This window comes from Syzygium oleosum, unplaced genomic scaffold, assembly GCF_021117445.2.
Source record: "Syzygium oleosum isolate NSW1041296 unplaced genomic scaffold, Sole_v2.1 Sole_v2.09, whole genome shotgun sequence".
In the NCBI taxonomy this organism is placed as follows: domain Eukaryota; kingdom Viridiplantae; phylum Streptophyta; class Magnoliopsida; order Myrtales; family Myrtaceae; genus Syzygium; species Syzygium oleosum.
In genome coordinates this window covers 2,646,402-2,709,187 of record NW_026607493.1, presented here as the reverse complement: position 1 = coordinate 2,709,187, position 62,786 = coordinate 2,646,402, and the positions used below count along the sequence as shown (strand labels likewise).

The 62,786-nt window shown below is 40.5% G+C and overlaps 9 protein-coding genes and 1 long non-coding RNA gene across 18 annotated transcripts; 5 read left to right on the top strand and 5 right to left on the bottom strand.

The window, feature by feature from the left end:
• Nucleotides 1–4,991: 4,991 nt before the first annotated feature.
• Nucleotides 4,992–5,679, bottom strand: LOC115669770 (gibberellin-regulated protein 12). The gene is made up of 3 exons (XM_056314936.1): nt 5,546–5,679; nt 5,393–5,423; nt 4,992–5,271 (listed from the first exon to the last, which is right to left on the bottom strand). Exons 1-3 carry the CDS (start codon nt 5,621–5,623, stop codon nt 5,090–5,092), a joined length of 291 nt encoding a protein of 96 aa, XP_056170911.1. The 5' UTR covers nt 5,624–5,679; the 3' UTR covers nt 4,992–5,089.
• A 4,369-nt stretch (nt 5,680–10,048) lies between these two features.
• On the bottom strand, nt 10,049–10,747 carry LOC130139020 (gibberellin-regulated protein 12-like). Its single transcript, XM_056314948.1, has 3 exons — nt 10,614–10,747; nt 10,461–10,491; nt 10,049–10,339 (listed from the first exon to the last, which is right to left on the bottom strand). The coding sequence occupies exons 1-3, from the start codon at nt 10,689–10,691 to the stop codon at nt 10,158–10,160; spliced, it is 291 nt and encodes a 96-aa protein (XP_056170923.1). The 5' UTR covers nt 10,692–10,747; the 3' UTR covers nt 10,049–10,157.
• A 2,627-nt stretch (nt 10,748–13,374) lies between these two features.
• Nucleotides 13,375–15,742, top strand: LOC115690542 (uncharacterized). Its single transcript, XM_030616918.2, has 2 exons — nt 13,375–13,456; nt 14,094–15,742. The coding sequence occupies exon 2, from the start codon at nt 14,105–14,107 to the stop codon at nt 15,377–15,379; it is 1,275 nt and encodes a 424-aa protein (XP_030472778.2). The 5' UTR covers nt 13,375–13,456; nt 14,094–14,104; the 3' UTR covers nt 15,380–15,742.
• Nucleotides 15,743–16,363: 621 nt separating this feature from the next.
• On the top strand, nt 16,364–22,151 carry LOC115690543 (uncharacterized). 3 transcript variants are annotated; one of them, XM_056314360.1, is made up of 12 exons: nt 16,722–16,798; nt 16,912–17,006; nt 17,352–17,447; nt 17,856–17,932; nt 18,456–18,535; nt 18,707–18,764; nt 19,724–19,791; nt 19,880–19,961; nt 20,467–20,550; nt 20,830–20,904; nt 21,607–21,726; nt 21,875–22,151. In XM_056314360.1, the coding sequence occupies exons 3-12, from the start codon at nt 17,354–17,356 to the stop codon at nt 22,055–22,057; spliced, it is 921 nt and encodes a 306-aa protein (XP_056170335.1). In that variant the 5' UTR covers nt 16,722–16,798; nt 16,912–17,006; nt 17,352–17,353; the 3' UTR covers nt 22,058–22,151. The 3 variants fall into 3 exon arrangements, with proteins under 3 accessions (XP_030472780.2, XP_030472779.2, XP_056170335.1); XM_030616920.2 differs by lacking the exons at nt 16,722–16,798; nt 16,912–17,006 and adding an exon at nt 16,364–16,641; XM_030616919.2 differs by lacking the exons at nt 16,722–16,798; nt 16,912–17,006 and adding an exon at nt 16,366–16,641 and having other exon boundaries at nt 17,347–17,447.
• Nucleotides 22,152–22,371: 220 nt separating this feature from the next.
• Nucleotides 22,372–23,548, bottom strand: LOC130138882 (uncharacterized). Its single transcript, XR_008817158.1, has 2 exons — nt 23,056–23,548; nt 22,372–22,600 (listed from the first exon to the last, which is right to left on the bottom strand). It is a non-coding gene; the product is annotated as an uncharacterized LOC130138882 (long non-coding RNA).
• A 1,590-nt stretch (nt 23,549–25,138) lies between these two features.
• On the top strand, nt 25,139–29,951 carry LOC115690529 (uncharacterized). 3 transcript variants are annotated; one of them, XM_030616886.2, is made up of 7 exons: nt 25,139–25,444; nt 26,576–26,637; nt 26,741–27,012; nt 27,469–27,537; nt 27,648–27,710; nt 29,260–29,318; nt 29,468–29,509. In XM_030616886.2, exons 1-6 carry the CDS (start codon nt 25,338–25,340, stop codon nt 29,302–29,304), a joined length of 618 nt encoding a protein of 205 aa, XP_030472746.1. In that variant the 5' UTR covers nt 25,139–25,337; the 3' UTR covers nt 29,305–29,318; nt 29,468–29,509. The 3 variants fall into 3 exon arrangements, with proteins under 3 accessions (XP_030472746.1, XP_056170437.1, XP_030472747.1); XM_030616887.2 differs by lacking the exon at nt 29,468–29,509 and adding an exon at nt 29,590–29,951 and having other exon boundaries at nt 25,141–25,444; XM_056314462.1 differs by lacking the exons at nt 27,469–27,537; nt 29,468–29,509 and adding an exon at nt 29,590–29,951.
• Nucleotides 29,952–30,613: 662 nt separating this feature from the next.
• On the bottom strand, nt 30,614–36,948 carry LOC115690528 (uncharacterized). Its single transcript, XM_030616885.2, has 13 exons — nt 36,704–36,948; nt 35,902–36,589; nt 35,218–35,302; nt 34,958–35,047; nt 34,416–34,489; nt 34,235–34,319; nt 34,053–34,139; nt 32,655–32,785; nt 32,221–32,302; nt 32,074–32,121; nt 31,657–31,729; nt 31,463–31,566; nt 30,614–31,137 (listed from the first exon to the last, which is right to left on the bottom strand). The coding sequence occupies exons 1-13, from the start codon at nt 36,858–36,860 to the stop codon at nt 31,030–31,032; spliced, it is 1,812 nt and encodes a 603-aa protein (XP_030472745.2). The 5' UTR covers nt 36,861–36,948; the 3' UTR covers nt 30,614–31,029.
• A 6,743-nt stretch (nt 36,949–43,691) lies between these two features.
• On the top strand, nt 43,692–47,198 carry LOC115690564 (RPM1-interacting protein 4-like). The gene is made up of 4 exons (XM_030616952.2): nt 43,692–43,900; nt 45,676–46,230; nt 46,561–46,752; nt 46,851–47,198. Exons 1-4 carry the CDS (start codon nt 43,895–43,897, stop codon nt 46,878–46,880), a joined length of 783 nt encoding a protein of 260 aa, XP_030472812.1. The 5' UTR covers nt 43,692–43,894; the 3' UTR covers nt 46,881–47,198.
• Nucleotides 47,199–49,758: 2,560 nt separating this feature from the next.
• On the top strand, nt 49,759–54,060 carry LOC115690567 (uncharacterized). 5 transcript variants are annotated; one of them, XM_030616957.2, is made up of 6 exons: nt 49,759–49,953; nt 50,555–50,609; nt 50,961–51,249; nt 51,342–51,399; nt 52,575–52,690; nt 53,570–54,060. In XM_030616957.2, the coding sequence occupies exons 3-6, from the start codon at nt 51,004–51,006 to the stop codon at nt 53,801–53,803; spliced, it is 654 nt and encodes a 217-aa protein (XP_030472817.1). In that variant the 5' UTR covers nt 49,759–49,953; nt 50,555–50,609; nt 50,961–51,003; the 3' UTR covers nt 53,804–54,060. The 5 variants fall into 5 exon arrangements, with proteins under 5 accessions (XP_030472817.1, XP_030472819.1, XP_030472821.1 ...); XM_030616958.2 differs by lacking the exon at nt 49,759–49,953 and adding an exon at nt 50,213–50,354; XM_030616959.2 differs by lacking the exon at nt 50,555–50,609.
• Nucleotides 54,061–56,360: 2,300 nt separating this feature from the next.
• Nucleotides 56,361–59,707, bottom strand: LOC115690565 (uncharacterized). Its single transcript, XM_030616954.2, has 2 exons — nt 59,282–59,707; nt 56,361–57,985 (listed from the first exon to the last, which is right to left on the bottom strand). The coding sequence occupies exons 1-2, from the start codon at nt 59,521–59,523 to the stop codon at nt 56,593–56,595; spliced, it is 1,635 nt and encodes a 544-aa protein (XP_030472814.2). The 5' UTR covers nt 59,524–59,707; the 3' UTR covers nt 56,361–56,592.
• Nucleotides 59,708–62,786: the final 3,079 nt, after the last annotated feature.

The window sequence follows — 62,786 nt, the reverse complement described above, 5'->3', positions numbered from 1 at the left end:
CTTTCAACATAATTGTCTTACGATCTTGTCCACAAATGATAACTTCCTCATAATCATGGTTCCAAGTAACTGTTCTCTCTTTCTAGCAAAAAAAAAAGTAACTGTTCTCTCAAAATACGCATGTATGCTCTTTAGTGGTTTCCAACAGTTACGTTGAATCCACTACCTTGACGGTTTTTTTTTTTACTCCACTACGTTGGCGGTTGCTTTGACTCCACTATGTTGACGGTTACTTCTTCTTTCTGCATCTCCAACTAGTCACAACCGTTGACTTCCTCTTAATGTCGAAAACTCTACAGTGATTTTCTGAGTAAACTCAAAACACAAAAGTTGTAGATCCAGGAGTCTTCGTTCTTTTGGCTTTGGAATGAGGTCAATCCGATCTGTCTCGAAGAAGTTATGACCATTTTCCCGAACTAGCGCAGAACTGAAATTTCGTCGAGGTCCTCGACAAGATGAAGTCACGACCGTCGACTTCCTTTAACCTCGATGGCTTCTACAGTGATTTTCTGAGAAAATCATAAAAGTTGTAGATCCAAGAGTCTTCGTTCTTTTGGCTTTGAAATCAGGTCTCCGATCTGTCTTGAAGAAGTTATGACCATTTTCCCGAACTAGCGCATAACTGAAATTTCGTCGAAGTCCTCGACAAGATAAAGTCACGACCGTCGACTTCGTTTAACCTCGATGGCTTCTACAGTGATTTTCTGAGAAAACTCAAAACATAAAAGTTGTAGATCCATGAGTCTTCGTTCTTTTGGCTTTGGAATCAGGTCAATCCGATCTGTCTCGAAGAAGTTATGACCATTTTCCTGAATTAGCGCAGAACTGAAATTTCCCGGACGAAGTTATGACCAGTCTTGTCAATAATACCCAAAAAAAAAATTTGTCATCTTCGGGTGTAAACATATACACTGGACACGTGTCATTTATGTTGGCAACTTGATGATATTTGCTTTCACGTTGCCTCAAGTCTCTGCCATGTGTCCCTTGATGATCTTTGACCATGATTGAACCATGTCGACAAGTTGGCCATTTTTTGGTATAAATAAATGCCCCCTTTAAAAGAATGGAATGATTCATCAATCATTCGATTCTTTTAAATTAGGTAAGCAAAAGTCCTCATATGCCCCCTTGTCATCGGCAAATATGAATTTTTTTTTTGGCCGAATTTCATATTCTTATATGGCTCATATTTTTTTCCTCGAAAGACACATCTTGAGTAAAGTTTTCATGTGGCCCGCTATCTCCGTCCTTAAATAATTGCTCATATTTAGACACTCTCGTTGCCAATTCAAATAAATCGGCAAAATTTTGGCCTTCAAATTTTTCTCTCAAATTAAAGTTCAATCCATTGAAAGCCAAATTTGTAAATTCTTTCTCCGGGAGTGAAGTAAGACATCTATTTCTAGCCCTCTTGAATCTGGAAATGAACTGCTCTACTGATTCATAACTATATTGCTTAATATCAGCTAAATCAGTAATGGACACATTGTGAACTAACCTGTAGAACTGGCTATGGAACTTTGTCTCCATTTGCTCCCAGGAATGTATAGAATTAGCCGGTAAAAATGTGTACCACGTGAAGGCTGTCTTGGATAATGACAAGGGAAATAACCTTAACTTCCAACAATCAGCATGAGATGCATCACCACATTGTGCTTCGAATCGACTAACATGCTCCACTATCGATTGATCATCTTCGCCAGAAAAAAGGTTGAAATTAGGAATTTCAAAACCTCTTGGATATGGTATCGCGTCCATCCACTCTGGATATGGCTTTCTGTATATGGCTCTTGTATTTACCGGATCATGTTCCATGCGTGGCACCATTTGGTCTAGTATTACCTCAACCTGAGGATCTTGACTATGGATCACTTGAGTAGGATTATCCAGACTCGCCTGCACTTCAATTGAACCACTTGATGTTCCAAGCCCGTGCATGACCTCTTGGAATGTGTTGACAATTACGGGCTTTATCACATCAATGACGCATTTTATCATATGGTTAATCGTTTCCTTCTGGTGTTCGTGGAGAATCCTCCTCATAGAAGCAAACATCATAGGATCTAGCTGTAATTGCATTCTCTGCTCATCAGTGAGTTGTCTTGGGTTGTCAACATCTTCACCTTGCTCTTGTTCTGCTACCGGTTGTGCAGTTGATGACTCAGAACATCCCACTTTGTCATTTTCACGTTGTGGTGATGAGTTGTTACCACCAGCGTAATGGGGATCAACTTGTTTCCTTGCTCTCGGCATCGTATCTCCTCAAATCAACCACAATGGTCCCACCGGGCGTGCCCAAATTATGTTTCACCAAAAAATGCTCCCGCGGCGAAATATAATTCACCGAAAGTTGTTCTTCGATTCTTAATGTGAGGAGATCGGGTTCCGTGGCGACTCCGGACATGAAATATCCAGGGAGACAAGGAAAAACGGCGAAGTTTTACTCCGAACTTCGAACCGGACTATATGTACAAACCGTGTCGGAATTTAATCGACGACAAAGCTTGAAAATACAGCCGCACACGTACACAAAGATGTAACGCCGGAATTTAATCGATGACGCAACACTCGGGATAGAGATACACACCGGAATTTAATCGACGACGCGAATCGGAAAGCTACAGCTAAAGAAAGATAAAGTGTGGTACATGAAAGTAAAGATAATTGAAAGATAACATGTTGTTTGATTTTGTCGGGGTCTTCTCTCCGGTAGATGGCCGATGATATTTATAATGGTCGTGTGGTAACTGCTCCTTAGCAGTTTTCAATAGTTGTGCCCATGTTCTTTTATTTCGAAAATCTTGTCTTCATGTCCATGTGATGCCATGATTCTGCTTTCAACATAACTGTCTTACGATCTTGTCCACAAGTGATAACTTCCTCATAATCATGGTTCCAAGTAACTGTTCTCTTAAAATACGCATGTATGCTCTTTAGTGGTTTCCAACAGTTACGTTGAATCCACTACCTTGACGGTTTTTTTTTTACTCCATTACGTTGGCGGTTGCTTTGACTCCACTATGTTGACTGTTATTTCTTCTTTCTGCATCTCCAACCAGTCACAACCGTCGACTTCCTCTTAATGTCGAAAACTCTACAGTGATTTTCTGAGTAAACTCAAAACACAAAAGTTGTAAATCCAGGAGTCTTCGTTCTTTTGGCTTTGGAATCAGGTCAATCCGATTTGTCTCGAAGAAGTTATGACCATTTTCCCGAACTAGCGAAGAACTAAAATTTCGTCAAGGTCCTCGACAAGATGAAGTCACGACCGTCGACTTCCTTTAACCTCGATGGCTTCTACAGTGATTTTCTGAGAAAAATCATAAAAGTTGTAGATCCAAGAGTTTTCGTTCTTTTGGCTTTGGAATCAGGTCAATCCGATCTGTCTCGAAAAAGTTATGACCATTTTCCCGAACTAGCGCAGAACTGAAATTTCGTCGAGGTCCTCGACAAGATGAAGTCACGACCGTCGACTTCCTTTAACCTCGATGGCTTCTACAGTGATTTTCTGAGAAAAATCATAAAAGTTGTAGATCCAAGAGTCTTCGTTCTTTTGGCTTTGGAATCAGGTCAATCCGATCTGTCTCGAAGAAGTTATGACCATTTTCCCGAACTAGCGCAGAACTGAAATTTCGTCGAAGTCCTCGACAAGATGAAGTCACGACCGTCGACTTCCTTTAACCTCGATGGCTTCTACAGTGATTTTCTGAGAAAACTCAAAACATAAAAGTTGTAGATCCATGAGTCTTCGTTCTTTTGGCTTTGGAATCAGGTCAATCCGATCTGTTTCGAAGAAGTTATGACAATTTTCCCGAACTAGCGCAGAACTGAAATTTCGTCGAAGTCCTCAACAAGATGAAGTCACGACCGTCGACTTCCTTTAACCTCGATGGCTTCTACAGTGATTTTCTGAGAAAACTCAAAACATAAAAGTTGTAGATCCATGAGTTTTCGTTCTTTTGGCTTTGGAATCAGGTCAATCCGATCTGTCTCGAAGAAGTTATGACCATTTTTCCGAATTAGCGCAGAACTGAAATTTCGTCAAAGTCCTCGACAAGATGAAGTCACGACCGTCGACTTCCTTTAACCTCGATGGCTTCTACAGTGATTTTCTGAGAAAACTCAAAACATAAAAGTTGTAGATCCATGAGTCTTCGTTCTTTTGGCTTTGGAATCAGGTCAATCCGATCTGTCTCGAAGAAGTTATGACCATTTTCCCAAACTAGCGCAGAACTGAAGTTTCCCGGACGAAGTTATGACCAGTCTTGTCAATAATACCCAAAAAAAAAAAAATTGTCATCTTCAGGTGTAAACATATACACTGGACACGTGTTATTTATGTTGGCAACTTGATGATATTTGTTTTCACATTGCCTCAAGTCTCTGCCATGTGTCCTTTGATGATCTTTGACCATGATTGAACCATGTCGACAAGTTGGCCATTTTTAGGTATAAACAGAACCAGACATTTCTAGTGAGGATCGATCACAAAATCAAGCCCTACCCAACGACTTGGACCAAAATCAAACGGCGTTGTACGTAAAAGGATTCCCAGCAATCAAAAATATGCAATGCGAACCCGAGACCAACCGGAAAAGAACGCAATGCGCGTAGTAATACGATCTACCTTGCCGGTGCCGGCCATGGCGACAACGCCTCTGCTCGGCTTCTGATTTGGCCGTGTCGGATTTAGCTCTGGCTTTCTCGTTGGGGAAGATCAACAGTGGAAAAAGAAAGAGGGAGAGAGGCTCGTCTGTGGAACCCACCCACTCGACCTGTCGATTGCCAACTGGCCAGGCCATGGTGACATGGAGTGGCCGGCCTATGCAATATTGCCTCGTATAAATAAATAAAAAATACGTTATGCTTGGTATTAGTTTGTTCTTTGATTAAGTTTATGTGATTATAATTCTCATTTTGTATCCGATATTTAAGTTTAAGACTTCAAGACTTTCGAGCTTGGCATGAATTTTTCACGAAGGGAAAGAACACGAGAACATCTCATTTTTTTCGATTACATTTTTCCCGATATAGAAAAGGAAAAATATTTGTCAATTATTGAACAATTCGAAAAAGATAGAATTCATCAAGGGCACTTGGGTTTTCCTTCCTCGGTCGTCCAATTGTTGTAGCACGGGCACTCCTCCTTGTGTCCGTACGTGCCGGAGGGCACGCACAAGCACTTGGCGCAACACTTGTTGCAGAAGAACAGGCACGGCTTCTGGTGGGACGTCGCCGAGCATCGGTAGTTGCACGCGGCGGCGCATTCTGCAATGTACCCCCAAACTCGAGTATTTAGATTATATATTCTCGAAAAGAAACGACTAAACACATGCAAATACACGTATATATCGGTTGAAATTCTCTCTCGGATGACATGAGTACGTACGGTTCGGTTGAAGCGATCCTTCTCCGCCAGCCTGAAAATCGACCAAAACACACGTCAGCAAACATGCAAAAAGGGCTCAAATGGCACGATCCCTCCATCGTCCCGGGACGAAAGGGGCGATCCCGTGGGTCTCGGCCCGCGAACGAAACTCACCAGCGAAACTTCAACGAAGCACATCGACACGACGAGAAAGAAGAGCAAAGAGGACCGGAGCAACAGCAAACGGGCCATGGTAAACGCCCTTCTCCTACGACTATCTTAATCTCGATAGAACTGTAAAGAGGCTTGAATTACGCACCCTTTGCCTCCGAACGATGGGGCTCCTCTTATATACGAGTATGCTCGGCACTTGCCATCTTTCGACAAGGAGATACGTGGCCATCTGATTCTGCAGGGACCAACTGGGAAATTGCTGATTTATTTCCATAAGTAGAGGACCGGACTGATGCTCTCAATTCAAGAGAGTGTGAAATTGGTAAGTTTGAACGATTGTGCACATGATATAAACGCGAGGTGTTTCACATTGAAGAAAAAAAAGGAAAGAACAGATTTAAATCTAGCTAAGTTGCTTTCGTTTCAACTTCCCATACATTACATATCATCCTCCAAATCTTATTCTTTCAGCATTTTTATTTGGTTAATACCACAAAAAACCCAAAACTGGTACACATCCGACGAATTTACCCCATACCAATTCTTTGACCACCAAAAACCCCAAACCGGTGCACCCATGACAAATTTACCCTCCGTCAGTTTCCGTTAAATTTTACTATCAAATTACTGAGTTGAATGACACGTGACAGTTGACGGGTATACCAGTTTAGGATTTTACCCACTGTTTATCACATATTTACCAATTTATGATTTTTCGTGGTATTAATTCAATTTAACGGAGGGTAAATTTATCACAAGTGTACTGGTTTAAGATTTTTGATAGTCAAAAAAGTAGTTTGAGATAAATTTGTCATAGGTGTATCAGTTTGGGATTTTTCGTGGTATTGACCTTTTTTTTTATTAATGCCACCAAAAATTCCAAATTTATGTTTATAGTTACATATTTACCCAATCTTTTTTTATATTACTTGAGATCTTAGATTTGTACCCGTGTGTTGACACCCAAAATTACCCCTGGTGGGAGTGGGCCGTTCACAAGTTACAGAAGATATAAAGTACGGCCCACATGGCGAAAATCCGAAAAAAGGCCACAAGTCAGGCCCAGAGGCATTAAGAAGACCTAAGGTAATTATCAACAGGACACGTCATAGAGGTGTCGACAAGTTCAAAATCACGAGCCTTACACGTGACATCGACGAGTTTAAGATCACCAGCCTTGCACGTGACGTCGACGAATCCAAAATCACGAGCTTTGCACGTGACGTCGACGAATCCAAGACCACGAGCTTTGCACGAGATGTCGACGAATCCAAGATCACGAGCCTTGCACGTGACGTCGACGAATCCAAGATCACGAGCTTTGCGCGGAATCATGGTACTACGTGGCGGAAAATTCATTTACACGTGTCAAAAGGTAAAGATATGACCGTGGGCGTGAAGATTAAGGAAGAAATAAAGAGACACGTGGAAGAAAATTAGCTACTACGTGATGCCCAAGGAGCATAAGCAACATCGATAAGTCAGGAAGCAGTTAAAACGCGAAACGTAAGGAAGTGGAAAACGACTTTCAAGGAGAAGTGCGGTTAACAGTTATCAAGCTGGTCTATAAATACTCAAGGATTTCCAACGAAGAAAAAACCTTTCGAAAACAACACAACACATCTCTTATTTAACCTTTATCCTTAGCGCATTAGGAGTAGCTTTAGTTGCAACTTTCAGATTCTTTGTCGTAGATTCAATTCCGACGAAGGTCTTTATCAGGTTGAGCATTGTTGATTAAATTCCAATGTTGTGCCACAAGTTCAGCGTCGTTGATTAAATTCCGGCGTTGTGCTTAGAATATAGCTGTTGATTAGATTCCAGCCATATTCTCTCAAGTTACGTCATTGATTAAATTCTGGCGTACTTTGAATGTATTGTCGAATTTGACATCATATCAAGTCAGGGTGTAAGATCTATTGGGATTAATAAACGCATTTGACATTCTCTGTCCAAGCTTGACTCAAGATCCTGGTCTCCTCTAATAAAATCCGAAACGCAGCGTTCGGTGAAAGATTTTCGACGGAATAAAAACCGGCGAAACACCGTGTGACACATATATTCCCGATCCCGATTCCGTTCAAAGCCGCCGTTAAAAATCATACGTGGATAGTGGAAGACAAACAAAAGATAACGTGACGATCACGTGGTTTTGGTAAGAAAAAAAATGGATAGCCGAAACAAGGTCGCTTTGAAGCTTGAAGTGCGGGCTGAAGAGGAGGTTGATTTTCGTCGGTATTTTAAACCTCGAACGAGTCGTTTGTCCCTCTCTTGCGGAAGGTCGATTTGTCCAAATTTTTGCCCCAAATCGACCTCGTCACCGTGGCTCTCGTCTCGAAGCTCGTCGTTGAAGGTTGTGGTACTGGTGCTGGTGGATTACAGGCAAAGTACAGATTTCCAAAGAGAGTTCTTTTGATTTTAAAAGAGATCGATGAAAAAAAAAGGCTAATTCCAAAAAGAAAATACTAACTTTATTTTAAGTGACAATTCTGGTTCGAACTTTTTTCGTCTCCATAAAAAATACTAATTTTCGCTCTAGTCCCAAATCTGGATCCCATGATGTCAAATTTTTAAATTGTTCAGGCCAAATTCGGGATTTAAGTGAAAGTTGAAGATTTTTTTACGAAATAAAAAAAATATTTAGGCTAGAATTATCACTCAAAGTAAAGTTATGCCTTTTTTGGAAGTAGGCCAAAAAAAAATAGCAACTTTTTTTACTATTCTTTCTCAGGATAGTCTAGAGATTAGTCTAGAGATGAAAGCTAAAAGGGAGAGGCTTGGAGAGGCAAGAGAGGTTGGTCATGTAATCACTCGTCTGAGGTAAAGGATGAGGCCAGACAAATAAATTCCAATCAATTTTTTTTAATTTAATTCAAGACGCGCGTCAATTTTTAAGTGGATACAGAAGAAAAATAGACACTACATTAATAGCTAACGTCGTGGTAACAAATCATTGAATAGTTTCTCGTGGGGAGGCCTTATTGAATGATGAGAAAATATCGACCACGAGAAAATATTGCATAGACCGACCCCTCCATGTGACCATCGAGCAGGGCATTTAGCAATTAACATGTGGCACAGGTGGGTTTCACGGACAAAACCTCTCTCCCTCTTTCTCTCTCTCTCTCCACTGTTCATCTTCCCCATCCGCATTTTAGAATAGGGAAAATAACACAAATGATCCGTGAACTTTGGCTCAATGTGCAATGTGGTCCTTAAACTTTTCATTTGCTTAATGTGATCTCTGAACTTTAGCCCAATGTGTAATATCGTCCCTAAACTTTTAATTTGTTCAATGTGATCCATGAACTTTTGGTATATGTTCAATTTAGTCCTTAGACTATATGAAAATGTCCAATGTTATCACCAAATTTAAACTAATGGAAAGACAACATTGATCATTTTCATATAGTTAGGGACTACGTCGAATATATATCAAAGTTTAGGGACCACATTGACTATATTGCACATTGGGCCAAAATTCAGAGATCATTCGTGTAATTATCCCTTTAGAATACTCTACACAGCTTAATTGTCCAACAGAAACTAAATTTATGCACAAAATGGACTCACATTTCCAATGAGCATCAATCACAGAATCAAGCCCTACCAAACAACTCGTACCAAAATCAAATGCCGTAGCACGTAAAAGGATTACCGGTAATCAGAAAAGCGCAATGCGAGCTCGAGACCAACCGGAAAAGAACGCAATGCGTGTAGTAATTTGATCTACCTCGCCTCTGCTTGACTTTTGATGAGAAGAAGAAGAAGAGAAACAAACTCAAGAATTGATGACATGCTGAGTGAAGCACTGGGCGGCGGAGAGGGAGCAGAGCTTCGAGGAGCGGCGGAGGCCGGAGAATTGAGAGGCGAGGGAAGTGGAAACCACCGCCGTGGCCGAAGTGAAGGGTTCGAGGGTTTAAGCTTCGGATGTGTCGGATTTAGCTCGGGCTTTCTCGTTGGGGAAGATGAACGGTGGAGAGAGAAAGAGGGAGAGAGGCACGTCCATGGGACCCACCCACTCCATGTGTCGATTGCTGAACAGTCGGATCCGATCGTGACATGGAGTGACCGGCCTATGCAATATAGCCTCGTATAAAAAAAAATACATAACACTCGGTATTAGTTTATTCTATGATTAAGTTTATGTGATTATAATTCTCATTTCCCATCCGGTAGATGTGATAAGATATTTATGGTGCGTTCGTTTCGTGGAAAATGAGCATTTTGAAAAACATTATCCAAAAAATGATTGCTTATATTGTTTAGAAAAATTAGTCAACGAAAAATATTGTCATCATCAATAACAATCCATGCGTAACTATTTTTATGGGCGATGAAAAAACTTTCCATTCGTTTATTTTATAAGCGATCATTTTTCGGATAATATTTTTCAAATTACTCACTTTTCGCGAAACGAACGCACCCTTTGGTCAATATGATTTTACTTAAGACTTTGAAGACTCACGTGAATTTTTCGTGCATAATTATTGGCCCGGAGCGAAGGGAAAGAACACGAGAACATCTCATTTTTTTTCGATTACATTTTTCCCGATATAGAAAAGGAAAAATATTTGTCAATTATTGAACAATTCGAAAAAGATAGAATTCATCAAGGGCACTTGGGTTTTCCTTCCTCGGTCGTCCAATTGTTGTAGCACGGGCACTCCTCCTTGTGTCCGTACGTGCCGGAGGGCACGCACAAGCACTTGGCGCAACACTTGTTGCAGAAGAACAGGCACGGCTTCCGGTGGGACGTCGCCGAGCATCGGTAGTCGCACGCGGCGGCGCATTCTGCAATGTACCCCCAAACGCGAGTATTTAGATTATATATTCTCAAAAAGAAACGACTAAACACATGCAAATACACGTATATATCTGTTGAAATTCTCTCTCGGATGACATGAGTACGTACGGTTCGGTTGAAGCGATCCTTCTCCGCCAGCCTGAAAATCGACCAAAACACACGTCAGCAAACATGCAAAAAGGGCTCAAATGGCATGATCCCTCCGTCGTCCCGGGACGAAAGGGGTGATCCCGTGGGTCTCGGCCCGCGAACGAAACTCACCAGCGAAACTTCAACGAAGCACATTGACACGACGAGAAAGAAGAGCAAAGAGGACAGGAGCAACGACAAACGAGCCATGGTAAACGCCCTTCTCCTACGACTATCTTAATCTCGATAGAACTGTAAAGAGGCTTGAATTACACACCCTTTGCCTCCGAACGATGGGGCTCCTCTTATATACGAGTATGCTCGGCACTTGCCATCTTTCGACAAGGAGTTACGTGGCCCATCTGATTCTGCAGGGACCAACTGGGAAATTGCTGATTTATTTCCATAAGTAGAGGACCGGACTGATGCTCTCAATTCGAGAGCGTGTGAAATTGGTAGATTTGATTAATTGTACACATGATGTAAACGTTAGCTGTTTCCCATAAAAGAAAATAAGGGAAAGAACAGAGTTAAATCTATAGCTAAGTTGCTTTCGTTGTCACTCGATTATTAATTGGCCCTTTCACTTCCCACATAGTACATATCGTCCTCCAGATATTATTGTCTCGGCATTTATATTTGGTTAATACTATAAAAAAATCTCAAACTAGTATACCCGTGACAAATTTATCGCAAATGAATTTTTTGACTACCAAAAATTCCGAATCAGTATACCCGTGACAAATTTACCCTCCTTCAATTTTCGTTAAATTTTACCATCAAATTGCTGAGTTGGATGATACGTGAGAGTTGACTGGTATATCAGTTTAGGGTTTTACCCCTCTGTTTGTCACATATTTACCAATTTATGATTTTTCGTAGTATTAATCCAATTTAACGGAGGGTAAATTTGTCACAAGTGTACCGTTTTGGGATTTTTTGTGGTCAAAAAATTAATTTTGGATAAATTTATCAGTTTTGGATTTTTCGTGGTATTAACCTTTTTTTTTTGTTAATACCACCGAAAATCCCAAATTATGTTTACTGTTACATATTTACCCAAAAAAATTTTATATTACTTGAGATTTTAGACTTGTACCCGCGTGACACATATATTTCCGGTTCTGGTTCCGTTCAAAACTGCCGTTAAAATATCCTACTTGGATAGCGGAAGACAAACGGAGAGAGCGTGACGGTCACGTGGTTTTGGTAAGTTAAAAAACAAGGATAGCTGTAACAAGGTCGTTTTGAAGCCGGAAGTGCAGGCAGAAGAGGAGGTTGATTTTCGTCAGTATTTTAAACCTCGAACGACTAGTTTGTCCCTCTCTTTGTTGAAGGTCGATTTGTCCCAAATTTTGCCCCGAATCAACCTTGTCACCGTGGCTCTCATCTCGAAGGTTGCCGTCGAAGGTCGTGGTACTGGTGCCGGTGGATTTCATAGGCCGTAGGCCATGGTGCCAGCGGGCATCATCGGCTGAGATTGAAGATGAGGTGCGCAAATTGAAACTTGAAGAACCGGTATGTTCGACTGCCACGTCAGCATTTTGCCTTAGAGTCGGATGTAAGGACTAACGTTGCACAAATTGAAAAATAAAAAGATTCAAGGACCCGATCGAAAGTCCCAAAAAGACTAGAAGTTTAGGGGTCCCCGTGTCGTCGTCCCTCCGATTTGTTACCAAATAATTTTAGATTGCACGCATATTTGATTCTTTCGGAAGTCATCCTTTCATTATCAAACATTGTTTTTTTTCCATCACAACTTAACTTAGGCATCACCAATTGGGTTGCTAATGGCAGCCATTAGGATAAAAAGAAGAAGGAAATAATGACACAAATAGTCCATGAAACTTTGATCAAATGTGTAACGTTGCCAATGAACTTTTAATTCATTTAATATAATGAACTTTTGATACATGTTTAAATGAGTTCATGGACTAAATGAAAATATTCAATGTTGAAGTTCAAAGACTACATCGAACATTCTCATATAGTCCAGAGACTAATTTGAACATGTACCAAAAGTTCACAGACCACACTATAGTGTGGTCTGTGAACTTTTGATACATGTTTAAATGAGTCCATGGACTAAATGAAAATATTCAATGTTGAAGTTCAAAGACTACATCGAACATTCTCATATAGTCCAGAGACTAATTTGAACATGTACCAAAAGTTCACAAACCACACTAGGGGTGATTGGTTTTAGGGTGGGTATGTCCCAATACCTGTTATAACCGGTTCTCAATTTTTGGAACCTGAAATCTGTTTTGAAACCTAGTCTATTTTTCCGGTCCTATTTTAGGGTCTACCCGAGTACCTGTTTTTTTTTTTTTGTTCCTTTTTCTGGTTTCATTTTTTCTAGCAAAATAATATGAGTAGCAATGGAACAATTCAAAACAAAAGATGAATAATAATAATCACTATCTGCTAAAAGCAACAATCCCTACGTGAGCAATTGAAATTACTATCCGCAAAACACAACAATCCAAAATATAGTTATAGTATATTTTCAACACTGGTCCAAATCCGATCCAATTCTTGGGTGGGTCTTCACTTGGAACTGGTTCCCAGTTCCCAAAAAATGGAACCGGTACTCAGACCGGTTTCGGGTGGTCCGGTCCGGCTTGACGTAAACCCGGTCTAGTTGTATATCCCTAAACCACACTCAACAGATAAGAAAATTATGGATCCTCATATTATACATCGAGTAAAAAAAAAAAGAAAAAAAGCAAAATTATACGCCGCAAAACAAGGAACAGCCCCGAGTCTTCCCTTCCCTTCCCGCCCATAAGACTCGCTCTCCGCCGTGCCAGCCATTTCCCTCTTCTTCCTTCCTCTTCTCTCTCTCTCTTTCCCTCTGCAACATCCCGCGCACGACCGCAGAAAACCCCTCCCGATTCAGAGGAAAGAGAGGAACGAGCGCACGACGCGAAGAGCTCGAGCGATCAGCAAATCCGCCGGAAAACTCTCGAACGGTACGTCCCTCGTCGATTCCTCGACGTGAATTTGTCCGTTCGTATTCCGTCCCAATCTCTTGCCGGCGGCGACGGTGTGAGGTCCTTTTGGATGTTTCGCGGATTCAAGCAGCTCCGGTCGCCGCCGCAGGGCTCGCATGGAGGTTGGTTCGCGCGCTTGGATCGGACGGACATCTTTGAATGCTCAATTAACGATTTCTTTCACATTTCGATCTCGATCGTTTCGAGGCGCTAGCGAGGATTGGAATCGCGGCGTTTTCGTTGTTTTCTCTCCTTCATTTTGGTGACGTTTCCGAAATCTGTTCCCGACGTGAAGGATAGAAGGTTTTCGCGGGAAAAAAAGAACGGCAATGCGAGGCTCGGCAGAGGGAACCGAAGGGTTTCTGAACGTTTGAAGCACGATTTCGTCGGAGTGGTTAAGTGACGAGGCGTTTCTCGTTATCTCTGCTTCGATGTTGCTTTCGCGAACGTGTTTTCCCCGAGAAAATCCTCCATTCTTCCGCTTCCGGAGAGTCTTCTGATCAAAACTAAGGGTTATATTACTGGTTAAGAATCGTTGGCGTCTGTATTAGTCGGTTTTGTTGTGAAGTTGCGATCGTGAAATGCGTGCGTCATAATGCGTGGTTTGCCCTTTCAGGTGATCGCCAAATGTCATTGATCGACGGCTCATTGAACCGTCGAAATTCTATAAGAGGCAAGGAAGAAGGCAGCGGCGGCGGCGGCATCCTCGGAAGTGGACGGCGTGACCTGGCTGGATTGACACTAGACGACGTTCTAGGCACCGACAAGAAACTGGGTCCATCGCCCACGGTGGCTCAGATCACCCGGACTCTCCTCGACGTAATCCGCGACGATCCTGACGGAGGCTCTTTCCAGGACCTCCTTGGCCAGAAGGACAAGCAGAGCTGGAGATCTTTCAAGGAAAGGCTACGACGCAGGCGTGAAAGCCAGGCTTGGACCTCAACCGGTCACACTCCTACATCAGACATACCGATTACTAGTTCGAGGTCACAGATGTCAAGGCAAGGTTTAACTAGGTTCCACTCTACGAAGATTGTGGAAAACTCGGATGACGAGCCAACTCGGGAGATTCACTGTGAATCCCCGAGAGCAGGGGAGATGCACGGCAGTGATCATGAAGCGATTTACGATTATTCGAGCCAGAGTTGCTCTCGGTCGATGATGATGCGCCGGACCTCTAGTCGATTCGGCTTGTTGGGCCCGGCAGTTCCACCAGACTCGACTGAGCCGGAGGATCTGGCAGGTAACGTGCAGGTTAAGGCTCTCCGGCCACAGATCTCGCGCCACAATTCCACGAGGCTCGGGTCATCACCCTGGTCAAGGTCCGAGTCGGCTCGACTCCTGACTCGGTCCGAGAGCTCAATGGTCAGGAGAGAGGACACCAACGGTGAAGACAATGCAGCAATTTACGGGGACGAATTGGGTCGCCGATCGCGGCGAGTTTCTGTGGTGGCACTGCAGGAGGATAGGCAGCTGTCCGCGAGAGAGGCCGCAGCCTCCCAGGAGGCGGCGGAGGCAGCCGCCGCCGCCGTATTAGACAGAGAGGATGAAGGCAGTGACAGGGAGGAGACGGAGAATTTTGAAGCTGCACAGCCGAAGAGGATGTCACTGATGGACTTGCTGGAGGAGACAGACAGGGAGATGGGGTTCGTGGGATCGAGGTATGTGGTGGGTGATGAGGAAGATGAAGAAGAGGAGGAGGAGGTGGTGGTGGAAGAGGAGGAGGATGGAGAGGAAGGTGGAGAGTACAGTTGCTGCGTGTGCATGGTGAGGCACAAGGGGTCTGCATTCATACCCTGTGGGCACACATTTTGCAGGATGTGCTCAAGAGAGCTCATGGTTGCCCGGGGGAACTGCCCTCTCTGCAACAAGTTCATCCTGGAGATTCTCGACATCTTCTAAGTATAAAGTGAAGAGCTTTGTGGTTATTGGTCAGTTTGGCCAATTGCCATTCCATAAAAGATTGAAAAGGATGATCATTTTTGCGTTACTTGAGAATAAGCGGTCATTTTCTGCCTCTCTCACACGCTGTCTCTTGTCCTTATTTAATCTTCTGCTTTTGGATTACAGGAACTAAACAGGTAAATGTCATGGAAGTCTGTGAGCCTATCAAGTTTTGTTTGTGTTGGTAACTAGCAGACTAGGATCGAATCTGATTCCAGTGAGGAGGGATTTATTTGACATAAGTTCTTAGATAATGCTATGTATGCTATTGGATTGCGAAATTAATATATATATAGTGACTGTAATGAACTCTTTATTGAACCTCGAACATGACCCACATGTTTAAAATTTTAAATGCACACTAACAACTTTGCCACATTGATTAGTTTAAGAATTTCGTAGATAACTTTTTGTATAATGTGCATTACTCGGGTCGTAGTGTTTAATGGCTCTACCGTTGCCCAGTTCACTTTAGTGGTATAAACGGGTCGATACAATTCAATACTCTGAACTTGACTCACCCTAGAATGGTTGAGGCTTGATAGTTGACTCAAGCTCAACTCAAATAATATTATGCGGCTCGGCCTCCAACTCGATTAAATTTGTAAAGCTTCCGCTCAACAACTCTATCTATCGTCTATAAGTTTTTACGCAAAGCGTGAATTGAACTGGAACTCGATCTCGTGCTCGAATTTGAATAAATACTCTAGTAAAAAGTACATAATTTTATGTATTTATATAGCTGTATATATAACTAAAGATATAAAATATAATCACACAATTATAGGCTCAAAAGCTGCTCGAGTCTAACATTTTCCAAGCTTAAACTCAAATTCGATGGAGTACTCGAACAACTCGAACTTGTGTTAAGACAAGGCAGGTCCTTTGTCCCAGAAGGCGCGAAGAAAAAGGAAGATCCTTTGCTTGCGCAACCAACAGACATCAACCACCCGGCAAAGAATCCACGAGACCATAACACATTGCAAAAGGGAGAGAGTCTTTCAATCGAAGTCTAGAATTCCCAAGGATTAGACTAGAATTCGTAAAGAATCTGGGAATGGCGCTTCTTCCCATTGCTAAATAGCTTCACGATCAGGGCATTCTCTCCAGTTTCTTCGGCCAACCCCATATTTATAATAGGCTTTGCAGGTTCAGGGAGCCCCTACACAGCTCTGTGTCTTCAACTTTGCTGTTGCAGTATTCAAGAGTCAAAGAGAAATGTAAATTTCTTGTTCCTTGTTCTTTGGTTTGTGTCCCGATTCAGGAATGCTTCTTATTAATTTGTTGAACCGCAAGTATGATGCCCCAAGGAGTGGCGTTTCTGTTTGTCTGCTAAGGTGCCAAAAGATGAACAGAAGTCTACTTTTAGGAAAAAGGGTTAGAGTTAATTTCAGTTTCATTCTTTTGTTGTTGTTTAGGTCAGTATTTTAAGAAGGAATACTGTTAAGATATTGACCGGTTGGTAATGCGAACAAAACTTCGTGCCTCAGGAGACGTAAGGCTCCAGTCTCGTTCTGCTCTCAATTTATTGGGTCAGCTCGAGATAAAGTAAATCCCTTCAAGTCCCCTATCCGTGGCGTGCATGGTATGCCTCTAATTGGACTATGGAGGTGGAATTAGTATGATACGCAAAAACTGATCTGAAAGCACAAGTCAGTGTGAAACTCAGAAAACGGAAAAAGCCATTTTCTTAATAGTTGATTGGAGTATGCAGATTGTTCTAGCTTATGTACTAGTGAATGAAGTAGCTTCATGGGGTATAAATCGTTTAGTTTCATTTTTCGCTTGAATGATGTCCGTAATGTTCAAGATTGTGGCGAAGTTGAGAAATGATTCCACCAACTAAACAGACTAGATGGAAGGTGATCTCTAGGTACTGGGTTTTGTGGATGTGTTCTTTACATTACGAGTCTCCTTTTTTTTAGTGTAGCAATGGCTGTTCCAGTAGTAAACCGGAAACTGCTCGAGGAACTTGAAGCTATGGGATTCAATCCGGAGCAAGCAACTAGGGCACTTCATTTTTCAGGTGATTCTGCGCATACCGTGGATGCAAATGTGAAGTCTTGCGAGCTTTTAGTTGAATGTTTCATAGAATGTACATATTAAGATTGAAGGAAAGTAATTCCCTGAATCTGCGCAGTTGGTTGAGGCGTTAGGATATTTCCAGCTCAAGAACTAGAGATCACCTGTTCAAGTCCCACAAAGTGTGTAAATTGCTTTTGGGACCACAAAGGTCTAAATTTAACCGGTTCCCGGGGCTGCAGGGTGTTTCATGGCCTTCCAGACAGTGGAGCATCTGCACTCATGCCCCTGGATTTTCAAAGAAAGAAGTTTTTATAGAAATTATTAAGCCAATAATTGAAGGAAGGAGATTACATATATATGAGGCCATTATAAACCCTTTTTTAACAGTTTTTTGTTACATTCTTTTCAGGTAATTCCAGCACTGAGGCTGCTATAGATTGGATTGTCGACCATCAAAATGACCCAGATCTCGATCAGATGCCAAGGGTACTGTTCTCTGTTGAAGCATAATAACAGATATGGAGCCATATTATCTCACTTTCGGTGCTTCACATGGTGAAAAGCAACATGAGAATTTTGACCAGAGAGCCATGTTGTTGTTTACTTTTGTCTTCTCTTTGAGAGTAAAAAACCCGAGGTTTCGTTGGAAGAGAACTTCTTTACCTACTTCATCATTGTTAACCAAGAAGATAGGGCGTACATGTAGGTGACTACATGAATTGCAATCAACGTGTTTTGTTGTCGTGTGCATAGTGGATTTTGATCATTTTTACCTTGCTTCTGGAGCGGTTTTCTGAAGTCAAGGGGGTGTCAACTTTGGCTGATGTTCAATGTACTACGGAGTTCTCAACTGATTTTCCGCTTTAAAGTATGTGTTAGATATCGTAGTGCGCTGCTTATGGAGAGGCCCTTACGTGCCAAGATTAAAGCTAACTGCAAACTTTAATGAGGCCGTCTTGAGTTTTTATCTATCTAATGTTTATGCAACATTTTGTTTTTTGAAATTTAGGTATCAATCGACCTTGACATTGAAGCTCTCGAACCAAGTTTTGTGACTGAAGAAATGACAAGGAGAGCACAAGAATTACGGTACGATTTAAGGCCTCGACCATTTTACTTTCTACAGTTCAAAGTTCCAAATTTTCCTCTCCATTTGTAAATCTATTTTCTTTTCTGTCCTCTGGCCCACTGATGAAGTAATTCTTGCTTAAATCTCCAATTTTCCTTTTTCCCTGATGATGGGGTTTTTCTTTCTTTCAGGGATCGAGCAGAGGAGAAGAAGAAGGAAAAGAAGAACTCTCAACGAGAAATGGAAAAGGTACTGCAACACGAGTTTGGCTTGATTGTAATTACAAATGGCGACAACTTGATGACACTGAAGACACACATATGCAAGAGTTGTCTTTTAGGAGATATGATTGGCTGCGATTAATTGTCTTCTGATTCTATCCTGATCAAGTGGAGAATATTTTCATGCCCACAAAAGAGATACGGAAATTTTATCACCTTCTTTGCTCACTCACATTATGAAATGACGAGTTTGACACCAAGTCATTTGACATCCATATTATTCTGGCTAACGTGTGTAAAAATATAAGAGGTAGAGCTTCACTCTTCCAAAAAATTAAACCTTTCCAGACAAATGTATTTTTGGCTACTATATGGAGGCTTCCTGCCTCCATCTTTTTGAACTATTAGCTCTATTGTAATGCTGGGGAATGCCCCTAGCTACTGTTCTTCATCTGCTTTATAATACTTACATTTTACACCCAAAAAAAAAATAACGAGTTTGACATCCTTTGTTGGTATAATGATAGCTCAAATTAATTAAGTTCTCTAAAGAGCTTTAAGGCTAAGTTGGGAAAGTAAGGAAAATGTGAGGAATGAAAATTTGGATGGAAAGTTGAGAAGAAGTAAATTTTTTTGTGAGAAGATTGTGGAGGGAAAATTTCATATTTGTGGCATTTTCAACCCATTTTCTCTTTCCCTAGATTTCCCAAACATAGCCTAAAGGTTAGCTCACTGGTAACGTTCATGGCCAGGGTGCATAATTATGCTTGCATCCCTTAAAATTGGTACGTTACGTTATATGCTTCTCTGTGAGATGATTTAGTAGTCCTTAGTCTTGGAACTTAGAGGAAATGACACTTCTCTTTTTTAGGAGCTGATCGGTGGCAAGTCTGCTTTGATGTTCATGGCAAATTACATTAGTTACATCAGGTTTTACTATGACAGTTCAATCTGCATTTTTTTATCGCAGTTGAAACTTTGTTGCAGGAAAGGATTCGAGCAGGTAAGGAACTTCTTGAAGCAAAAGGAATAGCGGAAGAAAATGAAAGAAAGCGGTTTGATCCACTCATCATGACAAGTTATACTCCTTTTAGCCTAAGTCAATCTCGTTTTCAAGCAATGTGTTTGACACTGTTGTTTCAGTTATTTGGCGGCGAAAAAAGCAGAAAAAGACGAAGAGCGAAGAGCTAGGGAGAGAATTCTTCAGAAACTGCAGTATGATAAGGTACTTGTCTCATTGCCTTTAAGGCTTCAACTTGTTTACTCTTGGAATGTCAATGAACAATTTGATTGAAATGTTTCCCAGACATATTCTAGATCAAAATGCATTCTTCCGAAAGGTCATAGAGGACTACTGATTTTCTCTATCATTTCTTGCATCTAGAGCCATTTTCCTTAATCACATTTATGTCTATGCAAAAAACATGGGAGAGTTCGTCAGGTAAAATACATTTCAATCAGGGGTTCAGTTATAAACTGATGACCTTTTCATACATAGACAACGAGTCTGTGTTGAGGAACTGGAGAACATGTAGGAGGCATCTAATGTGGAATTCGATGCTGCAACTTTTACAGAGATTGCCCTAATCACTCGCTTTGTTAGTGGCTCTATGCGTGTGTGGATTTGATCCAATGATGACCGAGACGTGTCGTGACTTTGTCTTTACAAGGGAGGGATTAATTCCTACATCTTACCAGATATCAAGGCTTTAATTTGCATTTCTATACAGTTAGAAAGAAGGCGGAAGCTGGGATTGCTGTCAGAAACCCCCGCTGCTTTAAAACCTTCGCTGCCTCTAGTAGACAATAGAAGGGTATGTACTCTTTCTGGCAAATTGATGGGTAAATGCACTTTACTTAGCATATGAACTGTAACACTACGCCAACTACATTTCCAGAAGCAGTGAGCCTGCACAGGGCCATACACCCCCCCCCCCCCCCAAAAAAAAAAAAACAAAATAAATCCATGTCAGATCATTTTTTGTGTACTATGATTGGTCTTGTCAACTGCATTGTACGTAGAACGAGTCTCAACATTTTCCCAAGAATGCATAAGTTGAGCTGATACCTATTTCTCTCTTGGTAATATGCAGACTTCAGGTGTTTATTCTGTTACCAAGGCTGATCAGATCAGAGAGTGTTTGAGGTCTTTGAAGCGCAATCATAAGGTAGTTTCATCTGTCAGTCATGAACACTGGTGATAAGAAGATCCCATACTCTTTAAACATTCACCATTTACCACAGGTTGCAGACAAAATCATATTAAATTACATTAAGGAAGCTTTTCATATCATCCTTCTATCATGCTGATTAGTGACGACATTTGTTCAATCTGAAAATAGATTTTACCTTGTCATTAAAAACCGCATGGTTATATCAGAAAATCGAGAGCCCATCTTTTTTATTGGATTATGATGCCTTCCAGTAATGAAAGTACTCACAAAATCGAACAAATTAGGTTAGAGCGATTTCCCATTGGAATACTCATATCAAAGAATTGGTGATATACATTTTGGTGTTAAGCACTTCATGGGTCATTGGGTTGCAGTATTTTCAAATCAAGGAAAATTAGCTTGATTGAGAGCGAGCTCAATTTTGCTTCTTTAGGTACATAGATCGTCTGAGGAACCTAGTGCTGCTTTTTTTTTTGTTCAAGTTCATCCTCTCTTTGCTTTTGTACTTCATGCATATCTGATATCCCCACTTCCTTAATGGATTGTCGAGTGATTGATTTTATTCATGTAAATGCTATTCCCAGTATTCTATACGCTGAGACAACTCCAAAAATTTCATCTATTGATCCTGGAAAAGATAGCCCCAACTCTTTCTTTTTTTCAACTTTCTTAATTAGTCTCTGGGCGGTTTTCTAGGATGAAGATGCCAGAGTTAAAAGGGCCTTTCAAACGCTCCTGATATATGTGGGCAACGTTGTGAAGAACCCTGATAATGAAAAGTTCAGGAGGATCCGCCTAAGTAATCCCGCGTTCCTGGTAACATCTCTTGAAAATTATTTACTTATTAGTTCTAGGATTTGGGTAACGATGCTTCATTTTTAGATGGAATATGGTTCGAGCCATGTTTCCAATTTTTCATTGGTTGATAATAGGTATTTATTATCTTGTCCTGAATATTGAACAGAGTAGAGTAGGGCGTCTTAAGGGAGGCGTCGAGTTTCTCGAGCTTTGTGGATTCGAGAAAATCGATGGTGGCGAGTTCTTGTTTCTTCCACGTGACAAGGTCGACTTGGCAGTGCTTAATCTAGCCGGGACTCAGTTGAAGTCAGCATTAACCAATCCCTTCTTTGGACTTCTTGAGAAGTGATGAACTTATTGGGATTAAATTTGTTGGCTGGAGAAGCTATCTTGTATATGTGAAGATTCTATTAACAGATTGAAAAGGCTAGGCCTTTGTCCAAGTAATTCTTCGCTAGGAGTTTACATTATTCTAACCTCCCCTCTTTGCTATCTCCTACTCAAGTCCAGTATACCCTTTTTCTTTGCACATATGAACTTGAAATTAGAAACGGTTATATGATTATGCTCTTGGTCTCTTGGAAGCTGATATTTGATCATTGCAAGGCATAACCTATCCAACCGTGGCCGGAAGTTGAACATGCAAAGACAAAGGCAGAACGGGAATAAACGGTTCTGCTTATTTTAATATATCGATTATTCTTAATGTGATATGCACGGCACAACTGATTACTGAAATATTCAAAACTTTTAAAAGTAGAAGATTCAATCAATATTAGAATTAGAGGGAGGGTGCTTTCAGCAGCCAACAGCGGGACTCGACGCCCGCAACAATCAATGGCGGGAGCACCACAGTGGCAACAACCGTGACTTTAACGTAATTATGCGGCACCTGGAAAAGGAAAACCAGAAATATATGCAGAATCCTATTAAGTTCATAAGTCATGGCAATCTCGACGAGAAATATGATCATGGCTTGATTCAATGCAGATAGAATGTGGTCCAAGTGGGATTCAATCATGGTGTCATGGTGTGCCTGAGAGCCAAAGCAAACGGTCGCCAAGACATTTCAAAAGTCAATTCAGTGTATATTCTTCTACTTATCTCCTGGAATGTGATCCAATCAAACAAAGATGAAAAAACAGGAGTCCCAATATATAGCTCAACATTAAGAACTCAACCAACAGAAAGCAAATTTGATATTTTTCTGATAACGGGTACCGAAATACGGTCTTTTAAATCTGTTCTTGCAGTTAGATTGTCATCAGTCCCGTTCATGTTCTCGTGTCATGCACAGATAGACACCACCCAGCCCGGCGAAGGACTGACCCAAGATGGCTGTCTCACCTCGGCAGACTGGAAATTACGTGCTTGGTTTCTTCAACACCACAGGCTCCGACAGTGGGTATCTTTGAATGTAGTTGTCCTGACAATCCAAAATATGTTTGGCTTGCTAATGGAAGCATTTTCATGCTGACCAGGCGCAGGAAATCTCACAATGTACTTGGATGGCGTGTTGAGGATTATGAAAGGCAGTGAAGGAAGCTCGATTCGACAAATCTGGACCGGGCGTTGCCGAGTTCTTCAGCCACTTAACAGAATTCTGGCAACTTTGGGATCACAGAGTTGAACTCTGATGGCACTGTTGAGTGCCGAAGCTTGACTCTCATGCCACAAGTTGAGAAAGACACAAAACTCGCGTAAAAAACACACAGAACTTCTCACATACGCACACTTACGAGCCAAGTACACCTTCACAAACTCACTTATGGGAGCCAAGCTCAGTTGCTTAAATGAGAGCTTGGCTATTTAAAGGCTTAGCGGGGAGGTGCTCTACCTCCTAGATATTTGTAGAAAGAATATCTTCATAGATATTTCTAGGAAAATACCTAAATATACAAAGTACCTTCTTAAATTTTCTAGTTATTTAGAGAGAGCACTAAATGTCGTCAATCTATTAATCACGCATTTCTACACTCTTCATTAAATATCTTATAAGAAAAATATCTAACTATTTTCATGGTAAATATAAAGAATCTAGAATTATTGGAGAGGAGAGGTGGTGCATCTTTTTCTGCAACACTCCCCATCACTGACTGTGGATCAAGCCACTATGTTAGGTTGCTTCCTCGAACTCTTCTACAAGAAAAAAATATCTAGATATTTTTTACGGTGAGGCGGTGCATCTTTCTCTTCAACACACCCCCTCACCGACTATGGATCAAGCCACCATGATAAGTTTGCTTCTTGGAACTCCTCAAATATCTTATCACATTCTTTCTTTATCCGCTTCACCTGCTTCTAGAGCTAGCCGCAGATCTGCGAGATAAAGCCTTGATTCAACACCATCTGCTCGAACTTTAGCTGCCTCCGTGGCTACGACTTTCAATGGGTCTTGAGAAGCTCAAATTTCAACGACGCCGGTTCGACCGGTTTTGTCATGTCGGTCCGACATCATCAAGCCTAGATTTGGGTGGTCGCCTACCCTAGATCCAGGTCTCGAGGAGAGAGACAAGGAGACAAATCGTGGGCCGGGCAATGGGCGATGATGCCTCGCATGACGGCAAGAGGACCCGAGTTGACGATGATGGTAGCGGAAACTGAAGATGCAGGAGGGAGAGAGAATGAAGGATTATGGTTCGATTAACAAATGAATCTAAAGAATTTATCCCCTAATTCGTTAATCAAGGACAAACAAGTGCAAGGCGTCCTCGTTTAGCTCTTAAAAGTTCATCTTCATCATCTTCTTCTTCTTTATCATCAACCTCTTATGTCCAAGTCTTCATTACCTTTCTCATCTTTATCATCACCCCATCGTCGATCATCAGCCTCCTCTTCTTCTTTAAACGTAATCCTCCGCAAAATGAAAAAGAAAAATAAAAAAACTGATTTCCAATGAACAAAAAATTAAGTCCGACATGGAATTTTTAAGTTTTTTTAATAAAAAATGACACTCAAGCGATCGCTTTAAAATTTTCAGTACTAAAATAAGTATTGTACGAATACTGTGGCACTCTTAATATCATTTCCCCAAATTAAAATAAATGGTGACATAAACATGTACATGATTATATTTCATACTTTTTTTTACATTGAAGGTGCCGGTATTTTCTTATCTAATTAGGAGATTAAAAAAAATAAAACTACCTAAATTAATAGCACAAGTAAATTTTAAGGTAGGGCAAATATTTAATCCATCCTACAACATGCGCACACGTCTAGCAGCATGGCCTAAGGTATTGGGAAAAATAAATCCCATAGTACCTTTTTTCAATTTAATTTCTTTCTTTTTCGACCAAAAAAAATTAATTTCCTTTTTTTTCTGCTAATTAGAAAAGCCCCATAATGATAAAAAAAAATAAGAAATAATAATAATCCATCGCTTACGCTAAAAAACCAAAATCCCAACTCTCTCTCTTGCCTCGTCGGATTAGAAAGGCAAAATCAAAAGACCAAAACCATAATCGCTCCGACGTCATAAAATCTCGCGAGCATTTCCCGTCTTCCTCGTACTCCCCCCCTCCTCTTCTTCGAGCTCCGGTGGAAGCGAACCGCCGTCCGGCCTAGGGTTAGGGTTAGGGTTCGGTGCCGTCGCATCGAGTCCCCGGTAGCTTGCTCGGCGGAGGATAATGTACGCCGATCGGGTGGAGGCTGAGGGCAAGAGGCCCGCCAAGGATCGGCTCAACGGCGGCTCCTACGCCGACTCGTCCCGGCGGCGTCAGATCACCGGCAAAAGGTTCCTCCATCCCGTGCACCCTCCTATGTTTTGTGCTCGGCGGGCCGGCTTGTCTTCCTGCGCTTGTCCCGTTTGTGTAGCGAAATCCTTGAGAAATAGTGTCGCTGCCTGCGATCTTGTAAATTTTCTCGGGCGGTGTCCATGATTGCTGTTGTAGTTGATAGATGCTGGGCAGAACCGATACTTTGTGTTGCTCATTTGATGACTGTAACTGCGCCGGATTCGTGCGCGGATGCGATTTCGGCTCTCTAAATTTTTTGCTCATTAGTTAATGTGCTGTGAAAATCCAGTTGATTATCGAATGCTTCCAAAGAAGAAAAAAATGCATATGAAGATGGATATGCCATTTTGTCTATAGTTGTTAATACAAAGGATAGGGCCTGTACATGATTAGCTGGGGAAATAATGGGAATTAGTTGAGCTTAGGAATCGAATCTACTAGCATTGTTTTCTAGCTGTTCCTTAGTTTATAGTGGCAGAGCCTCAGCTTCGAAAAAGTGATTGATCAAGAGTGGCTGAGCTCAATCGGAGAAAGAGAAAAGGGCTTTATCAGCTTCGAGCTATAAGTGCTAGAGTAGTCAGGATTGCACTTCTATTAGCCTGGGATATTATTTCATTTGTGCAGAGCTCAAGAATGGACAGTTAAAATGACATGATCATGAGTGACATGATCATGAGGTCTTTTTCTCTTGCTTCACATGGTTGAAGCCATCTTTGCTATGACATTCGTTTTCTTATCATATGGATGGCTATAGTTTTGGGAACAATATACGTATATCACTTGATAAAGTGCAAATGCTGTTACATGGTGGTGGCCCCCTGGTGCCCTTTTGCAATAAGAGTTCTTGTACCTATTCAAATAAGAAAAGACACAAATTGGTTCGGAATTTTCATTTTGTCGAACTGCTAAAGGAGCATATTGCCCATATATGAATGCTTCTGGCTTTTCATTTCTCTAGTTATAGGCATTTGTAAGTTGATTTTTGAGAGTAGTAATTTTGTGGTATGGACTTCTGAGCACAATCATAGTTGCTTGGGGTACTCTTTTGACTGTTTGTTTTTGCCTGGTTCAAATGTCTTAATTTATTGGAAGGAACATCTGCGGATTGAATTGCTACCTTGTTTCTGCAGGCAGAGGCAAGACGATAAATGGGAACATGATCTTTATGACAATGATGAACGTCAGATTTCAAGTATGGTAGAAGATCATATCAATCTGGAAAATGTCTTTCTTCTATTGTTCTATTAAAAAATGGTCCTCTTATGATTTTGACTTTGTGGTACTCGCATGTGAAGATCGCAGGGTCGAGGGCCGTGATCTGCGTTTGAAGCTCCAGAAGAAGGGTCTACAGCCGGCATCTCAAGGTGCAAAGGGGACTTTTTCCGGTGTGCGAGATCTTCGCGAAAAGCTTTCTGGTGTAATAAGTTCCCAACCGGCAAGTAATAACACAGCCAAACCAAAGTTGGCACCAGAGGCACCTAAACCTGCCAGGAGAAGTGTTGTAGTTGAAGCTTCTATGCCAGAGACCAAAAGAGTTGTTAATCCAGCTCCGAACAAGAAACAGAGGGTATCTTTTATATTTTCTTGTAGTATCTCATGCTTTGTATATTAAATGGGCTGTAAGGAGCAACCACCTTGCCTTATGTGTCAAGTCAAGTGAATCTGATTATCACGCCGCATGATCATAAAATTGGGGGGACTGTGCATATTCTTATATTCTTAGAATGTTGACATGAAATTGCAGAGACGATGCTACATACAGGATCATTGTTACTTTTCTGGTGTATTTTTTTGGTCTGATTTTGATTTGGGCTGAGTTAGACATGATTATTATTTGTATTAGTATTGGATGGACCATTTCTCTTTCTCGTTGTTGTCATTATCAGGAAGATGGAGATTCAGTTTTCTTGACATGTAATTGATTGTAATGGTGATTTAGAAATTAGGGAAGGATTGTTGTAGTTTATATGCTTTCTTGTTTAAGTTTCAGTTACATGGAGATTTTTCTTTTTTCTGATTGCAGGTTGGCGTGGATGGTTTCTTGCGGTCTTTGGGTCTTGAAAAATATTCAATTACATTTCAAGCTGAGGAAGTATGTTAATACCGTGTCTATAGCATGAATGCTAGAGATTCTATTTTGTTATTTACTATTGATCTTAAATTTGGCATTCTGCTATATGAGAGTTCTATCTGCTTCTTCAGGTGGATATGACGGCTCTTTTACATATGAGTGATGAGGATCTCAAAGCTTTGGGAATTCCAATGGTACGTAACAATTGGAGCCTCAATTTTATTTTATTTTTGGTGTGGGATTGGAGTCTTAGTTGACTAGTGATAATTGTGGTGGCATTATTGTCTGACTTGTATTAGCATCTCTTTGATTGACTTTCAAAATCCCCTTCCGTTAGCTTTGGTATTTCCTGAATGTAGGACTGAATGGCGAATTGAAGTCTCTCTTCTTAGGTAGAGTGAAAAAGTTTGTTTCCTCGAGGAATTTAAATGTTTTTACCTTTCATTTTTAGCAGGACCAAAATCACAACATTTCATAATCTCTAGCAAATAAGGTAGCTAAGGAATTTGAAGTCCTTGAGTAGGAGATTTTTCTCTACTTTGAACTTGATGAGTGTAGATGTCACTCCTCTTCTAAACTCTTTCAAAGAGCCTCTCTCAGGTCCATTGGCAGCATCGAGTTCATCTTTTCTAACTGGAGACTTTAATCGCTTGTAAATCGTTAGACGTATTTCTGAATCTTTTGCACTTGGCGTTGATGCATTTGAATGATCTGTCAAGAGCATTGTTGATTTGCACTTAAGTGTTATTCCATAAGAGTATTTGGCTGGTTCTTTAAAAGAGAAAAGCCATTTCTCTAATAATTTTATAACAAATGTTTTTTTGTTGAATTTTAGTTTGTTGGGATAGAATGTTCATTAGCTAAGCATGTGTAAATTAATAGCTATATTTGATCTTCTTCAGATTTGAGCTGGTCCATGGTGCTTCCTTCTATATTCCCTTGTAGATGCATTCTGAGATAAAGACCAGTATTTCTTACCTGATTTAAATTAGCCGAATGAAACTTATAAGTTAATACAACCAAAAATCCCAAATTGGTACACCTGTGTCGAATTTACCCCAAACCGGTGCACCCGTATCATATTTACCCCAAACTTATTTTTATGTCACAAGAAATCCCAAACCGGTATATTCGTGTCATATTTGCCTCAAATTGATGCACCTATGCCACATTTACTCCCACTTGATCTACCACAATTTGGGGTAAATGTGGCATGGTTATATCAATTTTAGATTTTTCGTGACACAAAAATTAGTTTGAGTTAAATGTGGCATTAGCCCTATAAGAAAAGGTCTATGCTTCTGATTTCTCTCCTTTATAAGTTCTCAGTAAAGGCTCTATCTTATTTCTACCTTTGTTTTTGTTTTCTCGCTGTAGTGATCCTAACCGGGAACTACTTTTGTTAGTGTATCATGTAACTCATCCTATGTTATTATTAATTGGGACCTACTTCTGTTAGTGGAAATTGCAATTTTCAGCTTTTATGGATGTAGTTCCTGTCGCTACGTTTCAGTGCTATCCAACTAAATAACATTAAAAGCTCTGAGAATGACATCAGAAAAGCTATTCTTCGAGAGGTCAGATTGACTCAGGTTTTTCCCATATAAATGGTTATTGTGGATTTTTTGGATTATGCACTCTTTGATTGTAGTCTTATGCCCTTTGGTCAGACTTAGTAATTACTTGGAATATTTTCTGCTTCTCTATATATTTCAGTTGGTTTTGGACCTTTTGGTTTTTCAGGGTCCAAGGAAAAAGATACTTTTGGCATTGGAGTCTAAAGATTAGTTCCCTTGGACAAGGTGAGCTATTGTTTCCAGATTCTCATTGGCAATTCCATCTTTGTGATGGTTGGTTTGCCCTTCCGCTGTTGTAATGTAATCTGTAAGGTTTTTAAAATGTTTTCCTTCTCTATATTTCTTTTTTCTATTTTTGGGCTCCGTTTGTTTAGGATCCTTCGCTGAGAGGATAAAGGGGAGATGCATACTTTGTTTGTATTTCGTATTACATATAAAGAACTGGATGGCACTATTAAGTGTTCTGATTTAATGTGGTGTTAATTCATCATTGCAGGTGTAAAGGTTATCCTGCTGCTTTGTACTCGCTATATCTGTTAGCTATTTTATGGTTCGATTGGGAAGGGTGGTTGCAGTCACCGGAGGTTGGAAATGTTGGTCCGCAATTGTGTGGATGGGCGAACATTCTGTTTAAGGGAAAGGTGGAAAACTGGAAACTATCCGACATGGGGGAGGCGTTGGATGTATATTTCGAATGCCGTGGTATTTCAGATTTTATAAGTATGGGGTGATTTAATTTTTTTGTTTAGCAACTAACTGCAGCCCATGAACTGTTTGGGTCCTATCTTTGCTTATTCTTGGACAGGAGATGTAAATCCTTTGTAGCAACTTGGGTCCATCGATGTTCTTTTGCTAAAAGCTGACCTGTTGAACATGTTTTTTTGACTGCTGAGCGGGATTTTACAGTACATATCATACAACTAAGGTTGTATTTAGGCTATTTGAACGTAGGAGAGCATGCAATCATCCTTGGTAATCGAGATCGATGGTAACTTACATTTATTCGATTAGGATGAAAAGACATATAAGTGATGCACCCACGATTGTGAGAATCTCGAAGTGAGTGGCTCGAGTTGATTGCCGAGTATGCAGTTTCTGTTTTTTTTTTTTTTGGCTGAATCTGAATACTCAGTTGTTTGTGCTTCTTGTGACATTTGCAATCCACCGGCACATCTCTTCTCTGAGCAGATTGATTATCGTCTCTCTTTCACTCACTTTGCCACCATCGAAAATCCTACCAGATGAACATTCTTGCCCGCAACGTAAAGGCATGAAGATTGACAGATTGTTACATGAGACTCGTGTTTCAATTTGGAGGATACCGGTGCTTTTATACACTGGCCTTCCTCAACTGGCAAAGTTACTTGGATGGCATAAAGAATTACAAGACAAAGGCACGATAACTTAAACGGCGATATCAATACGATTATGAAGACTTCGTATTTGATATAGAGAGCAGTCTTACTAACAAGCTAAAAATGGAAGGGGTCAAAGACAAGCACAAATGCAGCCATTATCAATTAAACAAATCTCGCACAAGCCCGGCATGAGACTGGCTTCATTTCCTCTGATTAACGTAATTCTTGTATATCAAAGAAGCATTTGAAAGGGTGGTTTGAGGTACAAAACAATTTCCAGTCTCACATTTCAAAAAACACCTCACGTGTAAAGGTAAACTTGAGCTCCAAAGGCCAGTAAAATTAGTCACCGAGGGTCAAAGCCTTCTGTGCCTGTGCTCGTAAAAGTCCTACAAATCTTGGTTTCACCATAATGTTCTCACCTCCGAAGACCTCTGAAGAACTGCCGATTGTTGTAGAAGCTATTTCTTCAAACGAAGTCCCTGAATCCTGATGGTAAAATTTTCAGGATATGCACTGTGCGCTCCAACTGAGGTGATTTCCTAGGTCTGAGAAAATGCCCCGCTAAAATGATGCATCTACTCGGGCTTTTTCCACGTCAAGTACTTTTTATTTTCTTGCCGATATCTCTTCCATTCTCTCAGAGCCGCAAGGACAACATGCAGGGACACCGGGAGGAAGAAAGGCTGCATCACAAGAATGAAAGAAAGAAATTATGTTCAAAGACATCAATTTCAGCAATTTAATATGCTGATGGATTCTTTTCAAGGTGGCTTCGACAAAGACTCTTCTCAAGCCCTGCCCAGACCCCATAATAGTTCGACACATAGTTTGTTGATGTCCAAGCCAGAACTGCATTCTACGAAATTTGGTCCTATGGGAAAACTATGTAGGGCTCTGTTCCAAGAACGTCAGCTTGATGCATTCTCCACTTTAAAACCGCTAGACAATAACAATATGGTGAGGCTATAAAATGTCAGGAAACAGATTTCTGAGATCAGGGTGACCAACCGAGTAGACAGCAAAGCAGTGCTCGAAGGAGTAATAGCTAACAGACATGATAGATGGATGAAAGAAGGCATCCTCGGCTAGAGCTCTTGATTGCCTCGAGGAAACTGCAAGCAGGGAGAGCAAGCAGTAGCATGAGGAATGCAAACAGAAACAACTTACGAGCTACGGATCCTATCTTAAATAATAGAAAGTACCAGCTGCAGCTTCATAAATGCCAAGGGAGGCATCACTCTCAGCTTGTTTTGCAGCTTCAATAGAAAGCTTAACCTGCTCAGAATGATCGGTATGAATTGAGGGATTGAAACAGAAGAAAAATTGGAAACCATTCAAGCATGGAGAGAGAGAGAGAGAGAACCAACAAAGGAAGGAAGCACGAAATTAAAAGAGCGTTAAAAGAAAAGAAGAAAGGATGCAAAAACTCGCTTAGGTTAAAAATTACTTCCCAAGCAAAATCCTTTCAACATTTTTCTGCGGGCGAGTGAATACCGTAACAGATATCTACTGGCAATGGCATACCGAATAATAGCTATTGAAAGAGTTAATCATTTAGGAAAATAATAGCCAACAGATGAATAAAGTCTTTCACGCAAGCCTCTTTCTTGACAACTGACCTGCTTCCCTATCTCATCCATTATGATCATTCGAGGAAGGGATTGAACCTGCATTAACCCTTTTGTCAAGCTTGAAGCAATTATACCGAACATATATTCCAGCTATGACATCCAAACTCAAAGGTTCTAATCAAACTGAGGACAAACCAGTCTGGAGAGAGAGCTAAGGGTTGTAGCACACGACCGTAGATTAAAACAGGCATGCTGCCTAGTCAAGGCATCCAGTTCCCTGCAGAGAAACAATAAATAAGTCCATGAGAGGAATGTATATTGCAGGGATAAATATTGGAACCAATTTATTATTTGTTCTGGCCTCTTAAAAGAATATCCCAGTACTATCCTAAGAACATCTAAAGTAACTTATCCGATAACTGTGTATTTTTCCAAGTTGAGGCATTGTGAATTACATCTCAGGTTAGCTTCTTATAGCACAAGCTTCTTAGTTGGTACAAGAATCTTATTTGAAAGATAAAGAAGGCTAAGACCACAGGTCTACAGCATTCCTCATGACTTTCACTAAATTCGTGACCTGAAGATACATTCATCAGTCTCAACAAATCAAGAGTAAGTCATATGCTTACCATTCTGTGAAGCCTTTCTCACTAGCTAACATGATAGACCTGCCTGATGTTCCGATGAAGAGGTTATCAGATTTTAGACCAACAAGTTGACGTATCTGAGCCACAAAAACTTCAAATATCTTCTGAAGATCCTGTTCCAAGCTAAGTGCACCAAGCATGAGAAAACTCAAGAGAAAGATGTGCATAGAAAACAATTTATTAATCAATATAAACCAGGTATTTATGTGCGCTTCACTGCGTAAAGTATTTCCAAATAAGAGACTCCATTGATATTTAATTATGGGTTACCATATCGCAATAGCATATAAGAAAAATAAGAGCATACACCATCAGGACAATAGTAATTACTCAACAAATAATTCCTAAACATTAATATGTCAATTTTTTCATAGTTGAATTTAAAAAATTTTCAAGTCAATTTAGACGGAAACTTGTTTATTGTCACTAGGCTGATAATTTTGCTAAAAATTGCAAACCTTGGTATTTTCTATTACCATTTTTTAGAAAACAAAATAGCAAATGATAACGGTAAAGAAAATAAATTAATATCGTATTGAGATAAAATATTGCCCTTTTCCTTAAAAGGAACCAATTATATTATGTGCAGTAATCTTTTGTCAAAATAAGAGTTTAAACTATTACATAGTAAACCTTTTTTGAAAAACAAAGTACATAATCTGTCTTATTGTAAACTAACTTTACCAAATTAAGAATAGCAGTAATTTTTTGATCATCAATGTTATTAATATGCATGATATTAAGTTGAAAACATCCGCTTTGTAAAAACAAATCTTAAAAAATAAGACTTTGCTCAAAATCTTAATAGATTTGAACATTCCATACTCTTAACATGAATGTTTAGAAAAAAGAGTTTTCATATATCAACAGAGGTGAACTAATGGTGGAATAATACTTACGAACTGGGACAGACGCTAAGTACAAATAAATTCACCTAGAGCATATATCCAGTGAAGATAGATTAGTCAATTTGACTATCTCATCTAGTAAGAAATTAGATTTAAGGAAACAAGGTTTGCAACTTCACAAAAATAACTCACTTTAATAAAAGAATATATCGAGGAGACAAGTGGGAAGGACAGACAAAAGGAAGAACACCAAACTATCTAAGTGAATATCATAATATGCACTTTGGCAGGCAAAAGCCCAAACTCCCTCTGACCACTCTTACATAAAACCAAGTGGCAATATTTATCATGGTTCCAGGTCAAATTTCTCTGGCGTTACAATTTTTCAATATCTTCATTCCTATAATGTCAACATTTATTCTGGAAAAAGGAGGACACCTTCCTGAACCCTCATTGTGTTAAAATCAAGCTTCATATCTATTAGAATACCAAACAAAAAAAGGTATTATACCTTCACAATAAAACTTTATACCTGAGGAGAAATTTTGTGCCCTGCAGGGTACTTTTCTGGATCCTGCAAACAATTCATACGATTCCAAACAACTACACCTCCCCACATCTGCAAGATTAGTGAACTTAAGACATCAAACAAATCCATGAAACGAACAACATAGGGACAGAAGGTATTAAAAGTTCAAAGGCTTCACAACTGACAGGTGATATATATCCATTGGCCTTGGAGATCTCCCCATTCGGAAGCTGTAAGTTTAGAGGGCACTCCTTTGCAGATGGTATGTATCTACAAGCAAGGAGAAAAAGCTTGACTACCATAACATTTAAAAGGTGCTTCACCAGCTGCATTATCTTCAATGGAGATAGAGGTTAACAAACATACAGCACAAGCTGCAATATCTTTGACCGCCCACCAGCTGCAGTTGAAGTGTCCAGATGCCACTCATTTGAATTGACCTGTTGATTTGCTCAATGAGACTAGCAAAGAATACTCAGAAATAATGCTATCGAGATAGAAGTAAAACTTTTAACTGGAAGATATACGTCTATTGTGATAGTCAGTGTAGTTTTGCAAAAGCATGTTTAAAAACAATGTAGTTCTTCCTTAGAATTTATTGTGTTGTGTCCTCTAGTTTCCTTTTTATTAATAGCTTTGAAGCATCAATTTAGGCATTTGCAGTGCAGTGACACTAAGTCTGCAAATGAAACCAATTCAGTTATGGTACATTCTACATAGCACAACATGCATAGAGATGAACTATTGTAATTATTTTCAAGGCTTGAGAATGAAGAAACTATGAAATGGAAGCTCATTCTTGTTTAGGCAACAGAGCTCTTTAAAGGGAATGTGGAATCTGGGGTTTCTCTACAAGTTGTATCACATATCATCATCGGAGGATAATGAAGAAAATTGCATGAACTTACAAAGAATGGGAGATCACCAGTGTTTAAGATGAAGCTTTTCAACTCATCATCCCAGTAGGCATGACAGGCTTTTGGAGTATGATATAGAACCTGGAAATCAGAAGTAAAATGTGAGTCACCAGTATTCTTATCATTGAAAAATTGGCAAAGCACAAGATTTCGGAGGCACACAACACTCACTCACACCCACAGGCCTCCAAAGTTTTGTTAGAGAATCACACTCGATTTATATACATATATAAAAAAGCTAGATCTAGCACCTGACTTTCCACAGTTATGTTTGCAATAGGTCCCAAAGCTTCAACTACTGGGGACAACATATGCTCCTCTATCATATTAAAATCCCTGCAGGTAAACAGCATGAATAATACTCATAACAGTGAACAGTGAGTCCTACAATGTACAAGTTCCATGTTTCAGATGGACCAACATGAGGGGAAGTGTTTGGGATCAAAAAGATTCAGTTTCTAAAGAGAATTCCAAGAATTTGAGGAAAAAGGAAGTGATGATCCACTGCTGGGCACCGTATGAATATCTATTTTTGCTTCAATTCATTTGTTCAAACACCAAAAAAAAAAAATAAAGAATAATGTATCAGTGAAAATGTTAAAATGAATAGGACCAATGTCCAAGCGCTGGATCCCTGTAATTTCACTGATGAGGCTTCACCAAAAATAAAGAGGCAGCTGCAAAAGTTGTCTCCTAAGGTAACTCTAATGACAGAGGATAGACAACTCTAGGAACTGCTGATTCACAACATTAATCTTTGGCACGGAGATATCGTAAGAACATCCTTGCAAACTGGAACAATCATTATCTTCTCTTCCGTATCATAATTCACTGACGTGGGGAACAGATAGAACACAAAGGAGACCAGCACAAAAATGACACGCATCAATAAAAGCACGACAAAATAATACAGCGAGAGAGTTGAATCCCCATACCAATCATAAATCCAATCCTGCGGATCAGTATTGAGCAAATTGAAAGAAAGCACGATCCTCCCATCAGCTCCAACGGGCATAAATTCCCCTTGAATCAATCCTTCCTCTTTGCCACCGTTCGAGAACACCTTAACAAAAATCTCTGCAATTTTTTCCACGGCTCTCTCTTCCTGCACCCTACCAACAATCCAAGCATGTCTGTACTTTCCAATTACAGCTTTATCCTCCGCGTCCTTATTCACCACCACTACGGTGTATACCTTCCCGGCTAACCCCGAACACTCTCCTCCCAATACACGCTCCAATGAATCGTCAACACTCTCATCATCACCATCAAACTCCATAGAACTAATCGCACCGCACTGGTACGAACACGAATCCCTCCCGCTTCGGCTCTGGACGCAATGGGAGTTCGATTCCATCGTCACCGAGACAGAGTAATTGTTACTGCAGGTCCCGCATTGCGAAGTTCCCGACACAAATTTGCCCATCCGATCGGCAATCGACGATTTCAGATCATCGGCGAGGCCGAGATCATTCGATCGGGAATCAAACCCTACGAACACCGCGCGAAAGTTACACGGGAACTGCAGAGGCTCCGATTCCATCCGCCTGGAGAGCGCATCGATGTCGTCGAACAGAAGCGGCGCGCGGTAGATTTCGACCGATTTCCACAGGAAAGGAAAACCTGCGGGACCAGCAAAAATTCGTTCAACGAGATGTCGCGGGAGGGTTGAAATTGAAGGAAAAGGGGCGCTTCGGAGGACGAACGGAGGTAAGCTTAGAGCGAGCGAGGATGTACCGATCAAGAAAGAAACGAGGACGGAGAAGGTGAGGACGAGGCGCTTCGTTCCGGGCTTGGTTCTTCGCATGGTTTCTGGATCGAACTCTTCCCGTTGCTCGAGTTTCGGTCCGGACGGGTCCGGCGAGATTTCCGATGACTCGGCGATCTCCGCCATTGCTGGTGCAGCGGAGAGGAAGATGAAGAAGCTGAAGCTCTCTGTCTTCAGAAAGTCTGCAGAATTGCTGCTTTCTCATAGAGGGAAGCTTTTTCAAGAACAGGAAATTCGTGATGTGCCCTATTTATTAAGATTGAGAGAATTTGATAAACATTTTTTATTTTCTAAATACTAATTAAACATTTCATTTGGGTACAAACACTTGGAAAAATAGAGGGAATATTTCAAATAAGCGCCTGAAGTGCCCTAATTTTTTTAAATAAGAGCCTGAAGTGGATTTTGTGTCAAATAAGGACATGAGTGACATGTCAGTCTCAAATAAAGGCTTGAAGTGGCCATGAGAGTTCTAAATAAGGGACTGATGTCGCCGGTCGCCATTTTTGTCTAAAAATAATTTTATTTTTTTCTCTTTTCCTTTTCTTTCATTTTTCCTTTCTTTTCTTTTTTTCCTTTTCTGATCTTCTCTTTATTTTGCCAGTAGCCGTGCCAACCGCCGATGAAGCCCGAAAAGGACTGGAGGAAGGTTGCCCTTGCCAGATATAGGCGAGGCTAGGCCATCCCTCGCCAGAAGTTGGCGAGGTGTTGCCGGCGAGGGTGGCCCTCGCCCAGATTTGGCGATGGGCGGCTCGCCCATGGTCGGCGAGGCCGTCCCTCGCCTGGGAAGCCACCCTCACCCAGCCCTTCCCAAGCTTCACCGACCGACCGACCACCGGCGGCAGGCCGGCCGACCACCGACGAAGAACAAAGAGAAACTAGAAAAAGAAAAAACGAAAAAACGAAAAGAAACAAAAAGAATTCAAAAAAAGTTAAAAGATGTAAATATCCCCACCATTCAAAAAGTTAGGCCTTTCTTTGAAATAGAAATAGCTACTTCGGACTCTTATTTGACACAAAATCCACTTCGGGTTCTTATTTAAGAAAATAATGGCACTTCAGATCTTTATTTGATATAAAATTCACTTCAGGTCCTTATTTGAGAAAATGAAGGCACTTCATATCATTATTTGAAATTTTCCCAAAAATATATTAAGGAACCCCAAGCAAAACAAATAGTGGTACTACAAGTAGTACTTTTTTTGCGATTTGTCGTTAATCAACTTCAATCTTATGATTCCAAATTTCATAGATTTTGACATAAATATCTTGAAATGCATTTTTAAGAAACACGTGTTGGTTTGAATAAAATAACTCGTTATCATGAGATTACACATGTAATTTGAGAAATTTATCTATTTTGATCCAACAATCAAAAAAACGAACGAAGATAAAATATCTTGAAATAAATTTTATCTGACATGTTTATTGTACGTAGTTAAAGTTAGAGTTAAAAGAAGGGAAAATGTCAATTAAGAACCCAAAAGTGAGTCTCTTTTTTCAAAAAAGGACCTCAAGTGGACAATGTTTCAATTAAGGACCCAAAGTACCCAAACTAGTCTCAAATAAGGACCCAGCTCGCCGGCCGGCGACCTTGAGACATTTTCCGGCACCGGAATAAGGGCAATTTTGTTTCTTTTTTCCTTTTTTCTTTTTCTCTTCCCTCTTGTGGCCATCACCGGCGACGTCCGCCGGCCTCAGGCGAGGGCCGCCTTCGCCGGCCTCGGGCGAGGGCGACCGTCGCCCAACGCCGGCAAGGCCGAGGGCAGCCCTTGCCGCAACCCTCGCCAGCCCAGGCGAGGGCGGCTCTCGCCCGCCCAGATCCGGCGAGGGCCCAAATCCGGCGAGGCCGCCCTTGGCCTTGCCAGCCCAAGCGAGGGTTGCCCTCACCAGCGTCGGGCGAGGGCAACCCCCGCTTGGGCTGGCGAGGGTTGCAACGAGGGTGGCCCTCGCTTGGGCCGGCGAGGGCATTCCTCGCCAGATCCGACGAGGGTGGCCCTCATCTGGGCTGGCGAGGGCAACCTTCGCCCTCGCCCACTGAAGCGAGGGTTATGGCCTCACCTGGGCTGGCGAGGGTTGCGGCGAGGGCCGCCCTCAGCCTTGCCGGCGTCGAGCGAGTGCGGTCGTCGCCCGACACCGGGGAAGGCGGCCCTCACCATCGCCGGCGATGGCCACAAGAGGAAAGAGAGAAAAGAAAAAAGGAAAACAAAAGAAAAAGACAAAATTGCCCCTATTTCGGTGCCGGAAAATGTTTCGGGGTCGCCGGTCGGCGAACATTTGGCCGGGCAACGAGCTGGGTCCTTATTTGAGACTAGTTTGGGCACTTTGGGTCCTTAATTGAAACATTGTCCACTTGGAGTCCTTTTTTGAAAAAAGAGATCAACTTTGGGTCCTTAATTGACATTTTCCCTTAAAAGAATGTTCGTTTCTGTATTTGTTATGTGACATTTCTCTTAGTCTTTATGATTACCATGTGGCAAGACACGTGGCATAATTTTGCCGCGCGGTTTATATATTAACCTATAAGCCTTCTATTTTTCATTGACTTTAAATTTCAGAAAATAAGGGGAAAATTTCAAAAAGGGGCACCAAGTGGAGTCATTTTTTCAAATAAAGGCCTGAAGTGGACATTGTCTTAAATAAGGACCTGAAGTGGACATTGTCTTAAATAAGGACCTGAAGTAGCCAAATTGTCTCAAATAAGGGTATGAAGTGATCAAATCATCTCAAATAAGGACCTTTGATCGGCCGGTGACCATTCCGTCGTCGAAGAAGGGGTATTTTAGTCAAAAAAAATTATAAGTATGTTTTTTATATTTTTTTACTTTCTTTTTTTTTCCTTTTCTTTTCCTTTTTCTTTTTCCTTTTTTCTTCTTCCTCCTAGCCGTCACTGCGCTGGCCAGCGACCTCCGTCGGGCGAGGGCCGCCTTCGCTGGCGTCGGGCAAGGGCCACCTAGCCCACGTCAGGCGAGGGTCGCCCTCGCCGGTGTCGGGCGAGGGCGGCCTCCGCCGACCCCGGCGGAGGGAAGAGAGGAAAAAAAGGAGAAAAAAAACAGAAAAAAAAGAAAAAACAAGAAAATAATAAAATAATAATAATAAGTAAATGACGAAAATACCCTTTGGCCGGTGAGGTCATGTCCTTATTTGAGACTTATATAGCCACTTGAAGCCCTTATTTGAGAAAATGATGGCACTTCAGGCATTTTATTTGAGACAAGATCCACTTCGGGCCCTTATTTGAGAAAATAACTCGACTTTGGGCCCATTTTTAGAATTTTCCTGAAAATAAATAAAGACGGAGTATATCCAGATTTTATCTCATATTAATCTTCAATTTGAAAATAATTGATAAATTAGAGAAAGCATTTTCACATATGCTCTTGTGTCACGGGTCGATAGTTTGGGAATGATCCGTGCGGCTTGCTCACCTAGATCGTAGAGAGAATCTAGAGAGAAGCTATGGGAGAGAATGGAAATGCTTCTTATTGTTTGGATGGTCAAAATGAGAAGATGACACCCCTTTATATAGTAGAGGCCTTGGATTACAACCATTGATCGATTTCTAGATGAGTGGTCGAGATCGCACCTTCTCGTCCACTAGCCACCGGCATTTATGCCGAGAACTCTCTAGGATCCGGCACAAGTACCGTCTTGTTCGTCCTTGGAAATGTTCCGGAAGCTCTATTAGGGTTTGGACGGGCATTCTTTGATGGTGCATGATCTTCGGTGTCTGGAAATCTCTCGACCGTAACACTTGACCGATGTGAATTATTTTAAAAATTTAAATTAAGAATAAATAAAACAATCAATAAAAACTAGACAGAAATAGAACAAACTAAAGATATATGATTTTGATATATCTGTTGTTAATTAACTATATTCACATAATTTGATTTAGTGCATAAAAGATTACTGTAAATGAAGAAACCTATTCAATTGCATATTCTAGAGATATGATTATGACATCGTCAGCTCTAACTTTTGTAATAGAACTTTTGTATTTTTCATTGCGACTTATCCAAACCATAGAACACCTTTGTACTATACAAAATCGCTTTTTTGAATTACGTTGTACTAAGTGCATTGGAAGTTACAAAACTTATTACGAAAGTATAATCGAATTTTAAAACCTTCAAAAAGTACAATTAAATCCTAAAACTTGTCAAATTGATGCAATCAAGTCATTTTGTTAATTTCGTCCAACTTGACAGATGACGTGACTTTTTTTTTATTTTCTCTCTCTTACTTGATGCTAACGTAGCTAAAACAAAAAGTATAAGGCTAAAATGACATCGTTCTTGTCCAAACCTGATTTTTTTAATCCAACTTTTATTAGCTAAGCTAATTTTTTTTAAAAATCAACCCTCGCCTGGTTTTTCTTTTTTGAAAAAAAAACTTATTTTTAATTTAATTTAAATAAAATTTGTAATTTAAAAAATCAAATTTGGATCAAAATGATATTGTTTTGGCTTTTTGTTTCATGTCACGTCAGTCCCAAGTAGGAGAGATAAAATAATCAAAAAACAGTCACAATAGCATTTTCCGTTACCAAGAATGTTGATAAATTTTAGGATATGATTGCACTTTTTAAAAGTTTTAAAATTTAATTATACTTTAATAATAAATTTTAGGACTTTCAATGAACTCATCCCATTATGTCCTACATGTTTCGAAAACATAACACAATAGCGTATTCTCTACCTCGCATAAATATTAGGCATCCTGCGATGTTCTTCTAGAAGATCATGGAATAAGGCTCGTGGCTGTTCTTAGATCACGTTTGGTATTCTTAAATAAATAAGGATCGATCGTACGCTGATGATTAAGGTGGGGCCCGACGACCGACTTCACTCATGAAGTTGTCCACACGAACAAGATAAAAGAGCGTGTATAATTCTTTTAATGCCGCGTTGACAAGTTAATCATACTTAATGATAAAATATTTATATTTATAATGTCCGATTGGGCATGCCACGAGGAATTTTTTTTTTGGAAATGATAAGTTTTATTTTATTTCAATAGTTAACAAGTGCCCCAAAATCCATATTTTTCAATGGATAAAAAATTGACTTTTTTTTCCTTAAACGGATTTTTATTTTCCCCATTTTTAGTGTCATTCTTCTCTTGTTATTACCAGCAAGGCAGCAACCAAATAGAAATAAGAACAGTATTGACTTTAATACGTCATGGTAAGGCAATACGCTAAAGTCGGATTATATGTCGTATTTGGCATGGCATATTGTAGTTAAATCAGCCGGCCCACCTTTTCTTTTTTTTAATAGGGAAAGATCTACTTTTCGTCTCTATACTGTCCCTCTTGTCTTAACCAGGTCCATGTACCTGCTAATTTGTCTAATTAATTCTTTTTACTTATACAATTTTTCTAATCGAGTCACTCTAATACCAAATCCGGCCAAATCCAACTTCAAGCCCGGATGATGAGGCATTGTAGTTTGAGGTGGGCAAAATTTTCCAATATGGCCGCTGATGGCTAGATTTTATACACAACACACTCCAACTTTACTTATATTGGCTGGAGTTCCACTCCGTATGTTCATATGGGCATCCGCATATTTTATTTGCATCATATTTTGACATCATTCCACAGTCACGTTAGCTGAATTTGGTCGGACTTGATGTGAAAGGAACTCGATAGCAAAATTTGTGAAAGTAGAAGGATTTGATTAGATAAATTAAAAGCAGTACAACCTGATTAGAAAAGGCTCGAAAGGAGAGGCACGAAAAGTATAATTTTTCTTTTTTTTCTCAAGAAATGTCACAATACGCGGACAACTTCCGGCCATAAGAAAGAAGTCCCCACATGCAATTGGACATTAAACGACGTAAAGAAGCGGACCCTATGTGAATTTAATGGTATGAGAGAGCTGGTGATATTAGAGTTATTAGGATACCTTTTTCACTGATTACACAGACCAGTTTAATGGCAAAGTGACTTCCTCCAAAATCAAAATATAACAAATTAATAATATCGTGACGATATCACCTTAACAAAGGCTTGCCATGCACCGAGTAAGATATCGCACGATGTATAAAGACATGATGATTGATGCACATTGTCGAGAAAAGTTGAGCTGAAGATTTGAATATATCGTGATGTGGAGTTTTTTCTTTCCTTTTAAATTTTTCCACGAGATTTACTTGGTTATGAAAGCGTGGTTGATCTCCTATTAGACTTAAATCTAATATCCATTTTACCCGAAATTAAAGAAAATTATTTTATCTTCTCGACCTTTCGTGATTAGAAATGCTATTTAGCACGATCAATGGGTGTCCACGTGACAACTACTTGAATATTACGACATATCTTTAATGAACAAAATTCGATCGCGGCTTTCTCTCGACGGCACAGCAATTTCAAAAGATCATCAAAATTGTAGTGAACATTGATTGAAACTTTGGAACGGAACGGAGGAGTTTTGAAGCTCGCTCGAGGACGGAGTAGGAAATAAAAAAAAGAAATTTGGGGTTGTATTCGAGAACATTAGTCCTATGTGGGGGGAAAATTAAGAATACGGAGAAGCAAGGGGGGGTGAAAATAGAAAGTGTCGGTAAGGAAGGCGACAAATCCAGTAACCATGGAAGACGGATAGGAATACCTCGGAGCAAGACGACAACCGCAGCTTTCCACAGTCAACCCAGCCAGCCGCCATTAACAGTGACGGCGTCGTCTCGGGAGCTCCGAGCTCGCCCCCCCACCCAATTTACCCAGTGAAACTCCTGGCGCCGTTCCCCGCTTCCGAGCAACCCGAGCATGGACGCCGTGTATCTGGAAGCAGCAAAAGTCGTCGTGGCCGTAGCGTTTCTCGACGTGGGGGTATGCGGCGAAATCCGTATGCGACATGGTGCATACGGTAGACGTGTACTGCGGATCGAGTGCGACGTTTGAAACTACGAAGAAACGGAGTCAGTGAGAGAGAGAGAGAGGGAGAGAGAGGGGGAGGGGGGGGAGTTTATCCACCATGGACGGTCGCCACCAGTAAAATTTGACCATTCTCTCTCCATCTCTTCTCTGTCTGTCTTTCTCTCTCTCTCTCTCTGTGGGGTTGAAGGACTTGAAGAGAGCTTGATCTTTTGGGGTTTAAAGTAGAAGTTTCGGATTGAAGGAGGAGGATTATTTCAGAGCTCGGTGGAGAACTGAAATGGCTGTGAGTGCCTCTGGTTGAGAATTTGTTTTGGAGGCTTATGAATTTGTTGCCTCTTCGCTTGCTCGCTCGCTCTTGCCTCCTGTTTTGATTGTGAACCTCCTATATGCTTCAGAGGCTTCAATTGCCCATTTTCACTCTTCATCTTTCTATTATGTTTGGTGCTGTCCTGAGACGTGATTGTGCTGTTTTCCCATGTCTCTTGCTACGGAGCTTCGGGATCAGGGCAAGCACGAAGAGAAGGGAACGAATTTGTCTGTCGGGGTGGATTCAGTTTCTGTGCGGTTGATATGATCTTCTCACGCTCTTCATTTAGGAACCATGATTCGGGGTTTTCTCATATGCTTGCACAACACGCGCAATTGACTTGAGTAAAACTGTCTTGGCCATGTGGGGATTCGGTGTTGGGTCTAGATAGCTCATTAAGGTTAGCCACACAGGGCCATCGGTTCGGCTTAAAGTTAGTGCACCCCGATTTGACCGTCGCTCTTGGTTGCGCCACCGCACGTCTAGTTTGCCATTCATCTAGGGCTTCACGTGCATCGGAGACTCGACGATGCGAACTTTTTGAGAACAAAATTCTATGGACATGTAAAATACTCGATGAAAAGGAAGATGGTGGTAGTTTTGCAGCGTCCTGTCACAGTTCGCAGCACAGATACTGGGGATGTGGAAGCTGGATCAATGAGCAGCAAAACCTTTTATGGCACTTGGTGTTCAAGGCATTTCTGCAATTACTTGTATTTTTGTAGTTATCGGTCTTGTTAAATGCAAGCATCTAGAAGTGGAGAGTGTAATCTGTTTCTTTCTTAGAAATATTTGATGTTTGGTTGCATTTGAAGATGCTGTATCCTTTATTCTCTGTGGAACTTCAAATGTTTATGTCCAAGAAAGACAATTGTAGTTAAGTGCAACTGAGCGCAGTTGTACTGATTTTATTCCAGCCATATTAGCCTTTTAAGGTTGTTTGGTTTCTTTCTCTGAAATGCTGGCTTCCTAGTTAACAATGTCCCACAAGATTGTCAGCTCACTGTTTCTAGGGGAATTGTCTCCTCTGGATCCGAAACTGTTAGCTTTGGCACTAGCCTCACTGTGATAACTTTGTCAATCATGGAGGACGTGATTCTACGCTTTCCCTTTTAGAGGTTGCATTATTCTGCAAGAATTTTCTCCAAGTTTAGTACCTCTAATCGGTTTGCACCATGACCGAGTCAGGTTCCTACACTACTTCAATTATTTTCTCTTTATCCACTCAACAAAATTTTAAAGAGAAATGTATATTTCGAATTGTGTTACAGTGGTTGGTCTGGTTCTTTGACTATTTGTTCAGTAGCTATTAAGCATCGAAGTATCCTTATTGAGGATCTTTGCCGCACTTTATTCAACATGTTTCTCTATTCGTTTTTTTATCAGTCGTGCTTGTTCTCGGTTGAAGATAGTAATTAATACGAAGCAAAGGACTAGGTGAAACAGTGCACTTCCACTATCGTGATTACAATGTAAGGCTTCAAATGCCTTCTGGCATTGAAGTGACAAAAAATGATAGCTGATACCCTGGTGACTTAATCGTGATGAATATCTGAGATTTTCATGTCATTCTTGGTTTTCTCTGGCTCTGCATAAAATGATTCAATCTAGATAGTTACAGTTTTGCCTGTGCTTGTTTTGTTCTTGGATGTAATACTAGCTGCTTTAGGTCTGATAAGTTGAGCAAAAAATTGGAATTACCATTAAGATGCGTTCAGCTAACATCTCAAATTCTTATGTCACTACTGCAGGAACATCCACGGGTACCCCAATTTGGCAACTGGGAAGGTGGAAATCATATTCCATACACAGTTTACTTCGATAAAGCCAGGAAGGGTCGGAGTGGAACTAAAATGATCAATCCGAACGATCCAGAGGAAAACCCAGATTTACTGTCAGATGCAGGAGTTCCACCTGAAGCCCCTGCTTCTAGAGCTGAAGCTGAATCTGAGGAACCTAAACAACAGGGAGTCATCAGGACAATGCATGAGCGCAAAATGAGCAATGATGATGGGAGTCTTACACAGGTTTCGGACCAATCTATCCACAAAAATAACTTGGGCAGCTTGCATTCTGACGAGTCGAAGCATCAAGCACACGGAGGGCGAGGAGCAAGTTATGGTGAACCTCATAGGAGGCCGGCTAGATCAAGCTTTGAGAAGTCACCAATGCACCCCCAGGGAAGGATCTCGGGAAGGGGGAGCGGTTCGCCCTCCTGGGAAGGAAGGGGTTCCCGTGAAAGCAGCCATGCCATGGGCACGCCGGGGAGATCCCGCCTGAGTTCAGCTGCTAAAGGAGACGACTTCGTAAATCTTTTCCCTTGTTTTTGCTTTGCTATTGTCATTAATGGCAGTAATCTCTGAAGTCATGCTGAGTTTCCATTAAAATTGAATAGATTTTCCGAACATTTTCCCTTTCTGATAGCCAAAAATCTTGTTCTCGAGCGAAAAGCTTCTCTGACCAGAAGTGATTCCCTTTGCAATTGTTGGGATTCATACAAGCTTTTGCTTTTTACCGTGTTCATTTTGTTAGACGAAGATGATTCGGTTACGGTCCTGAAGGCTAATATATCTGATAGTATAGTTTGGCTCTTGCATTACCCCCTGAAGTTTCAACTGTGGTTTCTGATCAACCAGGTTGACAAAGGTGCTGCTGTTCCAAAATTTGGCGAGTGGGATGAGAACGACCCGGCTTCAGCTGACGGCTATACTCACATCTTTAACAAAGTCCGAGAGGAGAGGCAGGGGGGAGCGCGAACGGGACCGGACATGTCCGGTCAGTCACCTTATAGAGGTGCAGCTAGTCGAACTGCTGGCAACAACTCAAAGGTATCGTGTCAAAATTGTCCGAAAGTCGACACTCACCGGCTATGAAAACATTTCTAGTTTCCTCAATGTTCTTCCATTTTTTTTGCTTCGTTCTGCAGGGTTGCTGCTTTCCATGGCTTAGAAAGTGAGGTCCTCTGAATCCTAGCGATAAATATGCTGAGTATGTTTTGGCAGTGTGTGTTTGATGAATTCTGCAGATACACTCCTTTGAAGCCGATTTGTTACCTTACCGATCCACCGTTGTGCTTCTTCTTTCCAAACCAGCGGAGTTTTCTGGAAGGCGGGAAGAACATGTAATTCTTTTTCCTTTAGATCTTCGAGCGTTATTAGTGTGCACCTAATTAAGTTCCAATTTTGTGATAAAAATGGTCTGGGTTCTCCGACTCTGTCGGAATTTCTTGCCCACTATCTTGATTAGTTCTATCATTCGTTCTGAACTTTTCCTATGATCGTTTTGCCAAACCGCCGGGTCTGTATTTTCCATAGAATCCTTGCAAGAAAAGCTTACAGCTAGTGAACAAGAGACAGCAGTTCTTATTTTGTCACAACTTGAATGGATACACTACAGAATGAAGCTTCATATTAGTCCTTATACCATGAATTGAGACTGTAAACCTCATCTGTGCATTTGAACACTAAGGAAGACGCTCGACAACCAGAGGGCGAACATCGGCCGAAGCCGGCATTTTTTTAGCTATAATATGTCATCAAGAGAAGGTTAGTCTTCTGATTTGTTCATCATATGCAGAAACTGACCGTTAATGGCCGTTTTGAACAAAAAGGAACGCAAACGGCGCCCTAAGTGGCCCAAGGCCAAGATCAGTGATGGTCTAAGATTGACTAAATTCTTGCAAAGGGTCATCAGGTAAAAGCTCAAATCAGATAAAATCATGAAAACCGTCATGTTGATGGCAAAAAATCCATAACCCTCCTTTTCTTTTCGGCGAAACAAACAAATTATCATACCGTGCGAAAACCTGTTTGTCTGGATTGATTATAATGCCAATTACGTTGAGGAAAATTACCAAAATAATCATAAATTTATTGTACTTTTGCCAATTTAGTCATAACCTTTTAATTATATCAATTGAATCATAAACATTTTCACATTTTGAGTCCATCCGGCCAAATTTAGTCGGAAATCACTGACGTGGACGTGAGGTGTCTTACGTGGAACGGTCAATGCTAGCGTGAACAAATTTTTTTAAAATTTGAACATATCTTTTCAAAAAAAATTATTTGTTCTTTTATTCTCTTTTCCTTCTTCTCTTTTTTTTTTTAGAGTGCCCAACAAGGGTGGCTGGACCCTCGCCGTGAAGGTTGCCGACCCTCGCTGGTCACAGGCGAGGCCTAGCAAATCCTCATCGCCACTTGGTGAGCGCTCACCTAGACCATCGCGGCCTTGCCTGCTAAAAAAAAGAGGAAGGAAAAGAGAAGAAATGGAAAAAAGATAAATAAACGAATAATTAAAATTATTATTAAGAATTATTCACGTCAGCGCTGGTCTTGTCACGTAAGGCGATCGGCTTTAACTTCAACAGTTTAAGAACAAAATTGGCCGGATGGATTCAATCGATAAAACTTGAAAAGAGTTAGGATTTACGATTCAATTGATACGGTTAAAATGATTAGGATTGGATTGGTAAAAGTGTAATAAATTTATAATTTTTTAGTAATTTTCCCATTAACTTGTTTTTTTTCATATGTCATTGACGTAAACACTGACAAAATAACATCTTGCACTTTTCGAGTGCGCTATTCTTCTCATGAAACTCGATCAGATACAACAATATAAAGAGAAATTGCTTTCCGCCTTTCATCTTAGTAAAAAAAATATTTGTTCCATCACGTGCCACGTCATCACCTTTCGCATCACCCGGCAAAGAACTCCATGACATCACGTGATACGTGATGATGCTCTCTTGCCCCACAGGAAAAAGAAAGTATTTCTTAAATCAATTTTACGCATTAAAAAAGATTGGGCTATTTCTCTCATTCGATTTGGATTTTAAAAAAAATTTTGGAATTTTTTGCCGATAGTTTGCATTTCCAGTCCTAATGGAAAAAAAAGGATCCATGAGTCTCTTATAATTTTTTTTCACTTTTTATCATTTCTTTGTATTTTTATAATTTGATTTTTATTTAGGCAATCTAAGAATTTTTAAAATATAGACATCGCTTGATAGAATCATATTTGATTTTTTAAAATATGGGATTGCTTAAAAAAATTAAAACCAATCGGTCGTCAATTATAATGAACTTTTTAGCATATATATGTATATCGGGAGAGTTCGTGACCATCGCAAAAATTCTTGGTAGCAAGGAAAAAGAGGTAAAATTACAAATCAAGTTAAAATAAAAAAAAATTTATGAGTCCAAAGTAATTTTTTACTTTTCTTTAGAAAAAAATTTATGATTCTCATATTCGATTTTCATTTAGGGCGAAACACACGAAACTTTTCAATTCTCATATTTCAAACTTCATATGCTAAACACAAAGATCTTTATTAACCCCAAAACACATGAAATCTTTATAAGTTCATACCATATAGGGAATTATATGTAATTTTCTCATTAGTAATTAAGAGTTAGATTTTATTTATGGCCAATTATTCGAAGAAAATTAAAACGTTAGTCCTTTCCATTTTTGCGCCGATAATTCGGAAAAAGGCAAAAAAAAAAACACCCTCTTATTTGTTTTTTTTTTGGGTCAAATAAAAAAAGGACACCCTCTTTAACGTCCATCTTCTTTTGAAAAAAAAAGAGAAAAAAAAAGTCTTCCCATCCACCGGAGCGAATGCTCCCCATCGACGGTGGACGCGGACGCTACGTGGCAGCGGACGGTCGGATCAACGGTCGGTTGCGGGGGTCGTGTGTTTTTTACATATGTGCAGACGTCGGCTCGCCGCAAAGACGAAAACGCCCTTCGCCTCCCTTCCTTTCCTCCCCCCCTCCGACCCTTCTGCCTTCCCGAGGGCCTTATAAATTCCATTGACCCCTCCCCTTCTCTCCTCTTTCTTCTTCGCACTCTGGTTTTGCTGTCTCCGCAGCGACGACGCCACCACATAAATTCGTCTCTCTCTCTCTCTCTATCTCTATCTCTATCTCGATCGCTCTGTATCTTCTGCGATTGCCGATTCGGTGTTCTCCGTCCGGAGTTCGAAAAAGGTCTCATTTTTATTCCAGAATCGAGTCCGCAAGGTGCGATCTTCGGGCTCTGGCCTCTTGTTATGGTGCTCGCGGGCTCCTTTTTCGGTTTTTTTTTTTTCTAATCATTTCGTAGCTTTGTGTAGGGATTGGGCGGTGGGGCTAGGGTTTATCGGTGTTTGATTTTTGCCTGATTAATTCCGAGGCCATTTGTTGTTTGATTTTTGGTTTTCCGCCTCGGTTCGGGATGCGATTGCGACCGGGGACGGTGGATTTCGACGGGGGAATTTTGTTTTCGCCTTTTTGCCGATTGTTTGACGCGAGGGGGGGTCGAGGAACGGAGTGGGGGTCGGTGGAGGAGGAGACGCCTCGATTGCCCGTTTCCGTGAAACGATCGTATTTCATTTCCCTTTTAGACCGGGACGCGGAACCCATTGTGTCGGTCATGTTTCGAGGTGAAGAAAGTTCTTCTTTTTTTTTTTTTGTGGGGAGCGGGGGGGGTTTCGGATGTATGGAATCGCTAGTTTTTGTCGATCCTTTATCTCTGTTGCCTTATGTTTCATGTTGATGATGGGGCTTCTTCTGAATTCTTTTACATCCGTGGAAGTGGAGTATCGGCGATCTTATTTGCCCTGACGTTTTAGTGTTGACACAGGTTATGGAATCCTAACTTAGTTGTGATTGGACTAACTTTGGCTGGATGAATCTCGGTTAGTGTCTTGTGTTTTCATTTTCTCATCTTTAGTGTTTTTTTTTCTTATTTAATGTACGCGCCTTCGTGCGATAACGTTCTTTGGATAAAGTAAACTGGAGAATGATTTATAAAAACCAATAGGATGATGGATCCGAGGCAAGGATTTGGTGATTGTCTCGTTGAATGCTGCTTGCTTGTACCATTGCGCAAATTTTTTGTTATTAAGAGATGAAAGAGAGTGAGAAATTTGATATTTTTTATTAAGGGACGCATGTTTTTTTCTTGTTTGGGGGGGGGTGGGGGGGTGGGGGAGGGGGTGTTGAGTTGACGATGGCTTGAATTGTTATTTTTCCTTTTTCTTGAACAGCTATCTTTTCTTGGATTTTGAGAGCTGGAATTGGGATATTAGCATGAGCACTCAGATGACCAAAACTCCTCCTCTAAGAGGATATCGGCGTCGAAAAGCAGTACTGAATTTAGACCTTAACAATGAGCCACCAGTTGAAAACCGGGATCAGGAAGGTACTTCAACTCAAGTTGTGTCTCAGCAAGTGGAGGATAGCCATCAGGGGCAACAACCCCTGCACCATGCTGCAATTGATGTTGAGGCCATTGATGATGATGTTGCCTTTTGCTCACCCAGGGCATTTGCTGAAGTATAACTCTGGTTACATGCTTTCGTCCGTTGTAATGTTCAGTCTTCATTTAGGAGCAGCTGCTATATTTGACTTGTGTTTTCAATGTATAGGCGAAAAACAAATCCCGGAGGAATCAGTCGAGGACTGAAGTAATTGAAGTAGAGTCAGGTACTTGATATTTTTTACACTGTTGTGGCTGTTGTCTGTATCCCAGTGTGCATTTGTACATTTGTATTCTTCTCATTTGTGATCCCCAACACTTCTTCTCTGTGAACTTGTCGGTTGGTTGACAGCGAATTTCCGGCATTTTTCTTTGCCCCAAATCCAATACCTTGTCCTTTTTCTTGCAATATGTGCATGCGCTTCTACATGCTTCGGAGTTGCTTCTTTGAAAGGGATGTTGATTAGTAATGTCAGAGGACTGGCAATGGAAGGGTGGATGGTCAAAGAATTTACTTTGAACTGAAATAAGCGAGTACTTCCATTTCCTTTGGCATCTGTTTTTCACTTTTCAGTTAGGATGAGGGTCTTTGGAGGTTTATGGAAAAGCTGTAAAAGCACTTGCAGCAGGATGATTCCACCAGATAAAGTAAACTGAAAAGGAACTCCTTTAGAGACTATAACATATATTCTGCTTTGGTTATGATTTTGAAAAATTCAGTGGTTATCAAAAGATCATTTGATATTTTTGCTGGCTTGAATGCTTTAAGTGGTTTAGGCCCATTATCCTCTTTCTTCTATTAGTAATGGTAGGCTTTTGCTGTCTTAGACGCTGTGATTTTTGCTGTAATGTTACTAAATTTATTCCTTTGCTGGCTAAAGTATGTCAACCTTTTAATTACAGATCACAAGTGGTTTGTGGGACTAATGCACTTTGGACTTTAGTGGTGTTGTAATCTATCTTTGTATTTTTTGTTTGTGGTGTTGGGAAGGGGAGTATTTTGGAGTATTTTTCTTGGGATGATTATACTTGGGTCTCTTGCTGTTTGAATACGAGACCACCGGTTACCTTTTTATCTCAGAGTGCCCTATAATTCCCCAATGACTACTCATCATGCAACGTAAATGATGTTGGAGTGTTGTACTGTTCGATCCATGACTTAAGTCATTGTAACAAAGTTGAATATGGTAGTACTGGAAATTCATATCTAATTCTTCAAATTGACATCGCAGTTCTTTGTTGGCGGGTTGGTTTCTTTTAGCCCCGGTAAACTTGTTATTTCCATCTCTGGCCTCTCGATCATGTGTGATGCTTCCTCAGTTCGCCGTTGCATCAATCATGCATCTTCTCTATTAAGTTACCGACTTATGGGTCTGTCTTCTTCTCTTCTTGATTGCTGCAGATGAACATAACACAAGGTTTGCCCACAATAACCCTAAGCGCAGAAGATTTCCTGCAAATCAAGATAGTGTAAACTGCGGTCTCTACATAAATTTGGAAAGCAGTAATAATCATGTGGTACTGATTTTGACTCTTCCTATCACCATTTTCTCTACTATGCTCCGCCACATTTTGATATTAGTTGGTTTTTTACTTTCTTCAGCATCCATGTATTTCTATGATCAGTTCATTTGCCTTATTAGTGATCAATAAGTCAATAGTCCTTAGGGATTTCTTTCATTGATCTTTCTTTTAAAAAATCTGGTATAGATACAGCACTGGTAGGTCCACTTTGAGCCTTGAAATGAGTTAAGTAGACATCAAAATGGAAGTACCCAGAGTATTTATCTGCATCGGATGCACTGAACCAAAATATTTGTAGCACTGCTTTCTTTTATCATTTTAAGAACGTTTATTGTCCGTGCCAGAGGAGTTTTGTTGCAAATTACTACAGCAATTGTGCTACTTATGAGATAAATTGCAAATACAGATTTCGATGGTAAATTCTGGTCATGGGAATGTGTTTCTCTTGGGACATTTACTTACTTGAGTCTTGCAATACCAGATTCTGCAGTTTAACTCAGACAATTCCCTCATGAGCTGCTTGTGCTTGCGCTGTTGTGCCTTGAGGCTTCAATCATACTTCTGTCTCAATTGATATGTGTGATTCATTTGCGGTGTGATCTATAAGATCAAATTGCGTGCTTTTATTAACTGGCGAGGATATTATGATTGGATGGCGGCAATGACTTGCATTTTTGTGATTCTTTCGTTTTCCGTTGCTCTCCCTCAGAGTTGGTGTGTGCATAACTGGTTGTTAACGCCTGCAGACAGTATGGCTCGAGACATGTGTAATGTTATTGTTGTTGTAGTTTAGAAGTTGTGTGCATACATACATTTTTTATGTTGCAGAGGTGAACATGGAAGTTATTGTGACCTGTGGAAGTTGAATTGCAGAAAGAAAATGTGGTGAACCCGCCGCCGCCGCCGCCGCCACCAAAGGAGCCAACATTCAGTTGTCCAATCTGCATGGGCCCATTAGTCGAGGAGACATCTACAAAATGTGGTCATATTTTTTGTAAAGCCTGCATTAGGGCTGCGATAACTGCACAGGCTAAGTGCCCTACGTGTAGGAAAAGAGTCGTCATGAAAGATCTCATCAGGGTCTTTTTACCTGCCACCACAAGTTAAAAGTGAGATTTCTCTCTGTTGATGGATTGCTCTTTGCTTTGATCCTGTACTCCAAATTTATTGGTTAGGAAAAAGTATGATCTGTAAAGTGTACCTCCTCCTCCGCAAAAAAAGGCACCTGTGAAAGGATAGAATTCTCTCTGTGGAGAGTCTGCTGTTTTAGCTCGAAATGCCAAATCTCTTTTGCTGGAAAAAAGAGTTGCGAAACAGTAATTTCAAATGATATGGCAGTTGCCGAACTTGATTTCGTGGCTGTATATTTGTGAAGTCTCAAAGCTGCCTCCGTTAGTGCTTACCTGAATTTCATCCTTAATATCTATAGCTCCTGTCAATGTCATGTTATGTGATCTTTGTTTTGTGATACAAGGGTAAAAAAGCTGATACCATCCCATTGAGTCAGAATCCACTATATTTTAAATCAGCTCTCTTCATGCTGTTGTAGCTCATTGCTATTTTTTTTCTCATTAATCTTATAGGTCGTGCTGATGCTTTGAGACACGAGGAATGACGAGAAATATTTTTGACGTCAGTTGAATTAGATTTTTTTCGGAAGGGAAATTGTTGTATAGGCTATTCTGATATACCAAATGCCGATAGTTATAATATAAGAGACGTCAATGTTAAAGCGTATAATGAGAATCAAGGGAACTCTTTAGTCTCTAGTTTTTAGTTCAAGAGAACGTCAATCCATGTTTGTTTTTTGATAGAGTATTGTGCAACCCGACTCTCGGTATGGAAAATGAATAACAGATGGTTGGCCAGTATCCACAGATCCTCAGGATTTCTGGCTTGGACAAAGAGCCGACCACAACCCAAGTGCACATGAATTTTGGTCCATTTGTGAAGCTTCTGAGATTCAGGCTATGTGATTCAGACCCGCTATTACGTCAGTTAAATCTTTGGCTTCGTACCCTGGTAGGGTTACATGTTTGTCTGCGCAGGCATGGGAACTCCCCATCAGCATGAATATGAGCATCTATCGAGATATACTAGAGCCTGTATCAATGCCAGATATCGAGTGGAGGGTGGGAGGGAGGTAGGGAGGAAAGCACTCATATACGATTAGCTGCATTAAACACAGGACACCACAACTTAGGACATGCACACATCAACTAAGTTTAGGCAAGACTCAAAGACACCACGACCTGGACATTGCGCACGAGGATATACTAGCCTCGGGAAGACGCTACATAATCATTAGGAGAAATTATTCATCATGGTCCCTAACCAGTATAGCTGCATGCAGACCTACGAAACAAACTTCCGAGCCCTGCGTGACTGCGTCCTTATGTCAAACCGCTGCTTGCTTTAAGGCCGGGAGCCACTCCATGGTTACCCTCGGTTTCTGTGCATCTTCTTCGCCTGCATTAGCCTTGTGAATGATGGAGAACCCTGGCCCAGGCCATGGGAAGTGGAACGGCCAGAAACCGAAGAAGTTGTGGGGAGCATAGACCTTGTCCTTCCCTGGCGTCTGGCGCCCTCCTTCGGACGTTCCGGCAAGGATTGCCGCGAGAATAAGGATGAGAAGGGATGATTCGGTAGTCCTCTCCATGTTAGCTTCCGTGTCTTTTGCTTTGTCAACTTTTGCATGAAGAAACCGAGGGAAACCTTCCCATTTTATAGTCAAAGTCCTGTGACATTTAGCCCATTTCAGGTTCTCAAATTTACTGCCTGATGCACAATTTGCAGACCATCCTTACAGCAACAGAGAAGTTAGGTGGTCCGTGGCAATTTAAATTTCGCCTGCTCATGTTACTACTATACTTGGTTCACTGCTTGAATTCTGCCTGGTGACTGGGGATTAGAGATTCGAAGCAATGGCCAGCTGTTGGATTCATGTGATCTCCAGGTCAAAATGGGAAGAAGCTTAACAGAGTTGAGTACTTTTGTGGCCTCAACGAGGAGAAAAAGCTGTTGGGCCATTAAAGATGCTGAGGTGGTGTGAAGTTCGAATAGCGAGGGTCTAGAAGGTGGACCACAAATTGCTTTGACGGATTCTTTGAGAAATCAAAGCTTACAACTTTTGAATCTTGATGCTCCAGATTCCAATGGTATGTAAAATGGGAGTGGTGGAGAGCGTTATCTGCATATCGGAACAGATTGAACGTTCGTGGATTGAGTCCTTGACTTTTTATTTAGTCGATCGAGTCGAAGACATTATCAATTTCGATCAATGAATTCCTAAGGCCAATTTTCCCGGTTGAAAATAGCCACGTTGATTATGGTATATTCAGCCATGTAGGATTTTCCCATCTCAAAATGTCACGACCAATGAGTTTCCGACTTCATCAATCAAAATGGAATACATTTAGGATTTAATTTACCGAAATATAGACGCCTTGTCGAAGACCCAGGTGCCATGTCTTCTAAAGTTCATAGCCAATTCAGCAGAATCGAGGGTTTCACATCCATTACAAAAAACAAGAACTGCTTATGGCATTGTGGTCGGTGAAACAGACAGAAATCACGAGAACAGTGATCTGGTTTGCAACCCTGCATCATGTGTTGAAAGCAAGGGTACCTGAGATAATACAACTTTCTCTTGACCATCTGGAAATGATTAATAAGCCAGTGTAAACTCAAGAATCCAGAGTACAAATACACATGATGAGCAACCCTAGTGTAATTCTCTTATTCATCCTTTGCACGTTCTACAGAGGAATACAGTAATTACAGTATATGCTCTGGATAAAAATGCCCACATGACTCCAAAAACTGTGCAATAGCAACAGCAGGAAAAAATTTACTTTGGTTTCCAATAATTCGGGCGATGCATCACCATTCAATGATCAAAATACCCATCTTGGTGATGAATGTACGGCACTTGGCCGGGGCCGACTAGGTTGCCCTTGGTTGTTTCGCTTCTTCATGATCGAAGAGACTGTAGGGCTGTAGTAGTCATTGCTCCTCTGGGAAGTCGCCCCGTGTGAATGCACCTTTCTCCCGTGGATGAAGCTCCTCTCTTTTTCGAGCAACTCTCTGCGAGCTGTCGAGCTTCTCTGTGCAGGCCCCCATCTGCTGTAGCTCACGCAACTCTGACTCCTCCCAACTTGATGAAACTTACCCTCTCTAGGGCTAGTGTAGTTCCTGCTCTCAGCAGTTTCCGCAGAGTACATAGTCTCTTCCTCACTGCCGTACCCGTAATGCATCTCTGAAGCTTCCAATGGAGATGAGCAAGACTGGACCTCACTCTGGGCCCCGTTCACCGAACCTGTAGAAGCCATCTCGTCAACCATATGCGGACTGGTCAGTCCCACATCCTGCACTTCTTCTCTTCTCAGTGGGCTCTGCAGACGCAATTCCTCGACACAGTCCTTATTGGAACTCAGATGCAGAGGTTTAGATGGCAGCAAAGTCGCAGCAGGTTTTGCAATTCTCGGTGGGAAATTAATATCCAAAAGCTGCACCTGACCAGCTTCTTTCTTGCGAACAGGCACGGAAGATAATTTCCGCGATTCATATATTTCTGGAGTTGGGATTCCCTGAAAATGTGTAGAATTTGGATCAATGGCCTTCTGTTCCTGATCGATCATATTTACAGCAATGGAACAGCTCGGTCCAGGTGGATCTCTGGATTTGGATATTAGATTTGAAGAAGATGGAGTTCCATCACCATCAGCTTCTGTTGACTTGAAAACCCGGCGCATTGTGAAGGACGCACATGAATGCTCACTTTTCTGGCCTGTAGACATCAATCGCATGATTGGCAATTTCGGTTTATTGAGTTCGTCGAGGCTGCCTTCCCAGTGCTGGTTTAACCAATCACAAATAATAGGTATAGGGATCCCGAATTGCATTGTCAGATCTTTCTTTGATGATGATGAGGATGACGATGACGTGGAAGAGGATTTGGTGTTTGGAGACGTGGCTAGTTTCATAGGATCGCATATCATAAATGCAAGATTTCCCTGAGCATCAAAACCAGCTGACCCAGGACTCCATAACACCCCCTCAGTTGATAATTTTATAAGATTATCAGTCGCTATAACGACTTTTCCCTCTCCAATTGTTAATTCCTTTTTCTCAGTAAAACCTAAAACATATACGATGCTGCCCAAGTCAAGGTTTGGCTTGGCATTAGTTTTCAAGTAGTGAGGCTGCTGACCCTGGGCATTGGAATCTCCATCAATGGTATCTAAACCGATTATTGAAAGATCCAAAACTGAACTGGTGATAAAAAACCTGCAAACATATAATTAACACATGAACCTAACAGGGTACTCTTAAAGCAAGCACAACTTTGAATCACAGGAAAGGCAATAGCAGCTCCTATAGTTCAATGAAGGGACAATTAGTGCATGACCATTATTAAAGTTATGATATCATAGACATTATTCTTTTCTCCTCTAGCACATGCAGGAATGCTGTTGCGGTCAGATATAGGGCCATACACAGGTCCAATATCAGCAAGAAACTCCTCTCCTACCCACCCCAATTTGCAGGGGCACTTTTTCCATGCCCAAAGAATATACGTATCGGTTGATCCCCATTCCCAATGACAGGAATGGGAGACTATTAGAGAAATTTAAAGAAGGTCAATTCCCAATTGCAGCATGCATCAGATGATATGTTCAACTATGAAAATTTAAGCACAGGGAGAACTGGTGGATTTTCAAGCAGAAATTGGAAGAAAATGTATATTCAATCTCGAGCACATGTTTCGAGATTTGGTTTAACAAAAGAGATTATCCCCATGCAATTCAAATGCAAAATCTCTACCGACTGAAAACAACACATACCCAGTTGAATAAGCCTAATACATCTGGCATCTCATATTGCTCAATTCGCTGAACATATCTTACTAATTCAATTTCTTAACCAATTACTCCAGGAATATCTTAATATAAAATTCTCAAGTCCGAGATTGAAACTGATCCAACAGATGCATCTTCATGATTTATATTATAGTCGTAAAGATCCCATGTCCTCTGGGTCTACAATTCAATCCCAGAAGCAATAGGTGGCAAAGGTGCACTCGGACAGATCATGAAGCTACGATGTCTCCATCAACTATCGTCGAGGACCCCCCCGACCTCAGCCGTTTGTTCACGTCACAAACATCTGTCATGAGAGAGAAAGGATTGCTTTGAGACCTAATTCAACCTTCATAGATTTTCTCTAGCTAACCAACTCGACTTCGTTTAATTTTTTTCCTCAAAAAAGGACCCACCAAAATCAGATCTACCATGGCATCGAGGATCCTACAGGAAAAGGGGGGATGCAAAATAGAAATTTCTAAGAGCTGCAATTTTGATTTGGGGGCTAACAGGAAACTCCAATGCATCTCCCCTGTTTTTCATTTTCTAACTAAGCGTTCATAGAGTTTACATGCTGTAAAACCACAACAGCCTCGCATTACGATATCGCACCGACGATTCAATGCAAAACGCCACAGCGGGTTCCTTCCAATTCAGGCCTAGTCCCACACAGGAAGGCGCGAATCAAAACCGAACCTGAGCGAGGAAAGCCAAGAGTTACCTGTGGGGAAACAAGGTGGCGGCGACCCCGTTCTGGAGCCGGATCTCGGAGCTCTCGGCGGCGGCCACGGAAGGGAGGTTGACGTGGGCGGTGAGGAGGAGGTTCCGGTGGATGAGGAAGCCGGTGCCGGAGCCGGAGACGGCGGCCATGGCGGGGGACTTGCCGGAGAAGATGGCGGCCTTGGTCTTCTCGGACTTGCCGACGCCGCTGCAGAAGCAGAGGGACTCGGTGAGGACACCCATCGCCGGCGGCGGCGGCTCCTCTTCTGCCTAAGGGTTTTCCCCGGGGAATGCGCCGCGTCAGGGCATCGTGGGGCTCAGATCTGAGGGGGATGCCGGGGCGCCGCCGACGAACCCGTCTTCTTCTTCTTCATCTTCGCCGGCAACACCATTAACCCCTTCTCGAGGAGAGAGAGAGAGGGGTAGGTTTTCCGTGAAACGAGCAAAGGAAGAAGGTGGATAGCGTAGAGCTGGAGTGCAGAAGCTTTCGTCTGTGAAACTCCTGAAAGTCTGAGGGAGGGAGGGAGAGAGAGAGAGATGAACAGGTGCTTCTGAGCTTCTTCTTTTTTTTTTTTTTTTTGAAAAAGTGAAGGAACATTTCCATACTGTTTATTTTTATAGTAGTAATGGCTATTATGTTACGGATTTATTCCGTTTCATTTTTATTTTTTTTTTAAAAAATAAATTTATTTCGGATAATAAATTTTAGGGAAAATGACACAAACGGTCACTAAACTTTGACTCGATGTGTAACGTGATCCATAAACTTTTTAATTTGTTCAATGTGATCTCTGGACTTTCGGTACATGTTCAATGTTGTCTTGACCACATTTTTAATTTGTTCAATGTGATCTCTAGACTTTCGGTACATGTTCAATGTCGTCTTGACCACATTGACCATTCGTTCAAAGTTTATGGATCATATCGAGCAAAGCGCATGATAACCATTCTATTCCGATCGAGCCTCCGAACTGCAAATGATTTTTCTATTTCTGCCTCCTGACGAGCCGGTAAAAACCCGTCTGATAACGACTCAAAATTTCTATTTCTGTAACGTAAACCCGTTCGATAACAAAGACAAAATTTCTATTTCCCCGAAACAAAACCCGTTTGATAAACAACAAAAAATTCTATTTCCAGAACATAAATCCATTTTTTTAGAAATGGAACAAAAATAATTAAAAAATCCGAAAAATTCATAAAAATCTCAAAAAAAAATCAGAAAATCCCAAAAAATTGAAAAATTCCAGAAAAAATCATCAAAATGTCAAGAAAATAAAAAAAATTCAGATTTCGGAAAAATAGGAAATTTGTTGAATTTTTTAAAAAAAAATCAAGAAATCAAAAATTTCAAAACTTCACAAAATTGCTTAGAATACTTGTAGCCACCCACTTTGAGTAAAATTTAAATTTTTTGAGGTGCCCAAAAAAATAAAAAAAAATTTCAAAATTTTACAAAATGGCTGTAATACCGCGCCACCACTTTAGTAAATTTTAATTTTTTGAGATATCCAAAAAAATTAAAAAAATTAAAAATTTCAAAACTTCAGAATGGCTTAGAATATTTGTGGCCACCCACTTTGAGTGAAATTTTAATTTTTGGAGGTGAAAAAAAAAAGCAAAAAATCAAAAATTTCAAAACTTCACAGAATGACTTAGAATACATGTGGCCATCCACTTTGAGTGAAATTTAAATTTTTTTAGGTGAAAAAAAACATAAAAAATCAAAAATTTCAAAACTTCACAGAATGACTTACAATACCTTTAGTCACCCACTTTGAGTAAAATTTAATTTTTTTTAGATGCCCAAATGGTATTTTTTATTTTTTATTTATGTTTTTTGGCTCCTAAAGAAAAATTAAATTTCACTCAAAGTGGATGGCCACATGTATTCTAAGCCACTCTGTGAAGTTTTTAAAATTTTTCTTTTTTGCTTATTTTTTTTTCGACACCTAAAAAAAATTAAATTTCACCAAAGTGGGTGGCCATATGTATTCTAAGCAATTATTTGAAGTTTTTTATTTTTTATTTTTTTATTTTTTTCGGCACCTAAAAAAATTTAAATTTCGCTTAAAGTGGATGGCCACAGGTATTTTAAGCCATTTTGTGAAGTTTTGAAATTTTTTTTTATTTTTTTCGGCAACTAAAAAAAAAATTTCGCTCAAAGTGCCACAGGTATTTTAAGCCATTCTCAGAAAGTTTTGAAATTTTTACTTTTTTGCTTATTTTTATTTTTTTTGGCATATAAAAATTTAAATTTCACTCAAAGTGGGTGGCCATGTATTTTAAGCTTATTCAAATTTTGAAATTTTTTATTATTTTTTATTTTTTCTGAACTAAAAATTTAAATTTCACTCAAAGTGGATGGCCACAAGTATTCTGCCATTCTGTGAAGTTTTGAAATTTTTGATTTTTTGCTTTTTTTTTTTTTTTTCGAACCTAAAAAAATAAAATTTCGCTTTCAAATTGGGTGGCCATAGGTATTCTAAGATATTTTGTGAAGTTTTTAAATTTTAGAATTTTTTATTATTTTTTATTATTTTTGGCAACTAAAAAAAATTAAATTTTCTCAAAGTGGGTGGCCATAGCTTTTCTAAGCCATTTTGTGAAATTTTGAAATTTTTTATTTTTATTTATTTTATTTATTTTTTTCGGTACCTAAAAAATTTAAATTTCACTCGAAAGTGGGAGCACGATTCTAAACCATTCTCACAAGTTTTGAAATTTTTGATTTTTGCTTTTTTTTCTCACCTCAAAGATCGTGACTTCCATATGAATATGTGTATTGAAGAAAATGAATTCCTCAGAAATGGTTCTTACTTTTGTTCCGAAATGAAAAACCAACTTTTTTTTTGGTTCTCATTTCGGTTTCGAATCCGATTTGGAAGCAAACTTGTCCCGAAATATAAAAATGAAATTGCGTTACCAAACGGGTTTCTGGTCCAAAACTGATTCTGGGAACAAAAAACCAGTTCTGGACAGAACCAAAATGGTTTTCATGCAGCACCTAAAAGTTCGGGGATCACATTACATATCGAGTCAAAGTTTAGGAATTATATTGAACAAATTAAAAGTTTAGAGACCATATTATACGTTGGGCCAAAGTTTTGTGTCGTCATCCCATTTTATATTAGTAATAGCTATTATATTACATATTTATTCCGTTTCATTTTTTTTCTGATAAAATCTTTTTATTTCGGATGATAAATTCTATATTTAACGGATTTGTCAAAGTGTTTGAGATACATTTTCTTTCGTGAGCGCAAATATTAACTAGAGGACTAGTGGAGAATTTCGTTAAAGAAAAAAGAGAGACAAAATATACAAAAAAATAAAAAGACAGAGAGAGAAATGAGGAAATGTTAACGAATGCATGCGTATCCAGGAGAGAAGGGAACTATCGAAGATAGTGATGGTCACGTTGTTTTCCGATCGAGCACACCGCACCACCCCCCACCCCCCCCATGCATTTTTGTCTATTCATCGAAAAGACATAGCCATAAAAT

Excerpts from the sequence above, each read along its gene's own strand:
- LOC115669770 (XM_056314936.1), bottom strand. The coding sequence starts at position 5,623 with ATGGCCCGTTTGCTGTTGCTCCGGTCCTCTTTGCTCTTCTTTCTCGTC. Across the intron at positions 5,424-5,545 it reads GCTTCGTTGAAGTTTCGCTG|GCTGGCGGAGAAGGATCGCT; the intron begins GTGAGTTTCGTT and ends GTCGATTTTCAG. Across the intron at positions 5,272-5,392 it reads AGGATCGCTTCAACCGAACC|AATGCGCCGCCGCGTGCAAC; the intron begins GTACGTACTCAT and ends GGTACATTGCAG.
- LOC130139020 (XM_056314948.1), bottom strand. The coding sequence starts at position 10,691 with ATGGCTCGTTTGTCGTTGCTCCTGTCCTCTTTGCTCTTCTTTCTCGTC. Across the intron at positions 10,492-10,613 it reads GCTTCGTTGAAGTTTCGCTG|GCTGGCGGAGAAGGATCGCT; the intron begins GTGAGTTTCGTT and ends GTCGATTTTCAG. Across the intron at positions 10,340-10,460 it reads AGGATCGCTTCAACCGAACC|AATGCGCCGCCGCGTGCGAC; the intron begins GTACGTACTCAT and ends GGTACATTGCAG.
- LOC115690542 (XM_030616918.2), top strand. The coding sequence starts at position 14,105 with ATGTCATTGATCGACGGCTCATTGAACCGTCGAAATTCTATAAGAGGC.
- LOC115690543 (XM_030616920.2), top strand. The coding sequence starts at position 17,354 with ATGGCTGTTCCAGTAGTAAACCGGAAACTGCTCGAGGAACTTGAAGCT. Across the intron at positions 17,933-18,455 it reads ATCTCGATCAGATGCCAAGG|GTATCAATCGACCTTGACAT; the intron begins GTACTGTTCTCT and ends TTTGAAATTTAG. Across the intron at positions 19,792-19,879 it reads GAAGAAAATGAAAGAAAGCG|TTATTTGGCGGCGAAAAAAG; the intron begins GTTTGATCCACT and ends CTGTTGTTTCAG.
- LOC115690529 (XM_030616887.2), top strand. The coding sequence starts at position 25,338 with ATGTACGCCGATCGGGTGGAGGCTGAGGGCAAGAGGCCCGCCAAGGAT. Across the intron at positions 27,013-27,468 it reads CTCCGAACAAGAAACAGAGG|GTTGGCGTGGATGGTTTCTT; the intron begins GTATCTTTTATA and ends TTCTGATTGCAG. Across the intron at positions 27,538-27,647 it reads TTACATTTCAAGCTGAGGAA|GTGGATATGACGGCTCTTTT; the intron begins GTATGTTAATAC and ends CTGCTTCTTCAG.
- LOC115690528 (XM_030616885.2), bottom strand. The coding sequence starts at position 36,860 with ATGGCGGAGATCGCCGAGTCATCGGAAATCTCGCCGGACCCGTCCGGA. Across the intron at positions 35,303-35,901 it reads CAGGATTGGATTTATGATTG|GGATTTTAATATGATAGAGG; the intron begins GTATGGGGATTC and ends GTTTACCTGCAG. Across the intron at positions 35,048-35,217 it reads ACATAACTGTGGAAAGTCAG|GTTCTATATCATACTCCAAA; the intron begins GTGCTAGATCTA and ends TCTGATTTCCAG.
- LOC115690564 (XM_030616952.2), top strand. Across the intron at positions 46,231-46,560 it reads CTGCTAAAGGAGACGACTTC|GTTGACAAAGGTGCTGCTGT; the intron begins GTAAATCTTTTC and ends CTGATCAACCAG. Across the intron at positions 46,753-46,850 it reads CTGCTGGCAACAACTCAAAG|GGTTGCTGCTTTCCATGGCT; the intron begins GTATCGTGTCAA and ends TTCGTTCTGCAG.
- LOC115690567 (XM_030616959.2), top strand. The coding sequence starts at position 51,004 with ATGAGCACTCAGATGACCAAAACTCCTCCTCTAAGAGGATATCGGCGT. Across the intron at positions 51,250-51,341 it reads CACCCAGGGCATTTGCTGAA|GCGAAAAACAAATCCCGGAG; the intron begins GTATAACTCTGG and ends TTCAATGTATAG. Across the intron at positions 52,691-53,569 it reads AAAGCAGTAATAATCATGTG|AAAGAAAATGTGGTGAACCC; the intron begins GTACTGATTTTG and ends GTTGAATTGCAG.
- LOC115690565 (XM_030616954.2), bottom strand. The coding sequence starts at position 59,523 with ATGGGTGTCCTCACCGAGTCCCTCTGCTTCTGCAGCGGCGTCGGCAAG. Across the intron at positions 57,986-59,281 it reads GCCACCTTGTTTCCCCACAG|GTTTTTTATCACCAGTTCAG; the intron begins GTAACTCTTGGC and ends ATATGTTTGCAG.